The sequence below is a fragment of the Mauremys mutica genome, chromosome 2 (genome assembly GCF_020497125.1).
Source record: "Mauremys mutica isolate MM-2020 ecotype Southern chromosome 2, ASM2049712v1, whole genome shotgun sequence".
NCBI classification, from domain to species: Eukaryota; Metazoa; Chordata; order Testudines; family Geoemydidae; genus Mauremys; species Mauremys mutica.
In genome coordinates, this window is record NC_059073.1 from 277,963,266 (window position 1) to 278,024,213 (window position 60,948).

Here is a 60,948-nt window from a genome sequence, read left to right on the forward strand (position 1 = left end):
GGGAAGTGGGGCAATTTGCCCAGGCCCTGGGCCCCATAGGGGCCCCCATAAGAATATACTATTCTATAGTATTGCAACTATTTTTATGGAAGGGGCCCCCGAAATTGCTTTGCTCCAGGCCCCCTGAATCCTCTGGGCGGCCCTGAGGCTATCCCCTCCTCATCAGTCAGTTCCCTTCACTCGTCTTTCCTGCTGAAGGAACCCCGCCTATGCCCCTCTTGCATGTGCCAGGCCTTGATAGTGTCTTGTGCCTGTGTCTCAGCAGCTAGACCAGCCTCCTCTGGCCTTCTTTCTTTTCTAGGCCCTCTCTCGCCCTGCTTTCCCCCATTCTCTCTCTCCTCCTTTCTGCTCCCACCTCCCTTCCCCCACCACCTCTAGCTTCTTCAGATAGGTTGACCAGATGTCCCGATTTTATAGGGACAGTCCCGATATTTGGGGCTTTCTCTTATATAGGTGCCTATTACCCCTCACCCCCGTCCCGATTTTTCACACTTGCTGTCTGGTCACCCTATCTTCAGGCCTCTTTAGACTACTAACCTTTCCTCTGGTCTCAGAGCTCAGTGCGGCTACTGCCTCCTTCGGCCTGAAGAGTTAGCCAATGCTCAGGGTTGAGTTGAGGCCTGGGTTAGCTAACGCATGCTAACATTTGCTCTAGTCCAAGCAAAGCCATGCTGGGAGTGGCTGCTGGCGCACATCCCCTCCAGGCCTCGAGCCTCCAGCGCAGGCAGGGGATGAAAGCTAGTATTGCCCTTAGTGAGCAAAAGCATCACAGCACATGGTGCCCTTCTGTCCTTCAGAACTTCCCTGGCTTTGACAGGCTTACACAAGTGGCACTACAGGCGCCCTAGAACTGTGCTGGGTTAGTCACTTGCTCTGCACCCATTGCCATAACATAATTAAAGGAAAAAATACCCAGTTAGCCAACTCTTTACAGGCCAGTGTAATGGGCTGCAGTTGGGTTAGGGAAGCTGCTTTTTCTACACAGGCACATCCATCCCACGGGGACTTAAATTAGCTTTCTTGGATTGCAACAGATCTCCACACACTAGCCCCTTTCTGTTCCCTGAGTCCACTAGCTTCACTAAGAAAAAATGCAAAGGCAACTGCTGGTAGGCCGTGGCAACACCCACAATGTTGCCAGCTCTCGTGGGTTTATTGCAAATCTTCTGATGTTTGGTGTTTTTCTTAAAGCCCCAGCTGCTGAAGTCATGTGATAGTGTGACAATCTCAGCTTTCTAGCCCTTCTTGTTGTGGAAATGTGACCCAAGTGTAACCTCAAGGTAAAAAAAATACCCCCAAAGAACCCCAAAGTAAAGTATTATTTATTATCTGTATTGTGATAGCCCCTGTTATGTATAGACACAGAACAAAAACAAGGTCTTTGCCCCAAGAAACTTACATATTTTATTTTAAATGTCATGATTTTTAAACTAATCCCATGATTTTTGAATGCTTGGGGTTGTCAACACTGTACCCTGCATATCACCCTGATAAAACTATGCTAATACGGTTCTTTCATACTATGTAGTATGAAATATGTAGGTTCTCACTAGTGGGAAGGGGCTGACTTTACATTTTGAGGGTTGGAGTATGAAAGAGGCTTGGTCTATACCTAAAATTTAGGTTCACCGAGCTTCTTTGCTCAAGGCTGTGAAAAATTTCACACCCTGTGCAATGTAGTTAGGTCAGCCTAACCCCCTGCTTAGACGCAGCTAGGGTAATGGAAGAATTCTTCCATTGATCTAGCTACTGCCTCTCAAGGGGGGTGGATTTACTACAGCGATGGAAAAACCCCTTCTATCACTGTACTAAGTGTCTACACTACAATGCTACAATGGGGTAGTAGCAACTGTGCTGCTGTAGCACTTGTAGTGTAGACTAGGGTGGCCACCCGGGCATTCTCAGAACACCAGACATTACAGTACTTCTGGGAATGGTGTGGGCCTGAGACCTCAGATGCATGATCCATGTGAGGTCATGGCACATAGGGGCTGCCATTTTTAAGAGCATGCCACTCTGCAGCCACTGGCGTGACCTCGTGTGTGAGGTCACACTGGTGAGGGTGCAGCAGTGTTCTCTTCAAAATGGCATCCCCTCATCCAATACTAGATAAAACCATGTCCCATTTTGCCTAAGTGCTGGACGGGGGACAAGCCTTAGAAAAGCAGGACTGTCTGGTTTCATACCAGACAAGTGGCCTGACGTACTCTGAGGGTCTACACTCAAGTGCTGACATCCAGGGTAAGGCGGGTCCATGAAACAGCAGTTTTAGTTGGCAGTCCAATCAAAGCTTTGATCTGTACTGCCATTGTCCATGCAGCCACAGCCTCAGGCAGTGGTAGCAGCTTCAAGCCACGTAGACAAATCTAAGAAGGGCAACAATATAATTTGTGGACCTGAATGCTGTGGGACTCTCACATGTCCCTTTTGCCTATTTATATTTGAAATTCACAGTGTTAGTGAATGGGCAAAGTCGAGTTGCCCAGATGCCTGGTATAACTTAATATAATATTCCTTTTTGGTGAATAGTGAAGGAACATAAATCCAGACTGTTTAGAAGTCAAGCATAGGAGTTTAGTGCGTACAGTGCTGATGGAGTGTTACCTCACTTATTAGGCTGAGAGACACTGTCAATCAATTGATTACAATGGAATATATGGATTTTCCATGGGCAGGGGAAAGTGACGGGGTAGGCCCTTCCACAACCCTTGATAGGGCTAGCAGCAAGACAAGATAGCACAGTAGCCAATGGTTAAAAGGTTACATAATGTCTCCGCCCATGGTCTCAAGTTAACGAGTTAACATTTAATTAATACTTTGATAAATATATATATATATACTGGATTCTGATTTGGGGTCCAGAGGAATGAAGCAACTCCTCTGATTGTCCAACAGATACAGTCCTAGGGGTTAAAGCAAAGAAACAGTGAAAGTATATGGCAATAAAGATTGTCTCCTTTGTGTCTTAAGGCAGGCACTGGTCCCTGGGAAAGGGCGGTGGGAGGTGGCCATATCTTATATTGACATGTTCCAACCTTTCATAAACTCAAGGTTGGATATATGGGAAGAACATCTCCCTACAAAAGAAACTAACGCAACAGAAACAGGGCTTCTTTGTTCAATTTGCAACTCTGAATAAGACACAATTATTCAGTGCTCAGGTCCAACACCTGGCTAGGCTTGTTTTAGCAAAGCAAGGTTATCTTTTGTTTATTCTGCTTTCTCTTAGCTAATCACTATTTGCTAGGCCTCTGGTCTCTTGACCAAACTCTGGACTTTTGGGTCTGGAGAAGAGCTGGTATAATCCATATACCAAGTTATTACATAAGCTGCACATGGATTTTAACCCTTCAAATAGCATGAAACTATCTCATTCTTCCCCATGTAAGAGGCATGTAAAATAGACAAACAGCCATGTGAGACAAATGTTTATGAACAACACCAAAAACTGATTCTTTTTAATACAATGTAAAAACGCTGGTCAAATCCCCCTTCTCCAGAAATATTTTTTTTTCTATTGCCCAAACCCTCAGCCCTACTTTCTGCATCAGTTGGTAGAGGTTCTTTTAGAACTTTAAAGTGGATTCTATTTTCTAAGGTGCAAACGCCTCCTGCATACCAAGCGTGTCTTGGGGAAGTCAGTCAGCGTGAACTGTGACTTCACTGAAGACTGTCACTCCGCTGCTGGGAGGGAGATGTCACTCTTTATTAAAGTTGTGTGGGAAGCCAATTATCTGCTTCACATTTCATTAGAAGTTGAGCCCAAGAGGAAGATCAGTCTGGGAAAAAAAGAAAGCAGAGAGAACCTAGTTCTATCTGATTAGGATTTTCAACCACCCACCTTTTTAAATATGGGAATGATGAAGGGGGGAAAACTAAACTTTTATCACTTGACCAATAGGTTGCCAGCTCAATACCACTTTGCGAAGGTTTTTCCCCCAGTAAAAGTAGATAAATTCAGGTAGCACTGACAGAAAGTCATTTTGTCATGATTAGCTCCCAAATTCACTGTATGCCCCCCTTATATGTCAAAAAGTTTTTCCAGTCTGGCTAACAACAGGTACATTATATCAACAAAAACTTGATGCACAAATGATCCCTGCAAGGTATATTATTGGTGTGGGCGGGAGTGTAATCAAAGAAAAATGTACTGCAGAGCTAGGTAAAAATAGTACTGTATGAGAAACAGGTTTTTTGTTCCCAGCATAAAAGAACATATTCCGAAGGGCCACTGAAGAATTGTGTGGGGACTTTACTTGCAAATGGACATGCATGATCCTTTCCAATGGAAATGTAGTTAGAAGCATTTGGATCTTAAACCTTTTTATGGACATACTCATAAAATATTAATACACGTGCACAAAAAAATTGGGGCTTATACTGGCACTCTAAAAATAGTAGTGTAGATGTTGCTTTGACATGGTGACTGGAGCCTGCTATATTTAGCACACTAGCATGAGCTCCTCTAGCATGGTAGATACTACATCAGTTCATACAGTAGACTGTTGTTTTTTTAATATACTTGGTTCAAATTATGGATGTTATATTTCCTCCACAATGTAAGAAAACTCCCTCTGGAAAATCTTGATCCAGTATTTCCATTTGTAAAAGATTGTTTCACACCAGGTATAACCTGCCACAGTCTCTGAAATTGCCTGTAGGATGTTCACAAAGCAGCTATAGCATGTGAAAGCCCACACACTTCCTCGCTGCTAAGGCTGTCAAGCTTTTTTCTGTCAAAAGATAAGTTCTACTCCAAATGGTGATGGACAAGAAATAGAGCCGTGATCGTGGCCCCAGTCAAGCAGCATGATATGACAGCAAGTTGTGTTGACAACAAACTCATTTAGTGATGCTACCCATTCTTGCCAAAATATTTGCATGAGAACTGATTAATTGGTTGCACTTTTTGCCACGTCTGTATGTATGTTCTCTGTGTGCCCCAGTGCCACCTGGATGAAGGCTATTTGGGGGAGACAATTAGTGCTCCAGAATGGATGTCTCGTGCAGAGTTGCTTTAGATAGGATAGACCAGTCTCTTCCACGAAGGCTGTGAAGCTTTCTGTTCAATCGGGTCAGTGACTGGACCAGGGTCTATGTGCAGAAGTATGTGTGATATAAAAACATCTGAGCAAGCTGGGACCGTATCTCATCGCAGAATAGGAGAACACCTGAAATTGTCCGGGGGTGCAGGAATATTGACACAAAGGCCTATTGGCAAGTGTGGAGTACCGCCACCCCCACCACAGATCCACTTGTAAGCCTGAAGGACGAGCGCCCTCAGACTGTGAATCCTGTACCATTTTCTGTGGTGTGTGACAGTGAAGAGTAGTTTTGCTCTGGTGTTTTCCTTTGAAGGATTCACGTTCATAAAGTAAGCCACATTTGCTTAGTTTTGCCAGTGATTTTCTATGTGTGCAGAAATAAACCCCACTGGCCTTGATCCTGCTTTTAACATATATGAGTGCACATCAAACAGCATCTTGTGAAATCAGCTGCCAGCATGGAAGTCAAGTTCTATGCTGCGAAAGAGAACATAAGAATGGCCATACTGGGTCAAACCAAAGGTCCATCTAGCCCAGTGTCCTGTCTTCTGACAGTGGCCAATGCCGGGTACCCCAGAGGGAATGAACAGAACAGGGAATCATCAAGTGATCCATCCCCCTGTCGCCCATTCCCAGCTTCTGCAAAGAGGCAGAGAGGCACATATTACTGCTGTGATCTGAGAAAAGGGACCAGACAGCTTGCTATAAATTCCTTGGTGGTGTTCTTACCCTGTGCATTTCTTATCTCAGAAGGGAGACCTAATAAACCTGTTTAAAAAAAAACAAGAGTGTTTAGGAAGAGGGCAGGTGGGAATTGCTTCTCTGGCTCCTCAGATGACAAATTTGATTGTTAAAGTCTGTGTTTTGTGAGAGCAAAGCCCTGCTGAGAGACATCAAACATCTTGAAAGGATAACAGCTCTCTGAAGGGCCTTTCCTACCTTTACAGTTACTGGACTTGAACTGAAAACCCCAGCTGAAGCTAGCACTGAAAAATACTGAGCTCTTGTTCTTACTGCTTGGTCGTCTCGGTGTCAAGATTAACCGTTGCATGGGTCTCATGTACAGGGATACAAATGTGAACAATGTCCTACAAGAATCTCTGCTGTGCAAATACAAACTAGTAAAATTAGCCATGATTTTAACCACTAGCATTATCATAATATGACATTATAATTACCATTATAACAATGTTTTGCATTTCTTTAGTGCTTTCCAGCTGAGGTTCTCAAAAGACTTTACAAACATTAGGGAATTAAGTTCCAAAGCAGCCCTCTGAGATAGGCAACAGGCCAGTCCTTGCTTATAGACAGCCTCCCAACCTGAAGCAAATACTCACCAGCAACCGCACACCATACAACATAAACACTAACCCAGGAACCTATCCTTGCAATAAAGCCCGATGCCAGCTCTGTCCACATATCCATTCAAGTGACACCATCACAGGACCTAATCACATCAGACACACCATCAGGGGCTCGTACACCTGCACATCTACCAACGTGATATATGCCATCATGTGCCAGCAATGCCCCTCTGCCATGTACATTGGCCAAACCGGACAGTCTCTACGCAAAAGAATAAATGGACACAAATCTGACATCAGGAATCATAACATTCAAAAACCAGTGGGAGAACACTTCAACCTTCCTAACCACTCAGTGACAGACTTGAAGGTGGCAATTTTGCAACAAAAAAACTTCAAAAACAGACTCCAAAGAGAGACTGCTGAACTTGAATTAATATGCAAACTAGATACCATTAACTGTGGTCTAAATAAAGACTGGGAATGGTTGGGTCATTACACCAATTGAATCTATTTCCCTATGTTAAGTTCTCCTCACACCTTCTATGGGCCATCTTAATTATCACTTCAAAAAGTTTTTTTTCCTCCTGCTAACGATAGCTCATCTCAATTGATTAGACTCTGCCTGTTGGTATGCATACTTCCACCTTTTCATGTTCTCTGTATGTATAAATATCTCCTGTCTGTGTGTTCCATTCTATGCATCCGAAGAAGTGAGCTTTAGCTCACGAAAGCTCATGCTACAATAAATTTGTTAGTCTTTAAGGTGCCACAAGTACTCCTGTTTTTATTGTTGTCCCTGTTTCATGGATGGGGAAACAGGCACAGAGAGAGTAAGGGCTAAATTATACCTTCTCTTGTGCAATTGTTGCAATCCTGTTATGCCCTCCCCCTGCTGACCACCCACCAGGCTGCTGTAATGGACCCAAACATTGAGTCCCACATGTACTGGGCTTGCTGGGGCTGGGCACTGTGTTTCTGGCTCTGGGCCTCTAGAAACACACTCCAGCTGCAGACTCAATGCCTGACACCCCTATTGGCAGTGGGAAGCCCTGGTCCCATTGCTAGGCCCTGGAACTAGCACCAGCTCTCCCCATCTTAGGGGTCCTCTGGTTTACTGTTTCCCTCTTTGGGGGCTGCATGACAGCATAAGCCAGTGACACGTATACTCTGCAAAGGGGTTTCTAAACACACATGCACTTTACTCATAGAGAAAGAGGAAGGGACTTACAGATCCCTGCAAAAATAATAAACAGCTGCACACAAAAACCCTCCCTCCATGGTCCTCACTACTCCAGAAGTGCTTTGGGTTTTGGTCAGTCCTGTCAGGGTCCCAAGACCCTCCTCTGCCTTGTCTTGCCTTCGATTTCTTGTTCTGGTCCATAAGAGGGGGAGAGCTGCTAGGACCAGACATTGTCCTTTTATATCTCTCCACTGCCCTTGGTCATGTGACCTTCCTGGTCAGCCTCAAAGCCCCCATCAAGTGATCTGCTGCTTGGTTATTACGCACCTGAAGTCTCAACTAGAAAAACTCGTTTCTTGCAACTTTGTTGCCCTCTGTAGCACACCCATTATGTTGACAGGGCAAAGTCATTCACTATTAATGACTCTTGATCAGTCTACATTGTTCATCTGTCAGTGTCTCTTGGAATTTCAGTCCGAGATGGAGGGAAAAAGACGAGGAAGAGGTGGCACAAGACAATCTTACAACCAAATGGTGCTCCCGAAACAAAATGGAGTTTGCAGTTTGATATAGATATAGACATGGACTAAATCATAGCAGTACTCTCTCTTCCCACTAGCCCACTCAAGCAGGATGCCTGTATAATCCATCTCCCAGCACGGGAAGCATGAGGGATGGGCAGCTGGCTAGCACTGACGACAGTCTGGCTAGTCTAGAAGAGTACGTTTCTGCACAGCCCGCCCGCCTCACCAGAATGCTGGCTCTGGGAGTGAAGCATTTGTTTCACCATTTAAAAAAGAACAGCAAAAGGTAACTTGTCATCCGCTCTCCCCAGTGCTCAGGGTGCTTTATTCTGCCCAAAGTCATCACCTTCTTCCCCCTCCTCAGCATGGATCAGCCACTGCTTAATTTGTAATGAAAGAGGTGCTGGAGCTCTCGCTCAATTAGATGCTGGGGCACAAGTAATGTTTTTACTTTCATAACTGACGCGGCAAGCCTAGAGGTGCCGGGGCGATGAACTGCCAAGCCTAGGGGTGCCGGGGCGATGAACTGCCAAGCCTAGAGGTGCCAGGCCTCAGCCCTGGCAAGCCCTGGCACAAATTAGGCACTGGGATCAGCCTCAGAGGAGGAAGAGTTGAGGCCAGTGAGACTTGCCCAATGTCTGACATGAAGGCTGTGGCAGAGTCAGGAATAGTATTCAGATTACCTGGCTCCCTATAACCACAGGAACAAGTTCTTCCACTCTATGTCCTAAAATAATATTCAGATCTGCTGCTGCAGGGTGTGCACCAACCATGTGCAGGGGTCAGGAAGGATATACACTCAGCATCATGCAATTGGCTATGGTACGTTATAGAAGTAGCCTATCACACTGAATGGACAGTGGCCTGACCCAGCATGACCAATCCTTTCGTCCCAGTAAGTGGAATCCTGGAGCATAACAGCACTTTAAATATTGTGCCGCCTTCTCACAGTATCCAGGATAAACTCCCATTCATCCCACAATAGGGGAAATTACATGCAAGCCTCTCTCAGGCATGATATGCATGTCCTCCTGTGGCTGCAGGAAAGGGGAGAATACATCTCCAACATTTTTTCATCTGAGGATAGTTAACCATGAATTAAAGCATTTGTGCATTCCCTCCAGAATACTGGCTTCACTGCAAGGCGGCTAGACTTTGTTTCCTGTTTATCCAAAAGGTTTCAATGGAGGTTTGAAAAACAGACGTCAGCTTAAAAAGAGCTTTTGATGTACTGTTTAATTCTGATATTGTTTTCAAGTGCTGTTAAGTATAAATTCAGAGCACTGAAGAGTCTATAATGTGTTGGAATGATCCAAACTAGCATCATGAGAGAGAGTTCGAGTTAGTTCAGGTTCTGGAGCCTGCATTCTAGGGTAGCTAGCTTGATTGCTTAGATTGCTATCCTCTGCCCTGTTGTGTTTGTTTCAACCAGATTGCCAAAAGAGTCCTTAGATTGTAACAAGCTTTTACTAACTTTAGACACTAATATTCTAAAAGGAAGTGGGAAGTGTCATGATTTGTGGCCAATAGCTATTGTTCTAAGTAAAATGTAAATTTAAATATACTCTATAACTCATTGGTTTGAAATATGTTTGTCTGGCCAAATGCATTCCAAAATGCAAATCCATTGATTTGGAGGCAAAATAATGCCATCTGAATTGTAATTCTAGTCAAAGAGATCATTTAGATAAGACTCTTCAGTTGATGAATCTCCCAAATGGGAAATATTTATTGCTGAAGATTTGACATTAAAATGAGGAAAGAAAAATGAAAGTGCAGTTTTGAAAATTAAACTGGCAAACTTAACATTTAACTGACGTAAGTGATTCTTCTATGGAGATGACTGTGAAAATGAGAAATCGTCCTATGTTTGAAGTGATTTTTGTTTTCAAGGATGATGAACTAACTGCTTCTTAGACACCAGCTGACAGCCTTAATGATCATTCTACTTTGGCAGCATTAGGAAAACCTAAATTGAAAATGCCCAGAATTGTTCTTCTAGACACTTATTTCTATTTTTTTGAAAGGAATAGAAAGGTCCATGACTAGACCAATTTGTGTGCTAATGACTCTGTTGTATGCTACGGAAAACTTTCAGCTGGCTTATAAATCTGTATTGAATATGCTTCCATTAGTAAGATTTGGGTACATAAAACATATGAACTTTGGTTTCATTCCTCATTTACATTGAACAAATTATTTCAGGTAAAGGGATTCTCTTGCTTAAATAAAAAAATCAGATTCAGCTTCTGGTTCATTTAAAAAACCAAAATCAATATGTATAATGTCCTATTGAAGAAGGAATGGTGCCTCTTCTTCCAACTCCAGTATTCCTGTCTGACAATAGTGTTTCCCACTACCAAGTGGCAGCACAGCAGATGTCCTGAGCCTTGCAGTTTGCCTTCCCAGTGCAGAGAAATCAGTGGTGCAGAATCTGGCTATATTCAAAGTGTAACTTGTTTTATTTACACATGTACACCAGTCCTGAAACAGAAATAGCTAAACAGCATGTAGAGCACAAAACTGGCTAACTGATCTCAAAATGTAATTGTAAACAAGGAATCCTCATCATGTGAATGTGTTTCCAGTGGTGTCCTGCTGCACAGACTGGTTCTTGGTGCTATGCTATTTAACATATTTATCAATGACCTCTATGAAAACATAAAATCATCACTGATAAAGTTTGGAGATGACAAGATTTGGAGAGTAGTAAATAACGAAGAAGACAGGTCACTGATACAAAGCAATCTTGCTTGTTTGGTAAGCTGGGCATGAGAGAACAATATACATTTCAATATGGCCAAATGCAAAATCCTACATCTAGGAATAAAGCATGTAGGCCATATTACAGGACTGGAGGTCGGGGGAGTGGGAAATTACCCTGGGAAGCAGCGACTTTGAAAAAGACTTGGGTGCCACAGTGGATAATCAGCTGAACATAAGCTCCCAATGCAAAGGTGTAAGTGACAGGGCTAATATGGTCCTGGGATGTATGTGAAACAGCATCACTTGGGGATACCGCCTATAACGATAAGTATGCTAACAGTTGGCAGAGAAATCTTTTTCCTTAAAATAAACTATCACCAGCAATCTGTCCGTGCATGATTTAATTGGACTGCAACAAATGCAAAACAATGGCATAATTAAAGGTATACTAATAAGTGTCCAAATAGGCACGGGAGTATTTTAAGGGATTATAAGGGCCCATCCTGCTATGGGCTGAGTGCCTCCTGTGAAGCTGACTTCAAAGGAAGCTGAGGATTCTAAGCATCTTGTAGCATCAGACCTATAGGCATTATAGACTCAGGCCTGGTCTACACTACGCGTTTAAACCGGTTTTAGGAGTGTAAAACCGATTTAACGCCACAACCGTCCACACTAGGAGGCACCTTATATCGATTTTAATGGCTCTTTAAACCGGTTTCTGTACTCCTCCCTAACGAGAGGAGTAGCGCTAGTATCGGAATTACCATATCGGATTAGGGTTAGTGTGGCCGCTGATCGACGGTATTGGCCTCCGGGCGGTATCCCACAGTGCACCACTGACCGCTCTGGACAGCAATCTGAACTCGGATGCAGTGGCCAGGTAGACAGGAAAAGCCCCGCGAACTTTTGAATATTTCCTGTTTGCCCAGCTTGGAGCTCCGATCAGCACGTGTGGTGATGCAGTTAAAAATCAAAATAAAGAAAGAGCTCCCGCATGGACCATGCGGATGTGATCGCTGTAAGGGCAGGCAAATCTGTTCTATCAGCGCTCCGTTACAGAAGACGAAATTCAAAATCATTTTTTAAATATCTCCAGACAGACGCCATAGCAGGGACTCAGCGCACTGCTGCGTGGCAAGCGTAACGGAAAGCCAAAGAATCAAATGGACGCTCATGGACTGGAGGACTCAAGCTATCCCACAGTTCCTGCAGTCTCTGAAAAGCATTTGCATTCTTGGCTGAGCGCCAAATGCTTCTAGGGTCAAAAACAGTGTCCGCGGTGGGTCAGGGCATAGCTAGGCAATTTACGCACCCCCCCACCCACCCCCAGAAGTGAAAGGGAAAACAATCCTGTCTTGACTCTTACATGTCACCCTATCTTTACTGAATGCTGCAGATAGACGGGATGGTGCAGCACTCAACACCAACATCCTTGCTCCCCCCGCCATGGGTGGCTGATGGTACAATAAGATTGATACCCATCGTCATCATCAGCCTATTGGCACATGGGGCAGTGCAAAAGGACTGGTAACCATGCGTACTAGCATCTGTCAGGTCAATCAAGGGTGCCTGGTCCTAATTTTTCCTGGTAGATGGTGCAGTATGGCTGATATCCATCATCGTCATAGCAACAGGGGGCTGAGCTCCATCAGCCCCCACCCTTCATGTGTAAAGAAAAGATTCAAGTGCCCCTGAACTAGCAGAGGGATGCACTCCTTACTGTCCTGTCTGGACTATCATAGCAGCTGGAGGCTGCCTTCACTAACAAGTCACTGTGTCTTATTCCTGCATTCTTTATTACTTCATCACACAAGTGGGGGGACAATGCTACGGTAGCCCATGAAGGCTGGGGGAAGAATGAAATGAACAGGTGGGGTTGTTGCAGGAGCACCCCCTGTGAATAGCATACAGCTCATAATTTCTGCAGGATCTGACACAGAGCAGCTGTGCTCTCTGGTTCTCTGATACAGTGGTTCTCTAGTACACTTGCCCATATTCTAGGCAGGACTGATTCTATTTTAGATACCAAAAAGGAGGGATTGACTCAGGGAGTCATTCCCAATTTTGGCTTTTGCGCCCCGGCTAAGAGCAGCCAGGGGCACTTATGACAGCAGCAAATGGAACAGTGCAAAAGGACTGGTAGCCATGATCATCTTATTACCAATTTATGGATTGGTAGATGGTGCAGTATGGCTGATAACCATCTCTGCTGTCATGCAAAAGCAAAAGCATGCTGCTGTGTAGCGCTGCTGAATCGCCTCTGTCAGCGGCATCTAGTACACATACGGTGACAGGCACAAAAGGCAAAACAGGCTCCATGATTGCCATGCTATGGCATCTGCCAGGGCAATCCAGGGAAAAAAGGCGCGAAATGCTTGTCTGCCGTTGCTTTCCCAGAGGAAGGAGTGACTGACGACATTTACCCAGAACCACCCGCGACAATGATTTTTGCCCCATCAGGCACTGGGATCTCAACCCGGAAATGCCAAGGGGCGGGGGAGGCTGCGGGAACTATGGGATAGCTACGGGATAGCTACCCACAGTGCAACGCTCCAGAAATTGACGCTAGCCTCGGACCATGGACGCACACCACCGATTTAATGTGTTTAGTGTGGCCGCGCGCACTCGATTTTATAAAATCTGTTTTACAAAACCGGTTTATGCAAATTCGGAATAGTCCCGTAGTGTAGACGTACCCTCACTGTGTCATCTAGTATGAGCCCCTGGCCATGCAGGATTGTTCCCTTCGGTATAGTCAGTGTGTTTTGTCCCATTTGAATGACACAAGCCCCAGAGCTTCCACCATTCCAGAGGGAGACAATTCCTCAGGCTAGTACAGTTAGTGCTTAGAGAAATTATTCCTCATATTCAGCCTGAATTTCTTTGATTAATTTCATCTGGTAACTCCTATTTATACCCCCTCAGTCCATGGTAGGTCTCTTGTTCTCTCCGGTTCCCCACCCATTTCCAGAATTCGAGGTCTGGCTATAGGGGCATCTGACTCTATCAATTCAGTATAGTGATCCTTGGGTAAGATTCCTTCTGGCTGCTGCACAGGCAAGCAAGGGGGCGGGGGGTGGGGCAAGGTGCCAGGACAATTGCAGTCTCTGCATAGGATTAGTGAAGGGACTACTACTTCTGTGAAAGCCTTGGGGTGGGGAGCCATGGATCTGCGTCACCCTGTGCACACATAGGCCATGGAGCTGGCCTGGGCACACAGACTGACAAACAAAACCCTATATGCTTATCAAGCTGCAGGCTGAGAAGGAAGAAGAGAGAGGTGGTTGTTTCTATTTTTAAATACTTGGGAGGCTCTCAGATCTCACTGTGGCAGAGAGGCTGTTCTAGTTTATGCTGGGGGATAGGGGAGAAGGGTGGTGTAACCCCATCCACTACCCAGATCTTATACTTAGATTGTAAACCCCTTGGGGAAGGGACTGTCTTTTTGTACTCTGTTTGTACAGCACCTAGCACCATGTGGTAGCACAACTGGAGCTCCAAGGTGCTACCACAATAGGAATTAATTGTAATAAGAACAGTGCACCAAGCACAGCGGACACACCTGAGGATTGAGCCCCAAGGTCAGAATTTTCAGAAGTGTTCATTGGTGCTCGTTGGGTGCAGAGCTGGCCAGTAAAGTCACAGTGGAAGTGACTTGGTGCTAAACCTTTGAAAATCTGGCCCAAACTACCTAATCCTCACAGCTCTCTTCTGAGGTAGGTATTAAATCCATTTGACATATGTAGGGCCTGATTCTTCACCCATTCCATCATTTTTTGCCAATGCAACTTCCTTGATTTCAACAGGTAGGTTGGGATAAAACTGGTGTAACACAGTGGAGAATCAGGTCCAGAGAACGGAAGCCAGGCAGGCTAAGAAACTCACTCCCTCCAGTCACAGCTGGACCTGATGCTATTCTGGTATAGACCTTGAAGAAGTTCATGGCTCCCAGGCCTCTGCTCAGACCACTAACCCGTGCTATGCTCCATCTGTGCATGGAAAGGAAGCAATCTTGAATCTTGAGCACTTGTTAGAAAAGCTGCCCACTGGGCTAGGGAGAAAGTGTTTCCTTTCTTTACAGTAGGGTTTATGCAGAGAGTTATTGGAGATGAAGCCTAAAATATATTTGTTTCGTCCGGCTGTGGCTGGTCCGTGAAGTTCAGCTCCTTTGAAGCACTCCTGTTGTAAGAAGGGGATGACTGTAACCTACTTCCTGGAATGGAGGCCTTGGCCTACTGAGCCTGCTGCACCTGCAGGTGCTTGTTAAAGGGGAAAGCCTCTGTGAGGAGCAGGGCCCTTATTAGGCTTGTTAACAGCAGGAAGACGGGAAATGGCACTGTCAATAAAAAGAGGAGCCATTAGCTTTGTTGTCTTTGTGTGTAATCTCCAGGAAGATTAGAGGGAGAGCAGAGAATGAGGGGAACACTGGGGCTGAACCAGGAGGCGAAGGGAAATGGGCAGCAGGCAGGGATATTATGGGTGCTGGGAAGGTGGGGGAAGTGGTGTGACTGAAGGAGAGCCCAGGAATGGGAGGCAGGAAGGGACAGTGTTCTGAGATTTTTGTTTCTGCATAGGGATTTAAGTCCAAACATCAGGAAGTGATGGGGGAGAACCCAATGGTCCACATTAATTCTCCTGATATTTTCTGTTCCTGTAACTAATCTACCAGCAGTGTGTATAATGCCAGTATTCATCTGTGAGCAGATGACAACCAACTGTAAAACAGCTTCAGCTAACCAGAAACAGACATGCCTCCGTTTGGATGATTTGCGAAAATGCAGCAGCGGTTCAGTAATTAATTGATTCTAGATGGAGTAAAACTAAGCAAGGTTTTTTTGTTTTTTTGGGTTCTGACCATCAACCAAGTGTTTCAAAAGTGGATTTCTAAAAATCAGTTTTATTAGATGAAACTAAACTTTTAGCGACTGTCAAAGTTCAAGCACATTGCACTTTGGTCAGCTTTGTGCTCTAGAGATGAGTGGTATCGTATGCCATTCACTGTTTCCTGCATGCATATCCCCTTTTAGATCTTTCTAACCATATCCAAGGGATCCTTACAATGCTCCATAGTCAGGTGAAACTAAGTCTGAAGAATGCTGAACTATGCTGAACTAGAGCTATTCATAGTCTAATTTGGTTTTTGACAGAGTAAAATGCAACCAGTAAACAACCTGTGTATTGGCCAGTTTCACCTCCTGGTGCTCATACCCAAGCACAGTGCCCATGTCTAGGCTCACAGAATGGTAGGAAAAGTTTGTTTACTGTAAGCCTGGGATGTTTAAAGGGGCCTAAGTATTAGGCACACAAATCCCAGAGAAATTCCCTGGGAGTTGGGTGCTTCATTCCATAGGTTATTTTGAAAATCCCAGCCTAAACGGTTTAGGTCATGTAAATGTTTATATTTGGTGATTCATCCTTTGTTGCTTCTTCAGAATCTAGCTGTTGGGCCCAGTATAATTTGACAGTGGGCCTCTGAATGGTTCTTTCCTTCTCCTTATTTGTACTGGTTTTGCCCCCAAAATGTGGGGAACAATTAAGGCAGTTTTGTGTTTTGACAGGGTTATTTGCTCTTTGACTCATCAAATGGGAGCCACTTAAGAGTTTGTTACTCAGGGCTTGGCTACACTTACAATTTGCAGCGCTGGGAGTTACAGCGCTGGTCATGCAGCTGTGTAGGGCCAGCGCTGGAGTGTGGCCACACTGACAGCTACCAGCGCTGCAGTGTGGCCACACTTGCAGCACTTTCCAGCGCTGTATTGAGAGGTGCATTGTGGGCAGCTATCCCACAGAGCACCTCGTCCCGTTTTGGCGCCGTTTTGGCGCTGAGTATTGTGGGAAGGGGAAGGAAGTGTGCGGGTCATTCCGCTTCCTGTTTGCCAGCGCCCCGTGGTGCATCGCTTCACATCCCAGCATTCACTCTTTCCGGCAGCGTTTGGCGCCATTGTGAGTGTCTTTCTGTTACTCTCTGTGTGAATCGCGATTTCTGTGGCAAATGGAGCCCGATCTGCTGAGGACTCTGCTGATGAGTGTCACCAGCACAACACGTTTGGCAGTCGAGCTATTCCTTCAGCTCCAAAGTGACAGTGAGGAGTCCGACGATGATATCAATATGGATTTGCCTGCCGCGTGTGACACTACAGTGCTCGTGGCATTCACGGAAATGCTCAGCACCGTTGAACGCCGCTTTTGGGCTCGGGAAACAAGCACTGAGTGGTGGGATCACATCGTCATGGAAGTCTGGGATGACGAGCAGTGGCTGCAGAACTTTCGTATGAGAAAAGCCACTTTCATGGGACTGTGTGCTGAGCTCGCCCCCACTCTGCGGCGCAAGGACACAAGATTGAGAGCTGCCCTGACTCGACCGTGGGAATCGTTTTGATGCAAGTTTGCAAGGCAATTAATCGCATCCTGCTAAGAAAGACCGTGACTCTGGGGAGCGTGCAGGACATTGTGGATGGCTTTGCACAAATGGGTTTCCCTAACTGTGGAGGGGCGATAGATGGGACGCATATTCCTATTCTGGCCCCCCCCCCATCTGGCATCAGAGTACGTTAATCGTAAGGGGTATTTCTCTATGGTTCTCCAGGCGCTTGTGGATCACCGCGGGCGTTTCATTGACATTTACACAGGCTGGCCTGGAAAGGTGCATGATGCACGCATCTTTCGTAACAGTGGCCTGTTCAGGAAGATGCAGGCAGGGACTTTTTTCCCAGACAGGAAGATCACAGTAGGGGATGTCGAAATGCCCACTGTGATCCTTGGAGACCCCGCGTACCCGTTACTGCCTTGGCTCATGAAACCCTATACAGGGAAGCTTGACAGGAGCAAGGACCGGTTCAACTACAGGCTGAGCCGGTGCAGAATGACTGTGGAGTGTGCTTTTGGGCGTTTAAAAGCTCGCTGGAGATGTTTGTATGGGAAGCTAGACTTGGGGGAAAGCAGCATCCCCGCGGTTATAAGCGCTTGCTGTACCCTCCATAATATTTGTGAAGGGAAGGGTGAAACATTCAGTGAGGCATGGACCACCGAGGTTCAAGTCCTATGCCTTGAGGGCATGGGAGTGAATTGCACTGCTTACACTGTTATTCTATTATCCATAATAATAATATGATTTGTAGTGCCTCTTTCTTTACTGGGCTAAGGTATCTTTCACTATCTGCTATAATAAAGACTGTTTTCAAAGCCAAGAATTGTTTTATTGAAAAGAAAAAAAATTCCTTGACTGACAGACAGACAGACACACAACATTTCATGAACACAAGAGTTGGTGAACTGTACAGTCACAAGTTTGCATATGCCCTGCTAGAGGGGTTGAGTGAAGATGCAGATGCAGGGGTGATCTTATCTCCCTATCTCTTCACTAAAGAGTCTCCCAACATTTTTCACAGGACTTAATCCTGGAAGATGTTTCCCTACTGCGAGTCACTAGGGAACAGCGGGGGGCTCTTTTAGAGCAATGTGGATTCCGCCCGGGACCCTATGCGGCTTGCCTGTGTTCAGAAATGGTCCCCCCACCACTGGCAGAAGAGTGGCGCGGACGCGTCACCGTCACTGGGACAAGGGACACAGTGGCTCTGCCTATAAACCTGCGCAGGCATATTGCCCACGCTCTGGATGAAGCTTTTGCTGAGATAACTGAAGCAGATTACCGCGACGTGATAGACCACATCAACGGGCTATTCCACATCTAGAGGCTGGCATGCATGCATCCATAACCCCCTCCTCTCCAGAAACATTTCACCCAGAAAATAAAAGCCGCTTACCGGTAACACGCTCCTCTGCTTGTCCTTCTGCAACTGCTGGCTGCTGCGATTGGGTACTTTCCTCCTGGCTTGAGAAGAGCTCCTGGCTGCATGCCTCCAGGGAATCTGCGGTTTCTTCCCCCATCCCAGGAGCTTCACTCGCGGTTTCCTCTCCCACCCCCGCCGCCTCCTCCGCCTCCTCCTCCTGTCCCCCAGCCTGCTCAGAAGTGTCCATCGTTATCCTGGGATTGGCAGTGGGGTCACCCCCAAGTATCTCATCCATCTCCCTGTAAAAACGGCAGGTCGTGGGAGCAGCTCCGGATCGTCGATTCCCCTCTCGGGCTTTGTAATAGGCACTCCGCAGCTCTTTAACTTTCACCCTGCATTGTACTGCGTCCCGATCATGGCCCCGATCCAGCATGGCCCTTGATATCTGATCAAAGATATCGTAATTCCTACGGCCGGAGCGCAGCTGTGCCTGAACAGATGCCTCACCCCAAACACTGATGAGGTCCTGCAATTCACCAGTGCTCCATGCTGGGGCTCGTTTGCCGCGTGGAGGCATGGTCACCTGTAACTGATTAAAACTGATTGCACTCCACACCTGGCTGCAGCAAACAGGAAGGGGGAGATTTTTAATTTCCCGGGGCATTTAAAGGGCGGGTCACCTGAGGCAAGAGCAGTAGAGTGCAAACTGATGTGCAGAGTGGCTGAACAGGAATTCTGGGATAACTCCTTATTCCCTGGAGGACAGGTAAAGCGCTGGTGAGTGTCCACACCTGCTGAGCAGCGCTGGATCACCAGCGCTGCACTCCTTATACCCCTGCCGGGATGGGTTTTCAGCCAGCGCTGCAACCAGGGAGTTGCAGCGCTGGTTGTGCCCTGCAAGTGTGGACGGGGTGTTGTTGCAGCGCTGGAAAGCCTCCACCAGCGCTGCAACTTGTAAGTGTAGCCAAACTTAATTGAAATTCCTGAGAACAAGGATGGAGAAATTCTTGTCAACTTGTGCTGATGGTGCTGGATGGGGAATTTTGCAACAGTCACTCCCACGTGAGATGCAGGCTGTACCCAAAAGCAAACCTTTCCAAACCTGAAAACAAAAGTACCCATGCTGTGGAGCAGAAAGGTTTTGTCATCAAGTGTTAAGTCCAGCTCTTTTCACAAGTTATATTCCAGAGTCACCTGGTGCCAAGCTACCTGGACCTTGTGCCATTAACAGCTGATCCACCTGGCATAAAGGCAGATTGGTCTCCATATGGCCCATATGGTTTTTAGCCCCATATTGCCCACTAATAGGTTAGCCCCAACATATATAAACACCAGTTTCCCTATGTTGTAAACATGCAGGTTTAAAAAAAACCAAAATCTTAAAATAATGACCCTACATCAACCTGCTGAGTAAAAGGTTATGAAAAAAAAACCACACAAAAAAACCCAACCACAACTCAATAGCCCCTAAAATATAGCACAATAATTTAGCTCAAATACTCAAAAAGCACTTTAAGTAAATAATGCAGGATCTCTCAGGGCACTAATTATTGGATTCATAGATTTTAAGTCTAGAAGGGACCATCTAGTCTGAACTCTGGTATTACATAGGCCATAGGATTTCATCCAGTTACTCCTCTATTGAGCCTAATAATTTGTATTTGGCTAAAGCACATCTTCCAGCACTGTCTCCCACTCAGGCTTCTGCTTGGATACCCTAATGGAACAGTCCCATAGAAAATAATCTAAGTTGTTTTTTTTTTAAAACCAACGTATAGAATTTAATAGGTAATTATATCCCTGCTTTGGAAGTCTACAGGGTAGTTTTTAAAAAAAAACCTGTTGCAAGAAACTCATTCTCTATTGCAAGAAACTCATTCTCTATTAATGTTCTGATTTTTAGAGTAACTGCTATAGAACCATATTGGTTTCATCCTTCATAGGCTCTAGGAGGCTTTTCCATAAGGGTATCCGTGGTGGGCTGCAGGGACAATGCTGCAAAGAGCAGTCAGTGCTTTACTGCCTGTCTCCTGACCCTGGCCTTGCATCTATGCTCATGGGAAAAACCCTTGCTTGATGGAGCTCTCCTAGAATGGCATCCACGGCCTAGAAGGGGATGCACTGTGCCATGGAGACAATCCAGAGAGAAATCTCTTGCTGAGGAGATACCTGGACCACGGTAACTAAATGGTTATTTCTATGGTTTCAAACCATAAAGCGTGTTATATGGCACCATCTGATGCCAGGTAAACTCCAGGACAAAGTAAGTACCATTCTGTAATATGGAATTGCCAAGTATGACCTGAGGTAACTTCATGATGCATAGGAAACGTGTTACTGGTAGAACTCCTCTCACAGGCAATAGTTTGTGAAAAATGTTGCTGTTCGTTTTCTAGATGTACTAAAAGATTAAAAACTGCTCTATTTTTTTAACAGCAAAGGGTGTCTCTGTTCTGAAACCCTGACAGCTTCTAGCTGTGAGCAGAATATTTGAATTGGCCATTTTTGAGCAACTAACCAAGAATTTAGGTAGAAAGTCCAACTCCTTTTTCTTCCAGGTATCAGAGGTGGGAGAAAAACAGCAACGTTTCCTGATCCTTTAGAATATGAATTCTCAATGGTGTACTGCATGTTCTTATGGAAAGCTCCATAAACTTGTTGTTTGTCTCAAGAAACATAAATATTTGTATCACTTTTAGTTGTCAGTGGCGATGTAAACTTCCTTTTGTTTACTGTGGATATTCTACTAAATAATTTTTTATAGAGACCTCAGAAGCTATCATTTGAAAGCCCATAATATTTTTGCCATAGGACATTCATGTCCTTATTTATAGATTGGCCAGTGATAAAAGAACAGATTCCTTGCCCACTGAAAAATGGCTCTTTGACAGATGCTTTGTAATATTGTTGTAGGTAAGTCTCCCATTCTTCATGGGTTCTTCACAGTCACATCAGGGTGAGAGTGTTTTCTAGAGCTTTGGGCTAAGAGAGTAATTCCTCCCACTCTCTACCCAAAGAGTCAACAGTAATATTTTAGCTGGTTTCAAAGCAACAACTATATAGCCCATCCTTGGGCACAGGAGATGCTTGTGTTTCTCAGATTTTCACCAGAGTATGTTCTGGTCTATGGAGATCTATGGAGTATGATAGATCTATGGAGTATGTTCTTACAGCTAGGAAGTCCTGGGTGTATAGTATGCTTGCAAACAACCAACACTCATGCACTTGAGTTTCATTGGTATTTTGGCTCTTCCCAAAGTACTTTTTAACTAGCTTAGATGCCAAGCAGCAACAGTGAATTTTGAAGGGCAACCAGCAAATGTCTCGTGTGTGACAGAATTAACAATGATGCCACATGCTGGCAATTAGATGCTAAAAGAGTGATCTGCACAACTGTGGGAAAGGGAGACATGAAGTTCCTGGCCACTTGTGGCTGCCAGCAAAGATAGATGGAATCACAACAGGTTCACTCAGAAGTGAATCCGAAGTTCATTCAGATGACTGAGGTTATCAGAAGTATATGACAAGAGAACAGCAGACTGTTACTGTATTGTAAGGCAACCCTATGGCCACCAGAAGCTACTACTGTCTTTGGTGCAAATTGTGATGTCTCACACTGAGGCATCAGCCAATGGTGCACATTTATCTATCACCTACCTAACTGGATGTTCTTAATCCTTGGACTGCTGGCTTTCTCTAGTAATGCCAGACAAACTAACACTTGAAAGAGGAGCCTAAGTTTTGTGTAATACTCTTTCCCGTAGCAGTTCTGCATACACACAACACGCCCCCAAACAACTTCCAGACTAATCAAGCTATTTTTTCCTGTAAGTTGCCAAGCAAAATATGGGAAAGATTGTTGTTTCTATTTTAAGTACTAGTGGCAGGTGGATATAACCGTGATGGAAACAATATAAGTTCCTAGATATCTGAAATCTCCAAATAGTTAATGTAGACAACAGTAAAAGGAAGACCGTAAGTATCTGTTATGCATGAAACACCATCTCTGGTTAAGCCTTGCCATAGTGTAAATAAATATACAGAAGATATACCATGATATCTGGTTCCTATATACAATCAGCCACTGAGATGATATACTAAACTCAGCATGGTATGAAGAGGAAGCACCAGAAACTGGAAGTGCCTGTTGGCAGAACATTAACATGCTCAGAAATGGACCCTGGAGACCTTTCCTATCTGCATGAATGTGATTCTCATACTGAAGACCCAGTTCCAGGGGGAAAAGGGCTAACTCCCATGATTTCAGTGGGATTATAAAAGCAACAACAAGTACTGGTCTTAGTAATAAATCACTGAAAATGAGAGCTACTTTTGACGGTTGGTGGCTGTAGAGCAGGAATGGGAGCACTCATTGTGCCAAATTTAGATTCCACCTAAAAATATTGATTTCCAGATTCAAAGCAAAAATGGAACATTCAAGGTCAATTTGGCTCTAGCATGAGAGGTCGTGGGCTGCTGCATAGCTTTTAGTTAGGTCGTCAGCTCTTGGGAACAGAGACCATCTTTTTGTTCTGTATTTGTACAATACCTAGCACAGGGAGTTCCTGGTCCATGAATGGGACTCCCAGGTGCTATTGCAATACAAATAATAAATAATTCCCCTGAAAGTAAGGTAGGAATAACTTTCCAGTAGAAGTATTTATTGTTTGCACATCACAAGTTTCCACAGTGAAAATCAAAATATACAGAAAAAAAAACTATTCTAGGGGGCTGCGAAAACCCAGCCACTGTCCAGTTTTCCACTTCGTACTGTGAGGTTGTTTGTCTGTCGGGTTGTGTGGTTCTTCCCTGGAAATTGCCATGGTAGGGCTGGGTTTAGCAAGTGGAGGCTTGAGAATCCCTGGATAAGGCAGATGATATAAGGGAACTGTGGCTAAAATTCTGTGAGCAGAGAATAAGCAGAAAAAAGGAAGATTTAAAAGGAAGTGGCTGAAAAATCTAGATCAGTGGTTCTCAACCGGGGTACACATACCTCTGGGGCTACACACAGGTCTTCCAGGAGGTATGCCAGCTCATCTAGATATTTGCCTAGCTTTACAACAGGTTACATAAAAAGCACTAGAGAAGTCAATAGAAACCAAAATTTCACACAATGACTTGTTTATACTACTCTATATACTATAATCTGAAATGCAAGTACAATATTTATATTCCAATTAATGTATTTTATAATTATATGATAAAAATTAGAAAGTAAGCAATTTTTCAGTAGTAGTGTGCCGTGACACTTGTATTTTTGTCTGATTTTGTAAGCAAGTAGTTTTTAAGTGAGGTGAAACTTGGGGTACGCAAGACAAATCAAACTCCTGAAAAGGCTGAGAGGCACTGATCTAGACAGGTCCCAACACGGGAGTGCTCGGGCAGTAAAACGGAGCCAGAATTTGGCTGTTGCTGGCCAGCTCTGAGACTGGCAGAACTGGCTCCAGTCACAGACGCTGGCTTCTAATTTTCCCCGAGGGGTGCTCAACCCCTGCTCAATTCCAGGCCCCAGCCCCACTCCACCCCTTCCCCCAAGGTCCCGCTCCCGCCCCACCTCTTCCTTCCCCCGCTCCACCCCTGCCCCACCTCACCTCTACCCCACCTTTTTCCGTCCCCTCCCCCGAGTGCACCCTCTCCTCCCTCCTTCTCCTCCCTCCCAGTGCCTCCTGCACACTGCTGAAGAGCCCTTAAACAGTGTGCGGGAGGCGGGGAGAGGAGTTGATTGATGGGGGCTGCCAGTGAGCAGGAGGCACTGGAGGGGGGAGAGAAGGGCGATGGCTGCCGGTGGATGCTGAGCACCCACTAAGTTTTCTTCATGGGGGCTCCAGGGAGTTGGCACTTATGCCTCCAGCGCCAGCTGCTCCCCTCCATCCTGGAGAAAGGAGCAGGAAGGGGTCAATTCTTAGCATGTGCATTGTTCCTTAGGGACCATGCTCAGCTGACATCAGTTAGAGCAGCCCATACACTGCCCGAACTGACCCACAGAATTCGGACACTTAACCAGCTCCCTGACAGTCCACCCACTCTGACTGAGAAGATCTCCGTGCAGGACAAAATCTGGCCCTGTAAGATCTATATATGATACGGCTGAGGTAACAAAAATATGCCATCTCTCATTAAAAACAGTCACAGTTCCAGGGGATTGAAGGGCAGCAAATGTTGTATCTATATTTTTAGAGGCTTTGGAAGTCATCTAGGGAATTAGTCTAGTAAACTTTAATCTGCACCTGGCAAATTGGTTAAAATAACAAAACACCTGGAAAGATCATGATCTGGTAGGGTCTAACCAGCATGGTTTCTGCAAAGGAAAGTTGTATCTTGCTAATTTCTTAGAATTATTTGAATGAGTCAGAGTGGTAGATAAAGGCAAATAGGATGACAAATTATTTAGAATTCCAAAAAGCTTTTGACAACGTCTTGTACAAGAGGCTACTCCAAAAGCTAAGTAATCATAGGTAAGAGGTAAAATATTCTCCTGGATCAAAAACTGGCTAGGAGACAGAAAGCAAGAAGATAATTTAATGTATCAATTTTCATCATCGCAAAAGGCTAACAGCAGGGTGCCTCAAGGTTCTGTACTAGTTCCTGTGTTTTTGTTATCGAATAGTTATCCAATATACTCATAATTTATATGAATGGTCTAGAAAGGGAGGGGAGTAGTGAGATAGCAAAAATTGCAGATGAGAGTTATTTAGGCTGGTCAGGACCAGAGAGGTCTGTGAGGAACTTCAGCAAGACCTATACACGCTATGTGAATGGCACAACATAATGGCAATGAAATTCAAGGTTGATAAATGCATAGTAATGCACACTGGAGGGGAAAATGTAAATCAATCATAGGCTTTTCAGGGTTCTAAATTAGCTGTATCAACCCAAAAAAAGGGGACCGGGGCATCACGGTAGACAGATCTGTGATGACCTCTGCTCGATGTGCAGCTGCAGTTAAACAAACAAAGATGATGGTGGCAGACATAAAGAATGGGATGGTGAATGATACAGGGATTATTTTAATGCCGTGATACAAGTCAATGGTGCAGCCTCACGTGGAATACGGTGTGCAGTACTGATCACGCCATCTCAAAAAGGATATTGCAGAACTAAAGACAGTTCAGGGAAGGATAACAAGAATGATCAAGGGCCTGGAAAAATTCTCATGTGAAGAGAGATTGAAAAGTCTGAGATTGTTTAGTTTAGAAAGGAAATGAATAAGAGGGGACATGACAAAAGTATATCAAATAATGATTGGTCAGACAAGGTAGATTGTGAACTTCTGTTCGCTTTGACTTACACAAAAACAAGACAGTCAATTAACTTAAAAGGTGGGAAACTCAAATCTGACAAAAGGAAATACTTTATCACACGACATGTAATGAGACCATGGATCTTGCTGCCACAGGAAGTCATTGAGGTCAAGAATTTAGTAAGATTAAAAAAGAATTGGATGTTTGTACAGCCTATCCAGACTTCTAATTAATGGTAAAAAATGTTGGAAGAGAGATTAACCCTCATGCTCGAAGATTTAATCTAATGTCAACACTGCAATTAAACACCCTCGGATGGCCCATGTCATCTGGTTTGGGCTTGCAGGGCTGTAAAATTGCAGTGTAGGTGTTCAGGCTTGGCAAGCGCCTGAGCACTAAGACCCTGAGCGTTTGAGCCCCCAGACTTCAGCCCAGGCCCGAGTATTTACATGACCGTTTTACAGCCTTGGAGACGGAGCCCCATGAGTTGAATCAGCTGACACGGGCCAGCCACCAGCGGCAGTTCCAGGCACCAGCGCTCCAAGCGCGTGCCTGGGGCGGCAAGCCATGGGAGGCGCCCTGCCAGTCCCCGCGAGGGCAGCAGTCAGGCAGTCTTCGGCGGCTTGCCTGCGGGAGGTCCGCCGGTCCCGCGGATTTGGCAGTAATTCGGTGGCGGGTACGCCAAAGCTGCGGGACCAGCAGACCTCTCGCAGGCAAGCCACCGAATCCGCGGGACTGGAGACCTCCCTCAGGCAAGCCACCAAAGGCTACCTGACTGCTGTGCTTGGGGTGGCAAAAAAGCTAGAACCGCCCCTGCCAGCCACAGGTATTTAATTGCAGCATAGACATGCCCTTAGAAACCAGGATGAGGCCTAATGCCGGGGGCAGGTTGTCCCACATCTCCCACTGCAGGGTTCCTAGCACCTTCCTCTGAAGCATCAGTTGCCGGCTATTGTTGGAGACAGGATACAAGACTATATGGTCCTCAGGTCTGATGCAGTCAGGCAATTCCTATGAGAAAGGGATTATGGATCAGATTTTTAAAGCTATTTTAGCAGCTAAGATTCAAATAGGTGATTAGTGGGATTTTCAAAAGCAGCTAGGTGCCTAACTCTCATATCTGGCCCCCATATCTTTTTTCATCTCTAAAGCATCTGGCACATTTCAGCACTATATAATAATCAATACAGTTCAGAGAAATGTTACATTTCCTCACATCATATTTAACTTCTTTTGAAAATGAACCAAAGAAGCTTCCTGGCCAGAATCATAGCATCATAGAAATCTAGGACTGGAAGCAACCTCGACAGGTTATCTAGTCCAGTCCCCTCCTACACTGAGGCAGGAAAAAGTATTATCTAGACCATCCCCGACGGGTGTTTGTGATGGGTTGGATCACAGAAGCCCCCTTGGGAACTGCCAACTGATGTGCCAAGACTACTACTGCCCCTGCTTTCTCTGCCAGCCTGGGAGAGCCAAGACACTGGCGTGTCTTGTTGAGCCAGACACGCCAGTCCGCTCCAACACAAACCCAGGGTCTGAACCACATGCCCCAAAGCTACAGACTTAACTGAAAGCAACTTACAGAAGTGTTCCTGTCCTTAACACTCAGATGCCCAACTCCCAATGGGGTCTAAACCCCAAATATTGTATAAGGGTTATACAGGGTAAACTCATAAATTGTTTGCCCTCTATAACACTGATAGAGAGATATGCACAGCTGTTTCCCCTGCCCCCCACCCCCCGGTATTAATACATACTCTGGGTTAATTAATAAGTAAAATGTAATTTTATTAAATACAGAAAGTAGGATTTAAGTGGTTCCAAATAGTAGCAGACAGAACAAAGTGAAATACCAATAAAATAAAACACTCAAGTCTATGTCTAAGAAAACTGAATGCAAATAAAACCTCACCATTTCCAATAAGCTTCCTTTTACAGACCAGTCTCCTGCTAGTCTGGGTCCAGCAATCACTCACACCCCCTGTAGTTATTGTTCTTTGTTCCAGTCTCTTTCAGGTATCTCTTTAGCCAGCTGAAGACAAAATGGAGGGGTCTCCCACAGGTTTAAATAGACTTTCTCTTGTGGGTGGAGACCCCTTCCACTCTCCTATGCAAAGTCCAGCTCCAAGATGGAGTTTTGGCAGGGGCGGCTCCAGGCCCCAGCACGCCAAGCGCGTGCTTGGGGCAGCATGCCACGGGGAGCACTTTGCCAGTCACCGGGAGGGCAGCAGGCGGCTCCGGTGGACCTCCCGCAGACGTGCCTGCGGGAGGTCCACCAGAGCCGCGGGACCGGCAAAGCGCCCCCCGCGGCATGCTGCCGTGCTTGGGGTGGCGAAATGGCTAGAGCCGCTCCTGAGTTTTGGAGTCACATGGACAAGTCACATGTCCATGCATGACTCAGTTTTTACAGGCTCCTACCTTGAACGGCTCATGTAGACTTCTTATATGGATTGAAGCCTCCCAAGATCCATTGTCCCTTAAGTGCTTCTTGATTGGGCACTTAATTTGCACATTCCTTTCTCAAGAAGCTGACCAAATGCTTTACAAAGGCTACTTAAAAATCAAGCCAGTGCCCAGCCAATATTCATAACTTCAAATACAAAAATGATACATGCATACAAATAGGATTAATAGATTCAATAGATCATAACCTTTATAGAGATAAGTTACATGGCATATGTAGCATAAAACATATTCCAGTTATGTCATATATACATTCATAAGCATATTCCCATGAAGCATTATGGGGTGCAGCGTCAGTGTTCATCTAACTTGTTCTTAAATATCTCCAATGACAGAGATTTCACAACCTCCCTAGGTAATTTGTTCTAGTGCTTAACTACCCTGACCGGAAGTTTTACCTAATGTCCAACCTAAACCTCCCTTACTGTATTTTAAGCCCATTATTTCTTGTCCTGTCTTCAGTGGACAAGGAGAACACTTTATCACCCTCCTCTTTATTAACAGTTTACGTACCTGAAGACTGTTATGTCCCCACCTCAGGCTTTTCTCCAGACTAAGCAAACCCATTTTTTAAATCTTTCCACGTAAGTCATATTTTCTAGACCTTTACTCATTTTGTTACTCTTCTCTGGACTTTCTCCACATCTTTCCTGAAGTGTGGTGCCCAGAACTGGACACAGTACTCCAGTTGAGGCCTTCTCAGTGCTGAGTGCAGTGGAAGAATGACTTCTAATGTCTTGCTTACAACACTCCTGCTAATACCTCTGTAACAAGGAGGCACTCACCTCTTGAGCCCCTCCTGCTGTTGCATGTGGTACTGCTGTCCTATTCCTGCTCCTGCACCCCCAGTAGGTTGTCAGCTTTCTCCTGCCAGGTCACACAGTCAAAAATGAACCCCGTACAGGCTAGCAAAGAGTTCAGGAGGGTCTTCAGCCCCAGCTCTGGGCCCTTTAAATTCAGCCTTTTGCTCAGGCTTCTAAATGAGCCTTGTCCCCTTCTTGGGGCTTAGGCCACATCAACAGTGGCCAGTGGGGAAACCCAGGCTCACCCACTATGCCAGGTTCCAACTCAGGGCTCCTATAAACAGCAGCCAGGTACCACTCACTTCAATTAATTGCTGCTATTTTCCTGGGCCTCTTCCTACCTGGCCCCTTTATCTTCATCCCTTACCTTAGGGTTAAAGTTCTTAGTACCTCTCTCCCCCAGCTTATGAAAATATAGCCAGAATCAAACTCTGGTTGTCCCTCAGGCTCTCTAGCTCTGATTGACTGCTTCTGTGCAGCTTCTCTTGGCAGGCCTGGAGGGCCCCATTCACTGGGGCAGAGTGTATTAGGGCCATATGGGCCTCTAGCAGGGGGACACAAAAGGCCTGGTATAACCTGTCACAACATCCCAGAATGATGTTTTCTTTTTTTTTTCTTTTGACACAGTATTACATTGTTGACTCATATTTAGCTTGTGATCGACTATAACCCCTCTGCAGGACTTCTTCTTACGCAGCCATTTCCCATTTTGTATTTGTACAATTGATTGTTCCATCCTCAGTGTAGTACGTTGCATTTGGCCTTATTCAATTTCATCCTCTTTATTTCAGATGATTTATCTCCAGTTTGTCCAGTCTGAATTCTCACCCTGTGCTCCAAAGAACTTGCAACTCCTTAACTTTGTTTTTTAGTTTAGTTTTGTTTTTCTTTTTATAAGCAGAGTCTTTTGCAATTAAGTTTTTATTGAAATAGATTTTCATTCTTTGCGCTCACATAAAAAAAATACAGGTCGTCTCCAGGCAGAAGAGGCTAAAATGGTTGACACCGTGTGAAAAGGAAGGTGAGTGTGGATTATATATAGGGTTGCCAACTTTCTGATTGCAGAAAACTGAACACTTTTGCCCCGCCCACTGCCCTGCCCCTTCCCCAAGGCCCCGCCTCTGCAGGAGAGGGTGAGGGCTCCGGCAGGTGTGCGGGCTCTGGAGTGGGGCTGAGGGGTTCGGAGTGTAGGGGGGGCTCAGGGCTGAGGCCGGGGGTTGGGGTATGGGAGGAGGTGTGGCGTACGGACTCTGGGAGGGAGTTGGGGTGTGGGAGGGGCTTCAGGGTGCAGGGCGGGCTCTGGGCAGCACTTACCTGAGGTGGGTCCCAGAAGCAGCGACATGTCCTCTGGCCCTAGGCACAGGGACAGCCCAGGAGTTTTGCATGCTGCTCTCACCTGCAGGCACTGCCCCCACAGCTCCCATTGGCCGTGGTTCCCGGCCAATGGGAGTGGCAGAGCCAGTGCTTGGGGCAGGGGCAGCATGTGGAGCCTCTCTGGCCGCCTCTGTGTCTAGGGGCCACAAGGATGTGTCACCGCTTCCTGGGAGCCACACGGAGCCAGGAAAGGCAGGGAGCCTGCCTTAGCTCCCCGCACGCTATCAACCAGACTTTTAAAAGCCCAGTCAGCAGTGCTGACCAGAGCCGCATGTGGTCCCTTTTCAACCAGGTGTTCTGGTTGAAATCTGGACACCTGGCAACCCCTATATAATGTATATATTGTATGAAAATTACCCATCTAGAGTGGTGACATTTTTCCAAATGTATGGGCTGATCATTGTGCTCACAAAAAACATATTTTCCTGTGTACATTTAGGCACATCCCAGAGTTTGCTTATTTATTTGGAGTGGCTGTAGCAGGTCAGCAATAAATTTTTGAAGAGACCACCTATGTCTGCCTTCACTCATTTGTCTATTCCATTGTGCACATAGGACAAAACTCTGGCTGGTATGTGTTCATGCACACTGACCAGTCCTTTGTAAAGTATAATAGAAAATGGTAGCTTTTCTACAAAATTCAACAGAGAATTATATCCCTGCCATAGAGCTTTATAAGATGGTTCAAAAATTCTTTTGAAAGGATACTGCCCTCTATTAAATTCTGTAGGGTTTTAAAGTAATTTCTATAGGACCCTACTTTTCATACCTATTAAATGCTATAGAATTTTCCCTCAGCCTTTCGGCTGAGCCCCACTGAATGTCTCTGAAGGGACCTCATCTTTGCCCAAACTAGTCCTGGGTTAAGCATGGGAATGGGAGCCAGGAACTCTTGAGTTCTAATCCTAGCTTGACCCCTCCCAAAATGTAGAGCACCCTCAGGGAAAGCAGTAGGAGGAGAACCAAGGATCTGACCACCTGTCTCAGGTCCCCCCAATCATCTGTGAAGTAAGGAATAATGCTGCTTGCTTGCCCACCCCGTAGGTGTTATTGTAGCTTTATAGGGCAATAGGTGCTTTTCATGTTCAGAGTGCTGTGCAAACATGAGCACTTCTGAACACATGAATACAAAGTGTAAGCGATCATTATTTTTCACTGTACCTGAGATCTCGCCTACTGAAATGTAATTATTAAACCCATGGAGTGTTTTTCTTCCTCTGCTTACATAATGAGCTATAAGTGCCTGGTGGCCTGTCAAGGCCACAGCTAGGAACAAGAAATGGATATTGTCCCCTCTTTCTAGCTCACGCTTAGGGTTGGCAACTTTCTACTCACACAAAACTGAACACCCTTTCCCCACCCTGGTCCTGCCCCCTCTCCAAGGCCCCACCCATCCCCCACCCCTTCTCTGAGGCCCTGCTCACTCCACTTCCTTTCCATCTGTCACTTGCTCTCCGCACTCTCACTCACTCGTTTATTTTCACTGGGTTGGCTCAGGAGGCTGGGGTGCAGGAGGAGGGGAGGCTCCGACTGGGGGTGTGGGTTCTGGGGTAGGGCCAGAAATGAGGGGTTCAAGATGTGGGAGGGGGCTCCTGGCTGGGGCAGGGGGTTGGGGTGTGTGTGTGGGGGGGTGAGAACTCAACCTGGGGGTGCAGGCTCTGATGTGGGGATGGGAATGAGGGATTTGGGGTGCAGGAGGGGGCTCTGGGCTGGGGTTGGGGCAGGGGTGTGGGGGGGTGAGGGCTCAAGCTGGGGGTGCAGACTCTGGGGTGGGGCTGGGGATGAAGGGTTTGGGGTATAGGAGGGTGCTCTGGGCTGGGACTGAGGGGTTCAGATGGCGGGAGGGCAGGGGGTTGAGGGTGCAGGAGGGAGTGAGGGCTCCAGTGGGGGTGCAGGCTCTGGGGTGAGGCCAGGGGCTGCTCTAGGTATTTTGCCGCCCCAAGCACGGCAGGCAGGCTGTCTTCGGCAGCTTGCCTGCGGGAGGTCCCCGGTCCCGTGGATTCAGGGGCAGCCTGTGGGAGGTCCCCCGAAGCCGCGGGACCAGGGGACCCTCCGCAGGCATGCCGTCAAAGGCAACCTGCCTGCCGCCCTCGCAGTGACCAGCAGAGCGCCCCCCACGTGGCTTGCCGCCCCAGGCATGCGCTTGGCGTGCTGGTGCCTGCAGCCGCCCCTGCACATAGCAAATGACCACCCCTGACCTGGAGATCTTACACTCTAAAAGAAACAAACCACATGTATCCTCACAAAGGAAGTGACGCATTGATAGGGGTGACTTGGTAATGAGCAGAGACCATGTCCTAGGCCTTGAGAAAGCAGTGCCACTGCTCCGGTGTATGAAGGGGAACTGCTGGCAATTTGGAGAACAATATAACCTTCCCAGCAGGGAACCTGCATAAATCTGCGGTGAGCCCGGGGGAGCTTACATTTCCCTAGGAAAGTGCCCTCTCAGCCCTCTAGAACGAAATGAGTGTGTGCACTTTCACATGTCCCAAACCTCCACTGGCATTCATTAATGAGAGACTGATACAGGCATAACAAAGTTTTGTTATTTTATATTGTTATAATGTGCCTTGCAGTTCTTTAGCTATTCAGTTCCCACCTTTTGGTAACCCCTGGTGACCGGGTCTGCCCCACGCCGTGGCTGCTGTGCTGTCACTGTCTGTTTAATATTCTGCACAATGTGGTGGTGCACTGGGGGTGGTGCACTGAGGATGTTCAGAAGTACAGCAGGTGCACTTGGAAAGTTTGGCACCCAGTCAAGCAGCTGAGGAGAGAGAAACGTCATGGCTCTGCAAATCACAAGCAACTGAGAGAGTGGCTCCATAGGCTTTGTTGCTCATTCCTAGGATTGAAAAGTCGAAGTGTGGCACTGGACCAAATAGCTCTCCTCAGCTGCTAAAATGGGTCCATGTTGTCACCGGAAAGCAGTGTTAGGAATGACTCACCTCTGTGCAGAACACCCCTGTACAGGTCTTCCTGCTAGGACTGTAATTGATCTGTGGGGCAGTGCACAGGGCCACTGCCAGGTCAAGGAGGCAGATGTGCTAAAACAAAGTTCCCTGACTTTTTGACCATGCCCTTGAATGCCTCTCCGTGCTTCTGGTCCCACAAGGTCTCTGAGAGCTGGAAAGGGAGCCAGATTTAGTTAAGAAAAACACTCTTGATCAGCATCTTTTCTGCATGTGCATGAGTACAAATGCCAGCCAGAACTGGCCCATTGTCTTTATTACTGAGATATTGAAGGTCCTACGGTTGTGGGGATATTACTGTAAATGCTGTTCTGTAACTTTCCAGTAATTTCTTCATGCTAATATGTTTCCTACTCAGTGCTTGACCGACAGAGAAATGTCCCTAGAGCAGGGGTCCCCAAATTGTGGGGGACATGTAGAAATGTTCAGGAGGGCAGGGCTGGGCCTGGGAGCCCCACCCAGCCTCACTCTGCTCCCAGTCTCAGCCCAGGCCACAGCTCTGCTCCGGGCCCCAGCCCCACAGCCAACCTCGGCCCCTGGCTGCAGCTCTGCTCCTGGTACCAGCCCCAGACTCGGCCCCTGGCCACGGCGCTGCTCTCGACTCCGCTCCGGGCCCCAGACCCACCCCCAGCTTTGGCCCCCTTACTCCTGTCTGCGCCCCCCGCCCCCAAGCCACGGCCCTGCTCCCAGCCCCGGCTCCAGGGAGGGGGCTCGGACATGGGTAAGAGGGGGTGATGTGAAAAGTTTGGACCACTGCCATAGTGTGTGAAAAGTGCCCAACTCCAAACCAGTACCCTCAGCTGTTTGATGTGGGGTACATGCAGTTTACACAGAAGGTTTAACTTTCCAATAGATTAGATACATGGCTCAGGGCCAAAAGAAGCCGATAGGTGCACATGAACCACTGCTTTAATTACTGCAGTGGCTGTAAGTCAACTTAAGTCGACTTAATTTTGTAGTGTAGTCAAATCCTTAGTGTTTGCAGATCTGGGGCCTATTTAAGGCAATTTCAAGGCAGCTAACACGCTGATCTCCAGATATGTGTTCACTTGCATACGTCTTCCATGCTACTTTGAACATGTCTGTCTGCTGTTGGCAAACATCCGCTGGCTATTGACGTGAAGTTACTACTTTTCACAATACTTGTTTTACAAGATTTAGGACAATTTGGTCTGCTTGGGCTACATGTGGTGAATGGAACACTCTGGAGCAGATTAATTTTGGAAAGCTACAGCTTTCACAAGCAACTAGCAACAGAGTATAATCAGCTAACAAAAGCTGCTTGGATACTATAGCACAGTGATGGATGGGTAGATGTTACCTAGATAGATGCTATGATGGCTTAATGCTTGTACCTTGAACTTCTTCGGAAGAGCTTGGTTTGGAAGTGTAGTTTGTTTGGAACCTAACAGTACTGGGATTTTCTGTGTCTAACCTCAGTTGAATTGATCTTGTAGTAAAATCCAGTTATTTTTCTCAGTTGCCTTTAGACTCATTAAAACCTTTGCTCTAAATATTTAATGTTGTTAAATAGGAAAAGCAACCAAATGCACAAATACGATGGTGGCAGATGCTAAAAGGATGAAATAAGGATGTGAATGGAACATGGTTAAAAATCATGAAATACAGCAAAACTCAGGCTTAGTCCACAGGGAAAGGTCAGTTTGCATTTAAACAGAATTAATGCCTTGCAAGCTATTTTAACCCTACGTAGGAAGAAGCTATATTGATTAACTTGGTGACCATATTCACTCTTAAGCTTGTGGCACATGCACCAAAGTCATATTTTAAATTAATTACAGGTTATTTAAATACACACTTTCTGGTGTGACTGAGGCTGAGCTCAACATGCTGGGATCTGAGGGATCAGAGAGAAGAAATAGGGGAGGGATAGCTCAGTGGTTTGAGCATTGGCCTCCTAAACCCTGGCTTGTGAGCTCAATCCTTGAGGGGGCCACTTAGGGATCTGGGGCAAAATCAGTACTTGGTTCTGCTAGTGAAGGCAGGGGGCTGGACACAATGATCATTCGGAGTCACTTCCAGCTCTATGGGATAGGTATATCTCCATATATATATATATATATAGAGAGAGAGAGAGAGAGAGATGTACTGGCTCAGTACAGCTCTAAGCTAGGGCTATGGAGGACCATTGGGTGGAAGAAGACTCTTTTGAGGAGCTTAGATTTTTCCAGTCTCTGCCATGTCAAGAATACCATAAAGCAAGAGGAGAATGTTAGGTATAGAAGTTTCAGTCCCACTGCTGTTGTCTTGTGCTTTTGAGACATCAGTTAAGGACCCTGTTCTTCATGTCATGCTGCTCTATACAAGGTGAGTAGCTAATAAAGTTAATACCATTCATGATTTAGTCATATGTTGGGGAGGGATAGCTCAGTGGTTTGAACATTGGCCTGCTAAACCCGGGGTTGTGAGTTCAATCCTGAAGGGGGGCATTTAGGGATCAGGGCAAAAGTCTGTCTGAGGATTGGTCCTGCTTTGAGCAGGGGGTTGGACTAGATGACCTCCTGAGGTCCCTTCCAACCCTGATATTCTATGATCCCAGAGTTGGCTATGAAAGCCAATCCTGGGTGAATTATGCCACACTGGTTTTGTAGCTCCACTCTCTCCAGTTTAGTATTGCACAAGCCTGGTTATTGAGAGAGATCCCAGAGGGTGGAATTTATGCTCTCCCCACCCCTCTTGTTCAGTCTGTATGTGAGACATTTGTGGGAGAGAGTGAAGTCATGTGATGGTGTTGCCTTCAGAATACTGATAACAGTCAATTCCTACATGGCTGTTTGATAGAATTGTAGGACGGGAAGGGACCTTGAGAGGTCATCTAGTCCAGTCCCCTGCAGTCATGGCAGGACTAAATACTGGAAGTAGATGATGCAGTGCCTTTGGCCTGGCCAGTGTAGGGATCTGAAGGACAGAGAGCAGCCTGAGGCTCAGTGCAGAGATAGTTGATACTGGTTGGGTGGTGATGGTGCACCCCATCGAGGGTGTGCCACCTTTTTTCAGAGATATTAACAGTGTAGGGATACCTCTGGGGCAGTGGGGGATCCAAGAATCCCAGGTGCTGTCAGTGGCCAGAGTACCATTTATTTTCCTCTGCAGTTGGCACAACCCAGTGGCTATTCTTTTGACATATGGACCCTGCCATAGTTATTGAAGGTGGTGTTAATCTTTAAAGCCCTCTATGGGTTTGGTTCTGGCTTTAACTCCTTGTGCAAACCCTCCCTGCCCACGTACCACATAGAAGGTAAGATCAGCTGTTCCAGCCTTGCCACCCCTCAGTTAAACAAAATACTGCTTGTATTGCTGCCTGGTTTCCAGTGACAACATCGACATGTAGAGGGAATTGAGCAGGAAAGTTAAAACAATACCAAATACTAGGCTCCTTTAGGAGACAATGGCTGGGTCATCAGCAGGAAGAAACTAGGTGGCTGGTTCCATCCAGGCTGCCAGGCTAAGGTGGGGATCACAGGAGACTGTAAAACCTCTAGAAGGAGGCAGGGCTTGGATGAGCCAGGAGAGGCTGCATCAATGGAAAAACTGCCATGCTGGGGAGAGCTACAGAAGTTAGAGATGGAGGGAGCATGCTGTAAGCAGAGCAGGCTGCTTCTCCTAACTCAGAGATGGAGGAATAAGTCAGACCCCCCTGAGCTATGGCTAGAGAGGTTAAGCTTAGGGAAGGGAATATGCATATAGGACCCTCTGTTTTCCTGTATACCTTGGCCCTGCATGCTTGGTACCTTTGGGAGAAAGTAGAACTATTGCTTTGTTTTGAAGCAGTTGTTTTTGTATCACTTTAATCAGTTGCTGTTGTAGGTACCTGAAGGGAAAGCCTTCCAGGGTCCAATCGCAGTTGAAACTGCTGAAGTAGTCATGGTTAGTACCCAGGGGGATGTGACCCTGATCTGAGAGAGGTCGGATTGCAGAATTCCACCCCAGGAGAGGTAAAGGCCTGTAGGGGTGCTCTTGGTGAGACCCCGAGAAGGGACAATGGTGCATCTAGCTTGGTAACCATCACACAGGCCCTGACATTGGATCATAAACTCTTTGAGATGGCTAGAACTTCTGGGATGAAATCCTGACCCTCTGAAGTCAGTGGAGGGTTGGTGTAAGTGTTCTATATTTCTGACATAGGAGTACAACTTCCAATGATTAGAACTGATAATAGAGAACCTAGTCAGTGTATAATATTGTGCCTAATTATAAAATAACTTTTTGACTCTGGCTGCAAATGGAGCTCCCACCACTCTCAGATGTATGAAAAAAATCACTCTGAGGCTTGGTCTACAGTAGGTAAATAGGTCACTTAAGGGTGTGAAAAATCCACATCTGAGCAATGCAGTTAAACCGACCTAACCCCCAGTGTAGACAACTCTAGGTCAACGGGAACATTCTCCCATTGACCTAGCTACTGCCTCGTGGGGAAGTGGATCAATGACAGAGGTCGATGGGAGAAGCCCTCCCATTGGCAGAGGTAGTGTCTACACTGAAGCACTTCAGAAATGGTGCAGCTGTGCCGCAGCAGCATTTTAAGCACAGACAAGCCCTACCGCATGGCCTGTTGTACCTCATTGCCTAGTCATGCTGACCACGATAGACAAGAGCAAATAATCATCAATGATCTATGTTGGCTAGAACTTTTGTAACCAGATAGCACTTTGCCTACTCAAAATCACCCCTTTAACTACCGCTGCCAGGTGTCTCAGCAGCAATTTTAATGAAAAGTCCAGTCAAATTATCGGAACATGAAGACATACCTGGCACATCTCTGGCTGTGTTAGATTAGCACACTTCCTGCCTGCTTTGTCTGCAACCGCATTCCAAGAAAAAGAAAGAAGAAGAAGCCAACCTGTTTTCTGTTTGAATCGAAGGGCAGTCAGCTGTGACCTTCTCTCCTTCCTCAGAATAAAGGCAACTAATGTAAGTAACAGATTGTCTTAAAAGCTGCTGCTCCCTGAGCCTTGGTAATTGCATTCAGTGTGCTGCAAGGCTCACCACCAGACAGCATTTAACACACAGCTTATTTGATCTAGTTATTGAGTCTCAATACAGGTGTTCTAGGCTGTTCATTGAACTGTCACAGCACTGAGAGGAAAATGCATTAATTGTAAAATTGGAAAAGGTTAGTTAAATCTTTTCTGGGGGTACTATACTGTCATTAAATAGCACAGGAAGAGCAATAATGGATAATAATGGCCTTCAGAGAAATTAAATTGAAGCTGTTTTATAGCAGCACTTAGTATTTATACAGTGTTCCACATTCTAAGTGCTTTAGAAATGTGAACTAATTAATCCTCACAACAGCCCGATAAGTACATATTAGTATTTTCATTTTACAGAATGGGAAATTGAAGCAGAAAAGCAAGCTCTTTTGGGGAAGGAACTGTGTGTCTCAGTACAGCACCTAGCACATCAAGGTCCTGATTTGTGCCTCTGGGCTCTGCCCCAAAATAAATGACATGTGCAAGGCCTCAGAGCTGGGATCAGAATTCAGGGAGTTCCTGGCTCCTCCTCTTTGTGCTCAGATCACACCTCGGTCTCATTTTAGGTGTGAATCTCTGGGATGATCTTTGGGATAGAAATCTTTATTACACCCATGTTACGCGGCTAGGATGATATTTGAGATCAAATCTTGCAGTCCTAAATCCTGAATAAGAGCTGCAGGATTTGATCCATTGTGTAGATAACTGGGGCTAGTCAGTAGCCATTACTTGCAGAAGGGTACTGTGGATTTTAATATGATGTTTGTTAAAGCACAACTATAGACAAATCAGAATTTTCTAATACCATTTTATAATCTTCTCATGTCCTTTTGCTTGCACAGAAATGACACAACAAAGGGAAAGTTAACGAGAAAATGTAGGTGAGGTAATATCTTGTACTGGACCAATTCCTGTTGGTGAGAGACAAGCTTTCAAGCTACACTAGGCTCTTCTTCATGTCTGTGAAACTACAGCTATGTCTACACAGCACACCTTACAATGGCACAGCTGTCCTATTGTAACATGTGCTGTGTAGCTGCTCTTTATCACTAGGAGAGAGAGCTCTCCCAGTGGCAAAATAAAACCACCCCAAGGGGTGGTAACTTCGTTGACAGAAGCACGGCTCCCATCAACAAAGCACTGTCCACACTGGCGCTTTTTGTCGCTAAAACTTGTGTCATTCGGGGGGTGTTTTTTCACACCCATGAGGGACAAAAGTGCCAGTGTAGATATAGCTTTTGGCCAGGTCTACACTGCAAGGTCTCCCGTATAGCCACTTTTTGCTGGAGGGAAGAGACCTCTCCTGTCAACATAATTAAACCACCTCCAATGAGCGGTAGTCACTATGTCAGCAGGAGAGCCTCTCCTGCCGCCATAGCACTGTCCACACCAGCATTTTTGTTAGTGAAACTTGTGTCAGTCCGGAGTATGTTTTTTTCACACCCAACTGACACAATGCTCTTGTAGACAAAGCCAGACTCACAGTGCCACACCTAAATATAAGGTGGAACAGATTGTTTAACATAAGTAGTTGTTAACACATATTTCAAGGGACCATTCAAGGTGAAGTGGCCCATTAACACCCCTCCAGATGGAGGGGGGAAGGTAGCTGTGGGGAAGGGTTGTTAGCAGGTTGTAATAAGTCATAAATCCTTGAAACATGTGTTGTGAATATTGCAGAGCACAGCTGATCAGACCAGTTAAATATTCTTCCTTCTATTTTCAAGCACTGCTGAGTATAACAAAAGCTCTGCCTGGACAAACATTGTATTGGTTTCCTCCTAGTCATTCTTGGCCACCCCACACCCACACCCTCTCTCTCTCTCTCGTTTATTAGGTTATCCAACATGTCGGAGCTTCCACTGAAAATAGATTAAAACCATACAACAAAAGTACTAAAAGGCTCTTTCTTTAATGTCTGTAGTTCGTCCATGGTTAGCGCACCACCTTATCCAGAGAACTTGCTCAAGTGGATTTTTGAGGGATTATACCTGTCTCACTCATTTTTCCTGTTGTATAATGAATCTTTTTTAAATTCACCGGGTAAGATGTCTTGGGTGAAATCCAAGCCTGTCGAAGTAAATGAGAAAGTTTTGCCATTGACTTAAATAGGGCCAGGATTTCATCCTTTGTTTCTAAACAAACTGCCTCCTGCTAGCTGGAGTCTGCTCCCATGAGCTTCACCTGCACCAGGCAGTGCATTGGGCCAGACTGGCCAGGATGCTTAAAGGCTTTCCAGTAATTGATAGCATTTTCCCCCTCTTTATCTTTGCTTCAAGATACCAGACCCTGAAATCATGTAATTCTGATTCCTATCTTGTCTTCTCCTCCACTTTTTAAATTCCAGTCTGATTTTAATAGTTGCACCTCAAGAACTGATAGTTGAAGGTAATGCTATTCTCCATCTGAAAACTTGTCATTCGAGCAGTCCTAGGGCAGAAAGCATGTATCTGTACTTGTAGGTGCAAGTGACATAGCAGTTGCTAAAATCATGCTGGTGAAGTGGAGACACAGGAAGAAAGCAGAACAGTAAGCAGCAGCCAGGACCTGCACTTATGGTAGAAAGGGGGCAACAAGGATGGGTTTGATCTTAATCTAGACAGAAGGCATGGCTGTTGATGGTTTATGCTTGAAGCATAGCATGCTGGCCCTTGACACAGCCTCCCCTAAATTGCTGGAAACCTTAGACTCCCAGGATCAAACTTCATTAGCCACTAAATATACTTAGACTGGTCATTAACTCCCACTGAAATCAGCTGGAGTCTTTCCTTCGACTTCAATGGGAACTGTATCACACTCTAGAAAGTAAAACAACTTTGAACTGATGTGCATTTTGAAATACATTTCAAGTATCCTCAAGTGGTTACAGGAAACTTGCCCCAAAGTTCCTTAAAATACATCCATGAATTAGAGTAGCTTCCTTTGTGTAAGAGAGATATTAAGTTTAAACATTCGCAGCCAAGGAACACCTGTGTATTTCATAACTAAATCAGGCATATGAAACAGATGATGCACCCCTTTCTCTCACTCTATTGCACATAAATTAAGTTTCCACAACAAATACAGAAAAACTTGCTACACCAAATCCAATAGTAAACATCCCCCTGTTGATAGATCCATAATGCAGAAGCCTTTTCTCATATCTTTACCGAGCAGTTATATTTGGGGAATAAGATTCATTTTCAGAGTTAATATTAATCTCTGCAACACAGATTCCATTCTTCACCTCTGAAAAATAGTTTTTTCAGTAAAATAGCTGGTTTCACACAAAAACAATGAGAAGTCCAGTGGCTCCTTAAAGGCTAACAGATTTATTTGGGTATAAGCTTTCATGGGTAAAAAAAACCCCACTTCTTCAGATGCCTGTTTCACACTGTCATGAGAAACCCTACTGCTAAAGGGGTTTGGCTTTGCATATGGGAATATGTAAATTAATAGTTCTGAAATGCAAAGAGCAGCTAAGCAGGCACTGGGCTTCAAAAAAACCCTTCTGTGTCACATGGACTTCTCTGCCCTGCTCTTGCAAGCAAACTGCACCTGAGTGACATCACTGAAGAGAGGGTGAAGTCAACTGCGTGCTGGAAAAGGACACTGCTGGAGACTCAGCAAGCCCTTGTGTGCTGTTTACAAAACGACTGGCTTGGAGGGTGGGAAAGGAAGTGTGGGCAGAGTCTCTGAGGGCTGCTGAATTTCAGAGGCAATCTTTTATGAGCTCAATGAATCATTCTGGTGATCTCTGTAGTTGAGTTTCTTTCAGCGTTCCCCAGTCTGCATAGTGTTAAGTAGGGAAAGCAATGGAGCTTTAGAGGGGTTGCTGGAGAAGAGGGGGTTTCCTCTCATTTCCTGCTTGCTGCTCAGTGCTGTCTGGAAAATAGATTCCTGAAGGCATTGTTGTAGTTTTTGTTGAAAGCCGTATAGATCAGTGGATTAAAAAAGGAATTAGAATAGCCGAGCCATAGAAAAATACTTTTCCAAATGGGTGGGATGTCACAGGAGCAGAGAGGATTGATGAGTTCAGTGATGAAGAAGGGGATCCAGCATAGTACGAAGACCCCAATAAGGATGCCCACCATGAGGACAGCTTTCTTCTCCTTCTGCTCTCGCCATGTGTCTCCATCAGTCTGGAAGGTAACAGTGGCGTGGCGGACTGTGAAGACCATCTGGGATTGTTGGGAGGCCTCCTTCACCTGCCAGACGTGAGCACAAGCATCAACATATGCACCCTGCCTGCGGCTGCACATCATCACACCAAGCATATTGCATGTGTCTGCAAACAATCTACAGTACAGTTGCAGTTATATGAATATGATCGGGCACACTGAAGTAGTTTGGGTCAGCAGTGCAACTTTATCCTATTTAAGAGATGTGAGGTATATGTCCCTGTTTTGGGTAAGAGGAGTTTTGAATAACTGAGGTTATAAATGGTGTCAAGTATCAGAGGGGTAGCCGTGTTTGCTGCTTTTACTGATCCAGACTAAGTGGCACCTTATAGACTAACAGACGTTTTGGAGCATGAGCTTTCGTGGGTGAATACGAAGTGGGTATTCACCTACGAAAGCTCATGCTCCAAAATGTCTGTTAGTCTATAAGGTGCCACAGTACTCTTTGCTGAGGTTATAAAAATAGCAGTGATAGTGGAAACTGCATATGCACAATTACTCCCACTATCACAATCCGAACATGTATATTTCACACTTTTAGCAGGATCAGAGCAGTAGATCTCTCTCACACACACACAGCCCTGCCTGCTTCCTCTGACTATCCTAGTCTCTGAGAGGCATATGATGGGGGAAAGGAGAAAAAATATACTAGGAGAGCATACAACATACATTATTGCCAAAAATTGTCATATAGCTCATTAATACACCAGCAAATCACGAGTTCAAAGCATCCAGCTACCATTAGGAAACAATCTGCAAGGTTGTGTAGGTGCCTGCACACACACACATTTCCCCTAAGACTATGTCAGGTTATTTTCCATATTCTGGGTGGTTGCCTACGGACCCTCCACCCCTAACAGGCCAGACTCATCTGTGACACCCTCAGTCACACAAGTGAGCACTGACCCACAGGATTTCAAGGGACTACTTCTGTGAGTCACTGCTCACCAGCCTGAGCCAGAGGTTCACAGTCAGGCTCAAAGTTCCTGCACAACATTTCCACTAGCATCCAACGACTGCACACTTGGCCGGCAAGTCTCCCATCTAGACCTCAGTGCTCCACAGTCCTGGGCAAATTTCCCCTGCAAGGCTGGGCCAGAGTGGGGTCCCAGGGCCCCGGACATCATCTCAGCTGCCACCCAGCCCAGGCCAGCTGGCAAACCCCAGGCTTGACCCACCTCTAGCCCTTCAGGGGCGACGGGGGTGATGGAGTTGCTCTTCCGGGATCCGATGCGAAACTTGGCCGCCTTGTAGATCTTCCAGTAGACAAAGAGCACGACGCAGAGCGGCAGGTAGAAGGCGCCGAAGGTGGAGAAGACCGTGTAGGAGGGCTCCTGGCTGACCTGGCACTCCTGGTTGCCCTCGGAGTAGGTCTCCCCCCAGCCGAAGAGCAGCGGGGCCAGGGCGATGACGGCGGAGAGGGCCCAGGTGAGGGCGATCATGGCATTGGAGATGCAGCGGCGGGCGCGCAGGGTGTACTCCAGGTGGCGGCTGAGGGACCAGTAGCGGTCCAGGGCGATGGCCGTCACGTTCCAGATGCTGGCCGTGCAGCACAGCACGTCGAAGGCGATCCACACGTGGCACAGCGCCCGGCCCAGCCGCCAGCGCCGCCCGGCCAACTCGTGCACCAGGCTGAGGGGCATGACCAGCGCCGCCACCATCACGTCGGAGACGGCCATGGAGGCCACCAGGTTGTGGGGCACGCGGTGGAAGGCGCGCACCCGCAGGATGGTGGCCAGCACCAGCACGTTCCACAGGAAGGTGGCGGCGGCCAGCAGCGCCAGCAGGGTGAGCAGCAGGACGCCGAACACCGACAGCGGGGCCCGGCCGGGCAGGGCCGCCGGGGGGCCGCCGCTCCGGTTGGCCGCGGCCGCCCACGGGGTGGCGGAGAGGTTCAGGGGCCCGTCCATGCTGGCCGCCGCGGGGGAAGGGCGCGACGGGGCCGTGGGGCTCAGGGCGCGGGTGGCGGGCTGGGAGCCGGCGGCGCCTCCGTGCCCGGCCCGAGGCGAAGTTTGGGGGGACGCGCGGCCATGGCGCTGGGCGCCGGCGGGAGGGAGGGAGCGTGGCCGCGGGCTCGGCGCCGGGCTCCCAGCCTGCCCAGGGGACGGGAGAACAGCCCCGCTGGCCCCGGCCCCGGCCCGCCGCGGAACCCCCCGCAGCCCGCCGGGGGGAGCCGTCCCCGGGCGCCCGAGCCCCGCTCCCTGGTGCAGGGCTGGGAACGGCGACGAGCGCAGTCCGAGCCGGCGGCGGGGCTTTATCAAAGAGGAGAATGACTCCGACGTCAAAACGTGGCCCATCAGCTGACGGCAACCCCCCTTCCCTCCAGTCCTCCCCGGGCGAACGCACCCCTCGCTCAGCGAGAGCCTGTTGCCTTCCCCGGCCGGATGGCGGCCCCTGCCTCCCTCCCTGCCAGGTGGAGGAGGAGCCCGCTTGGGTTCGGCACCTGCTGCCGCCGCTGCTTAGCTCAGTGCCCTGCTGCTCCTCGCCCTGAAAGTCTCCAAGAACAGCCCAGGCTTCTTGCAGAGGACTGCACCAGCAGATGGTAAATGGATCCCCGCATTCCCTTCTCTGTGCTCAGCTTAGTGCTTCACTCGCTGTCACACACCTATTCATCTCATGCACCTATTACCCTGTTTAGATAGGATGCTGCTCTGCACCTGCTCGTATGAATAAACTATTACATGCCTAATGGTTTGGATTGCTCGAAGAAAGGGGGTTATTTACAGTGAGGGATGCATCTTTCATTATAAGGGAGCAGGTATCCATGGCTTAGGTTTATAGGCACTTTAATCAAAGCTTTGTTCTACCGACAAGGTGCATATGCATGTAACCAACTGGTCAGGTGGGTTACCTGTGTATATATGAAAACAGAGTATTTCCAGTGGGCTTCAGCAGAGCAGAGACAGATTCAAGTGGTCTCTGCTTCCAAGTGCATTGGTACAAGGAGCTGGAGAATAAGAGCTTTTCAAAATCATGTTTAGTCATTTCAGTTTAAAGATGTTTATCTAGAGATTAGCTATAGTTAAGTCAACTCAGCCTTTCCAGTATTGCTTTTCTGCTAAGTGTTTGGGGCACTCGTCATGAAAACATCCCACTTCATTTGTGCTTTTTCATGGACTTTAATTTCCCCTGTTGTGAAATATAATTTGAAAATTCAAAACAATTACACCTAAATGTTTTAAAAACTCAAAAGTTTGTGTATTCCTCCTGGCAATGTTAATATACCCACATTGAATGTGTCTCACAGTACAGCATGTATCTAACAAGCCAACTAATAGGTGTAAGGGGTCAAGTGACTGTTTCTTTCAGAATCTCACCTTTTGCATATCCAAACTTTTAACTACTAAATTAACTTTTTATTAAAACTAAACAGAACACTTGACTACTACAACAAATTATTATTTCTGTAACAGTAGTGATTATAAGCTCCAAATGAAGTCAGGGCCCCATTGTGCTAGGCGCTGTACAGACACATAAAGAGACAGTCAGTACCTTAATCGGCTTACAAACTAACCGGACAAGACAAACAGCAGGTGGGAGAAAGGAAATAAGTAAGTAAATATTGAGGAAGGGTGATCGATACATTTGTGACCTTAATGCAATTCCATTAGATTTAGGAGAAGAAATAAAGATGTAGCAGTTCTGTAGAGATAATAGCATAACTAAAAATCAAATAGGTCTTTGGTACTGCACATTTTTAACCTCAGAACTTCTTATATTCAAGCTTGTAGTTACTGAGGCAGCTAGTAAGGGCAGTTACTGAGTAAGCTATTACTCAGTAAGGGCTAGAGACGTGATGTTTGATGTTTCAAAATTCAGCCTATTTGTATGCCTCCTAAATGAGTGTTATGCAGGGTTTTGCTTCTCAGTGCTGCCAGGTGAAAGAAACCCATCAAAAAAAAGTTGGAGAATGTAGGGTTGTCAGGGTATGGTTTGGAGGGGACAGAGGCACTATACCACACTTTTATAGGCATACCATCACTTTTCTCCTTGTGCACAGGAATAACCACAATGTTTTTGATAGGAAAAGTCTCTCTTTTCCACTCACAACTCAAATATAGCTGAATGGATTTTGCACAGATTTATAAAGCATCCCTTTTGGAGCTGAGCCCAATCCCAGAAAGTTCCTGATCCTGCAAGATGCTGAGCCTCCTCAATTACCATTGACCTCAAGGACTTGAAGGAATCACTTAACACCTATCAGGATCAGGCCTATATTAACTAGTGGGCCTTTCCCATCCACATCAACTTCAACTCACATTCTTTACCAGCAAAACCTGATACCCAAAACACTCACAGACTTCCAGCCCCACAATACACTTTTTTTTGTTACAACATTGTACTCAGCCACAATGCATGCATCTGATTCTTCACAGTCACAATTAAAATCACAGCCTGAACTCTGACCTCAGCTAGATGAAGATAAATTACCTGAAGACATACATGTATTGTAGCTATAAAATGTGTTATTTGCACGTGAAGTAGTACAAGGTTGGTGTCCCAGTTCAGAGCTGCCTGCACCTTTAACCTCCTGCACTAGTCTGGCCAAATGCACCTTCTCCCAGGGTGAAATCCCATGGTTCTGCCAATCTCAGACTGGGTCCTGGGGTACAGTACTCTGTGTACTAACCATGATTCCTCAGCAGGCCAAAGGGGTCAAGCCCTGCAAGCTGTGATCAGTGTGTGAATGCAATGACATAAAATAGCTTTTCCACAACAAAGTACAGTATTGTTCACTCTCAACAGGGTGAACAAAGCAGCACAAGAGCAAAAGGTTTTTAACACAATAGTCCACACGTGTATCTGTCTTACCTAAAGCTTAAGTAGGCCTTGCTTCTTCAAACCCCTGCCCCACTTCTGGGGTTGGGATTCAGTATGCTTCTCTGCAGAAGCAGTGTCTCTTTGCTCTGCTCTTCCAGGAGTTGCTTTTTTATCCTTCGGAAGTCTGTCTCTCATAAACCTGGTGTGACGATGCTGCCTGTGGGAGCCAGCTGAGGTCACTCAATCAGGGTGAACTGCAAACAAAATGGGGCAGACAAACCCCAGAAGCTGGTGGATATTCCAATACTTAGATTTACCAAACCAGCACAAACCAACTTCTGTATTACCTCACTGGTTACTCAGAAGTCCAAACAATGCCGTTCCCTTAAAGTACCCAGCCTCAGGCCTCCATCCAGACACACATGTCAGATATGATGATGATTACTTAAAATCTTATCTCATCATATAAAAGAAAAGGTTCTCCTGCTCCCAAAGGACCAAGCTCCAGACCCAGGTCAAATGATAACTTAGATCTTACCCAAAATACATGCTTATAGTCAATTCTTATTAACTAAGCTAAAATTTATTAGAAAAGAGAGAGAGTGTTGGTTAAAAGATCAATATACATAGAGACTTGAATTCAATTCCTGAGGTTCAGATACATAGCAGAGATGAGCTTTTAGTTGCCAAAAGTCCTTTTAGATATAGTCCATAGGTTATAGTCCAATGTCCATATTAAGGGTGACTCCAGTCAGTGACTGGGAATCTCAATCCTTATGGCTTAAGGTTTCCTCCTCTTGAAACCCAAAGCAGATCTGAAATGAAGAAGAATAGTGTCCCAGGGTTTTTATACATTTCCTGCAGCCTTTTGGCCTGAGAAAACAGTAGGCTTAACTTTCCTTCTCCTAACCATCATGGCAATTAGCACAGGATAATGTATCCATTAAACAGTTCAGATACAGGTTACCAGAACCTTCAAAGAGACATATAGACAATAATACAATTTCCCTCCAGTGTCTTCCTAAATGTTAATATTCCTTTTTTGATCTTTGAATCAAAGCTATAGCACTAGACGAGACGGGTTTGCTGACATCACAAGACCTGAGCAAATATCTACCCTTCTACCCCTAACAATACAGACTTGCATTTCAAAGCTCTATTCCTTTACATATCTTCCTAACCAGTTTGGCCATGGGTCAGGTCAGTCTGTGAGTTAATTAACTCTTTCTGGCCCTGTCACCTTTCAATGGGATATTATATTACACTCATAATGTCACACCTGATTGGGGTGGGGGGTGGGGTATAAGAACTGTTTTTCCTGCTGAAATTAACTCCTGAGTGGTGTTTAGTACCTGCAACTCTCTCATTAACTTATCATAGAATATCAGAGTTGGAAGGGACCTCAGGAGGTCATCTAGTCCAACAGACTGATCCCCGGACAGATTTTTGCCCCAGGTCCCTAAATGGCCCCCTCAAGGATTGAGCTCACAATCCTGGGTTTAGCAGGCCAATGCTCAAACACTGAGCTATCCCTTCCCCCTCTTTACTGGTGATAGCAAGCGCTCATCACATACAAACCCCTGTGCACACATGGTAATGCTCAACCAGTTTGTGATGAGCCCGTAAGAGGCAATTATGATATATTTGTCTCATGAGCCTTCTGTAAATTTCCTGCAGGATAAGTCAACTAAAGGCAGAACACTGCTGCATACACAAATGCACACATCTAAATGCTGTAAGTTGTTGTCCATATTCCTTTTAAAGTTTATTTTTTAAATAGCTTTATTGAAATGAATTATGCTTTCGAGAGCAACTAGCATGCTGGAGGTCCATCAACGTAAGTATATTCCACCATGTGTCACTCTTTTAGCATAAGAGACACAGAGAGAATATTAAGAAGAAATTGTATGCAGGAAGATGAGGTATCTTTAGCTTAATACATGAGCTTTGACAATCAAAGTTTCAAGTACAAACTGTCAAGAATCTTCCAGGAAGACAGACGGCACTGATGACAGGAAATGGATGGATCTGTAAAATGCAGTTGTTATTCTGACCCTTTTTCCTGATGGCAAGTTGTAGAAGAGATTTGTTTCTCACAAGCTTTAGGTATTTTGGTGGCAAATTGGCATTGGTGCTAGTAAATTGTTGAAACTGTGGGAAAGTTTGTGATGTCACTAGACTGCAAATGGACTTCTTGATATGTGTTCTCCTGAATGTCATTCTGCTTCATCCCAGGCAGCTGATGACCTATATTTATATAAATTCTTTCGGACTGTGCCAATGTTCTGCAGAACACCAGACTAGAAATTATATAAGTTTTAAGACCCTTTTCTAGCCAGTCAAGATGTCATCCTGAAGGTCTGATTTCTTTACCCTTTTATGAAGGATGAAGACAGAAATCATTCTAAATAGTTTTCTGTGTTGGCCTTTGGGGTTCCCCAGTGCTCTCGAGTTGGTTTTGTTATTATAACGCAGCGTCAACCTGCATAGTAATGAAAGAACCATTGACGTCAGAAGTAAAAATGTAGATGTCTTCTAAGGGATATTTTTTCCCCATCTCTAGTCCCTTAATCCTCGTTTCTTGATATGCAATTGAAAGCTTTCTCGTTACTTGGCAATACCATTTCCTGAACAGCCACTCTACTACTGCTTTGTCTACCTGCCAAGTGTTTCTGTTGGCATAATTGACTTATCACTGTGCTGCCTTCCCACATTGTGGATTGCTTTCAGGAGAATAATCTGAGATCCAGGAGATGGATCTGAGATGCACCAGATCCACATTCATATTTTTTCCTGTAGCTATGGAATGTGTGCTTCCTTGCTTGACTCTTAAGTAGAGGTTGTCAGTTCTCATCAGACTTATAGATTTCTGTGTTGCAGCCTTTTGATATTGTGCAAATTGCTGTTAATTTGAGTAAGTTAAACACTCTGTGTTCTGTAATCACAGTACTGAGACATGGTGAAGTACCTTCATGGATACATTTCATTAGTGGGTGAAGTGATACCTGGGTAAATTTTGTGAAGCTATTTATTTAGACATTTAGATCAGTGCCCACCACAAAAGCAACAGGGAGCTTTATACAACTAAAACCGGTCATTCATAAGCTAACAACATATTGAACTTTTTCTCACACCGAGTAATAATTGGGTCTCACACCGAGTAATAATTGGGTCTACTGGTGAGTAGGGACTGCTTATACAAGTAAGGGTTTGCAGGACTGTGTCTCACATCCATAGACAGTAAATTACAGCTAATTCCATCAATAAATCCATGTAAAGATGTGTTTTTTCTATATATTATGCATGTAAGTGCTATGAGACAGATTTCCTTCTCGCACAGAAAAAAACAAAAAGGAAAGCTGTAGGGGGAAAGAAAACTCCATAAGGTTCCATCACAGGGTTCACTTCACGCTATCCCATCTGGTGGGAAGGGGACAGTGCATGGATTTTGGAGGCCAGCCCCAATCCCCCAAACTAGCATATTTTAGGAATACACAAGGAAGGATATCCCCACTTTTGCATTGAGCTTGGAGCCATCCTAGTGGGCCCCTGGAAACACAATTTCTGCTGGAGCTGTTCTGCTATGGAGAAGACCTAAATGGAGATAATACAAAGTGTTAGCACCCACCAGGATTTCTTTGCAGAAATTTTGGATGCAGAGCAGAGGTTAGTGCCATGGTACACTCTCCTGTGCTGCTCCTCCTCATGTCCCCAGCACCCCTTTACACAGATCCCCCAAAGGGGGCAAATAAGTAGGGCCAGTTGTGGGAACAGTGCTGGAGAGGTGGTTCTGTCCTGCTTCTGCATGGAAGGCAGGGGGCTGTGTATGGGGAGCCAGGCACAGATCTCTGGGAGATTAGACAAGTGCATGTGTGGTTCGATGGAGGCAGATTACAAAAGCCCACAGGTAAGTCAAAAACATGGAGACTTGGGAGAAGGGTTGGAATCTGGAGGGAGCATTGGTCATTTAGCAGGCATAAGGGAGAGACAAGAGAGAACATACAGGGGAAATCAAATCAGTATCTTAGATATCTGTATACTAATGCAAGAAGTATGGGGAATAAGCAGGAAGAACTTGAAATGCTAGTGAATAAACACGACTATGACATAGTTGGCATCACAGAGACTAGGTGGGACAATAAGGATGACTGGAATATTGGTATAGGAGGGTAAAGCTTGCTCAGGAAGGACAGGCAGGGAAAAAAAGGGAGGAGATGATGTCTTATATATAAAAAATGTGTATCTTTGGACTGAGGTTGAGATGGAAACAGGAGACAGATTTGTTGAAAGTCTCTGGGTAAGGATAAAAGGGGGAAAAAACAAGGGTGATGTCATGGTAGGGGTCTACTACAGACAGCCTAACCAGGAAGAAGAGGATGAGGCTTAACAACTAACAAAATCATCCAAAGCACAGAACTTGGTGGTGATGGGGGACTTCAACTACCTAGACATCTGTTGGGAAAATAACACAACAGGGCATAGATTATCCCACAAATTCTTGGAAGGTATTGAAGAACATTTTTTAGTTCAGAAGGTGGAGAAAGCTACTAGGGGAGAGGCTGTTCTAGATTTGATTTTGACAAACAGGGAGGAACTGGTTGAGAATTTGAAAGTGGAAGGCAGTTTAGGTGAAAGTGATCATGAAATGGTAGAGTTTAATAATTTTAAGAAATGGTAGGAGGTAAAACAGCAGAATAAGATAATGGATTTCAAGAACACAGACTTTAGCAAACTCAGGGAATTGACAGGCAAGATCCCATGGGAAGCAAGTCTAAGGAGAAAAACAGTTCAAGAGAGTTGGCAGTTTTTCAAAGAGACATTATTAAGGGCACATAAGCAAACTATCCCACTGCGTAGGAAAAATAAGTAGTATGGCAAGAGACCACCCTGGCTTAACCAGGAGATCTTCAATTATGTGAAATTCAAAAAAAGAGTCCTACCAAAAGTGGAAACTAGGTGAAATTAGAAAGGATGAATATTAACAAATAACACAAGCATGTAGATACAAAATTAGAATGGCCAAGGCCAAAATTAGAATGAGATTAAATTAGCTATAGTCATAAAGGATAACAAGAAAACATTCTACAAATACATTAGAAGCAAGAGGAAGACCAAGGACAGGGAGGCCCGCTACTCAATGGCGATGGGGGGGGGAGAGAACAATAACAGAAAATGTGGAAATGGCAGAAGTGCTAAATGACGTTTTTGTTTCAGTTTTCACCAAAAAGGTTATCAGTGACTGGATGACTAACATAGTGAATGACACTGAAAATGAGGTAAGATCAGAAGCTAAAGCAGGGAAAGAACAAGTTGAAAATTACTTAGACAAGTTAGTTGTCTTCAAGTCACCAGAGCCAGATGAAATACATCCTAGAATACTCAAAGAGCTGACAGAGGAGATATCTGAGCCATTAGCGATTATCTCTGAAAGCTCATGGAAGATGGGAGAGATTCCAGAGGACTGGAAAAGAGCAAATATAGTGCCCATCTATAAAAAGGGAAATAAGGACAACCTGGAGAATTACAGACCAGTCAGTTTATCTTCAGTACCTGAAAAGATAATGGAGCAAATAAGCAATCAATTTGCAAACATCTAGAAGATAACGTAATAAGTAACAGCATGGATTTGTCAAGAATAATTTGTGTCAAATCAACCGAATAGCTTTCCTTGGCAGGGTATAACAAGACTTGTACATAGGAGGGAAGCGGTAGATGTGTACATCTTGATTTTAGTAAGGCTTTTGATACTGTCTCACATTACCTTCTCATAAACAAACTAGGGAAATGCAACCTAGATGGAGCTACTATAAGGTGGGTGGGTGCATAGCTGCTTGGAAAACTGTTCCCAGAGAGTAATCATCAGTGATTTACAATCTGGAAGGGCATAATGAGTGGGGTCCTGAAGGGATCAGTTTGGGGTCTGGTTCTGTTCAATATCTTCATCAATGTTTTAGATAAAGGCATAGAAAGTACATTTATAAAGTTTGTGGATGATACCAAGCTGGGAAGGGTTGCAAATGCTTTGGAGGACAGAATTAAAATTCAAAATGATCTAGACAAACTGGAGAAATGGTCTGAAGTAAATAGGATAAAATTCATTAAGGACAAATGAAAAGTACTCCACTTAGGAAGGCACAATCAGCTGCACACATACAAAATGTGAAGTGATTACCTAGGAAGGGGTATTGCAGAAAGAGACGTGGGGGTGATAGTGGATCACAAGCTAAATATGAGTCAACCGTGTAACACTGTTACAAAAAAGCAAACGTCATCCTGGGATGTATTAGCAGAAGTGTTGTAAGCAAGACACAAAAAGTGCCAGTAATTCTTCCACAGTACTCTGTGCTGATAGACCTCAACTGGAGTCTGTGTCCAGTACTGGGCGCCATTATTCAGGAAAGATATGGACAAATTGGAGAAAGTCCAGAGAAGAGCAGCAGAAATTATTAAAGATCTAGAAAACATGACCTCTGAGGGAAATTTGAAAAAAATGGGGTTTTTTTTAGTCTGGAAAAGAGAAGACTGAGAGAGGACATAACACTTTTCAAGTACATAAAAGGTTACCTGGAGGAGGGATAAAAATTGTTCTCCTTCACCTCTAAGGATAGGACAAGAAGCAATGGGCTTAAACTGCAGCAAGGGCAGTTTAGGTTAGACATTAGGAAAAACTTCCTAACTGTCAGGGTGGTTAAGCACTGGAATAAATTGCCTAGGGAAGTTGTGGAATCTCCATCCTTGGCGATTTTTAAGAGCGGGTTAGACAAACACCTGTCAGGGATGGTCTAGAGATAATATTTAGTCCTGCCATGAATGCAGAGGACTGGACTAGATGACCTCTCAAAGTCCCTTCCAATCCTATGATTCTATGAAACAGTTGTGCATATTTTGGGGATGTATCCTGTCATTGGATGTGAACTGGAACTCCCAATGCAGTGTTTACAAAAAGTCCTAAATTCTTAGTCTGACTGCTGTTGAGGAGGTTGCATAAGGGTTTGTAAACAGACCTCTGCCTCCTCTGAGTTCATGAAAAATCCTGTTCTCTGCTTGCAAACAAGTTTGAATTTAACAGGAAATGTCTTCAGGTAAATCAGTTTTTCTTAATCTTTTTCATGCCAGGACACCCACACACCTCCAAGCCCCCAGGTAACTGGGGTCTAGCCAGGAACATGTCCTATTTAGCAATCTGGGAAGGGCAGGGTGGTTGTGATCCCCTGATACCTCTTTGTGACCCATGAAGTGAACCATTACACTGGCATTGCTGGGATATTCTGAGATATTCCTTTCCTTTCTTCCATGTTTTGAGAGCGGTGAAATAGCTAACACTGTTGACTTTATGGGTATCTCAGTTAGCACCTGCTGGAATGAATGGGGCAGTATTGTTTCAGGAGCTTTGCAAACTCAAGCAGATACCTCTGTATCGGTTATGCTCACTTCACCATTTTGAAGGTTTTCTTTGCAATCGTAACAGCTAGAGACTTATTTTTTTAAATGAAAGCTGAAACTGGAGAACAATAAATAGATTTATCTGTGCTCCCAGATAGTCCTTAGCATCCTCTGGTGGCATGCCCCACAAACACTGCATTATAATAATGGCTTAATGGCAACAGTATTACAAGAGCATAATGGGTTGTGTAGAATCACAAAAAGATGGCTAAGGTGCATCTCACAGACAGTTATTGATACATACAAAGCTGGATTGTTTTATGCAGGTCAAGGTTAGTATTAAGGCTTTGGTTATGTATGTGAACCAATCTTAACCATCAGTGTGTCTTGTTTTGTTTTATGGAAATGAAAGATAGGTGTTCTCCGTGAATATCAATAAAATAATGAGGTTGAGATTTTCAAACAGAATAGGGGATTTGGACACATCTTCCATTAAAATCAATAATAGACTATTATTTAAACATTAATATAAGGACTCATATTTATATAATATGTAATACCTAGTTTTTGTATGGCTCTTTTTATCAGCTGATCTAGATGTGTAAATTCCCTAGACTGCTTTGAAGATCTCAGCCTGCTATATCTGTGTGAATTAATTTTTGTTTCCTTTAGCGGAATTGTAGGCTTGTGGTGAAAAGACTACATTGCTTATAGCCTTTATCCAATCAGATTTGCAGGGACTAGGGTGACCAGATGTCCCGATTTTATAGGGACAGTCCCGATTTGGGGGTCTTTTTCTTATATGGGCTCCTAGTACCCCCAATCCCTGTCCTGATTTTTCACATTTGCTGCTTGGTCACCCTAGCAGGGACTAGGCTGGATATCTACAATATGTTTGACCATCAGGTGCCAGGCACACTTTTCACAGTATTCAAGAGGCATGTGGAGGCTGATCTTTTTCTAGGAAAGATGGCTATTTTTGTATTCCGTGATTAATCTGACCTATTTACACAGGTATTGATCCAAGTTGGGATTGTTATAATTTAATTTTGTGAGCTTTGTTTGTATGGTACAATATAAATCATGGGTAGAACTCTTGGGACACATGCATATGTTGCAAATAGAAATAAATCAAAATGGATCAGTTTTTCTAAAGCCCCGTTTCGGCAAAGCATCTTTATTCAGGACAGCACTGTGTTTAACTTTAAGCATGTGCTTAAGTCCCAATGAAGTCAACAGGAGTTAAGTAGATGTTTAAAGTTAAAAACATGCTTTAGTGCTTTCCTGAATCAGGGACAAAGGTTGGGAAAATGATCACGCAATGTGGGAGACAAAATCATATATCATAGGGAAAATGTGGACATGGAAATTTCCCTTCCCTTTTGGAGGAAAGAGCAGAAATGAATCCAATTCTCTAAGTATGTGGACAAAAAGCACTAAGAAATATACTTTACCACCAATTTAGAATGAGTTAAATCTATTGACAGCCCTGCAGCTGCAGAGAAAAAATATATAATTACAACTGTGAGCAGCAAAGTGGTTTAGCCTAATTGTTAAACATTGATAAGCACCAGAGTGCCTAATAAATTGCAAATCTCATTATCTATTTGTTATGTGCATCATGAGATAACTGTTGAGGTTGAAAAGTATAAAAATTTGATTTAATTCACTGACATTTTGGATACAACAGGGTCAGACAGGTCTTATAGCACATAGCAGCTTGGGGCCTATGAAAAGGAGTGTAATTGAAGATAAGGCTATAGCAAAATGAGTGAAAATGTAAGAGAGTTCAAGGATACATTAAAGCAGATGAATCCTACCTTCACACTGTAATCACCTACGTGGGCCATGAGGCAAATTGCAAATACGTTTGACACCCAGAAGGAAGATTATGACTGCAGTGGTACATTCTGCCAAATGTTTCAATTTCTTCCATTCAGAACTCTTGAGAATCCAGTACCAAACTAGACAAGTCCTTGGCCCCTGAGGCTTCTCTAACTTATTCAGGGTAAGGCTTCGAACCTCCCCAGAATAATTATTAATTTATTTATTTTTTACATTTTTCAAATACATCTATAGCTCCGCCCCTACTTTAAAAATTACCACATAAACCAAAGACTGCCCATAAATATGTCCACCTTGACCCATGCCCTCTTCAACAACCTTAACAAAGAGGGGGAAAAAGATGGGCGTTGCAACATGCTCCTAAGGCAAAGAAATCCATCCAGACTCTGGCAGACCTGAGGGGGGAGGGAATTCTAAAACTGAAGCACCCTCACAGATAACTCCCTGCCTATAGCTCATTCTTGCTTCGATGGGCAAGCTCCTGCTCAAGTGCTTCTGCTGATCTCAACTGCGGCAGTATATCACGAGAGGGCTGATCTCTTCGCTGGTCCTAAACTGCTGAGGGTTTTATAGGTTAAATACAATACATTGAATTCTACCCTGAAGACAATAGGGAGAAAAAAAGGTGATTTAAAGCCCACTTCCCCCTACATCCCTCTGTTTCTTTCTTAATTGCAAGGATGGAGGAATTGAGAATCAGGCCCTTATGTTTTTTCATTACATCTGTTGCCCACATATGTTTTATAAAAGTGTAAAATAATTGAAATCTTGGAAGTGAGAACTGCTTTCTGGGATTCTCTCTCTCTTGGTTAATACTATGAACTTGAGATCATTAAACGAGGCTTACTTTAGATACCAAATCAATAATTCACATTTTTGCATTGAGAGATAGCAGATAATTAGTGGCTAAGTGCCCAATATGCTAGTGCATAATGTGTTCTGCTTACAACATAATAAAAAGGCAGTTAGTTTTAGATCTCAGTCTAATTAATTAAGCTAAAATACAGCTCCTACGTCAAGTTACATTTATTGATTTTGCTTGTGGTATAAATATTTTGTAATAATGCAGCTGAATAATTGAGATGTTCTTGGTTTAAAATCTTTGAGGTAGAGGAGAAACCCCCGCAACAATGGAAATCATGTTCTGCTCCACTATAAATAATTTGTGGTAACATGAAACATTCTTGTTTGTGTAGTACAATAGGGTAAGTTCAGATATCCACTGTAGGCTTCAGCCACTAGGGGGTGACAGATTTGAGCAGCTCTGACACTCTGTCCAGAAGAGGACAGCTGTGCACATAATATTCTGAAGGAGGACAAATAGGTGTGCATGTGTGTGCATGCATATTCATCTATGTATGCACAGGCAACATTGCTAGTGTGTCACATTTTAATTTCCTGACATACTGCAGGGGAAGCAAGAAAAATGAAAAGCAAGAAGTCTTTCAAGCACCCAGTAAGTGTCACTGCACCATCAATATTTGGGAGGGAGGTGAGGGAAGAGGGGTCATGAACCTGTCATTGTGATTATTTTAGAGGAACAATTTTACTCTCAGTTATGTTAGTAGGAGGTCAGATCACATGATCATCATGGTCCCTTCTGGCCTTAGAATCTATGAAATCTAGAGAAACTGCACTGAAGATGATCGAGTTACTGCCTATTTACACCTGTGTAAATGAGAGCAGAATCTGGCCATCACAAACATCTTGTCAGAACTCTTTGACTCTAGTTGTAGCACCAACACTGTGAGTGGGGTGGCTGTCGCTCATTCCTTTACTGTGAGAAGAACAAAGAAAGTAGCCTGGATGATAAGGAAATCTCTACCAGAAAAAAACAACAAAAACCGATGCAATAGACTGAATGTGATATAAAGGTTTTATCAGCATGAGTTCAGCATGTTCACATGACTCACAAGAGGCAAAGCTGTGAATGAGTTATGCAGGTCATCCCAAATCACGTCCACCCCACACTACAATGTATTCTGTAACTCCACCATCTTTAATTGAGTTTCTCTGGATTTACATGCACAGAATTTCACAATAAGCAGAGATGTTAGAATCATCTGGATCACATAGTAAGTTACATGCGCAAATGGAGTGAAGTTAGTTCTTTTCTCAATAAATCAGTTTTGTTGCTTCTAAGTTTCATTTTATTTTTGCAGCCTATATAAATGGCAGCCAAACTTAAAAGCAATACCCACTTCGTCGGACATGCATCCGACGGACCCACGAAAGCTCATGCTCCAATATGTTAGTCTATAAGGTGCCACAGGACTCTTTGCTGCTTTTAAAAGCAATCTGCCACTCTGTATTGTTTTGTGGATATTAATTGGTCCATCCGCAGTCTCTGAATGCACGAGGTATTAACATACCTGGAAAAAGAGAGGATTGTATGAAAAATTACACATCTCCCTCCACTGAGAATTATCACTGATAGACTTAAAGAATATACAGAAATTCTTAATTGTAGAAGTAGTAGTAGTAGTAGTAGTGTTAGAAAAAGGGAGCAAAATCAGTCTTATAAATGATGGCCTCAAATATTGTGACAAGTTAATTTAGATGCATTGCGCCTCAGTTCTCGACCACAGCATTGGGAGAACTCTGAAAACCTTAATTACACTCCTCTCTTCCTTTGTACTCAAAACAGGGACAGAATTCATTTTAAATGTATTATGACTTTCAAGGCCTCTGCATCTTACATAGGGCACTTAAGTCATAACATAAAAATCAACTCACTAGTTCGGCCTAAAGTGCACAAACCAACCTTGTGCACAGTAGCATGATACATTTTGTTACACTTGGGAAGGGGGGAATGGGAGGAAGAATTATTTTATAGGCCCATCCAAAACGGCTAAGGGTGATTCTGCTCAGATTTGTAATAGTAGATGTGTTTATAAAAACATTTCCCACCCACCCCCAATTATACATTGTTATATTAAGAGTACTCCTTGTTCTTTGACATATCACAAGTAATTTTGTATCATACTTTAAAAAAAAAACCCAAAAAACCTGTCATAAGAATAACCATCTTGACTCAGACCAGTGGTCCATCTAACCCAGTATCCTGTCTTCCAATAGTGGCTGGTGCCAGAAGCTTCAGAGGGAATGAAAAGAGCAGGGGCAATTTTGAGTGATCCATCCCCTCTTGTCCAGCCCCAGCTTCTGGCAGTCAGAGGCTCAGGGATACCCAGAGCATGGGGTTGCATCCCTCACCATCTTGGCTAAAAGACACTGTTGGACCTATTCTCCATGAATTTATCTAATTATTTTCTGTATAACTAGCTTCCTCATTTTTGTGTAGTTTTGTATTCATCTCTTGGACCAGATGCTGTGGGCCAGTTAGGACTAAATCAAGAACTACCTCTCCTCTTGTGGGTTTCAGGTCTAACTGAAGAAGAAGCAGTCATTAATGATGTCCAGAAATTTTATCTCTGCGTCCCATCTTGAGGTGACATATTCCCAGTCAATATGGAGGGATGGTTGAAATCTCCCATTATTATTGAGTATTCTATTTTTGTAGCCTCTCTAATCTCAAACCCGTGACAAACCATTTTCACTGCGGCTCTGGAGCTGACAAACAACTGAGGGTGAAAGCATCCGTTTCACATGATTTTCAGTGTTACAGCACAAATGAAAGACAAGTTTTACATTTTATATCATGTTTGCCTGTGTATTGAAGACAATGAAAATGTGCATGTACATCTCAAGCCAGAGTTTAGTCCTGTATATAGATGTTTTTATAGATTTAAATTCAAATGAGTAGAAAAGATTCTTATCAATATTTACTCACACTAAAAAAAAAAAATTAGCTTGCTGACAATATAGCAAGCATGACTATTTTGACAACAGCTCACCAGTTGGAAACTTACAAACATCTTGGATAATATATCGTTTTGTGAAAATACAGTTTATTGGGAAAGAGACATCCATCATTTTTGCACACCGATAATTTACTCAAGCAAAGCCATTTGCACATACGAACTGCATGCAAGTGTTGTTTATGCAAATCCTGTCAATCACATGTACAAATGCTAGTGTGCACATGTACATGCAAGTGTCAGGGCTGGGACATCGGCACTCAGGCCCAGTGGTTAGTCTAGAGTAGGGGGCTGGGTTCCCACACCTGCCAGGGTTCAGAACCAGAAGCTGAGTTGGTAATTAAGAGTCAGATACCAGGAATCAGATTGAGTCAGGGAACCAGGAAGTCAGGATCAGGATACAAGTCAAAGATCAGGAGCCAGGTCAGGTCAGAGACAGGAATAGGCAGCACTGGATGAGCAGGGCAAAGCAGGGTAGAGCCCAGACTATTTCCTGCTCCTCCTTCAGGCTAAAGTAGGGGGAGCAGACCAATCAGGCGCTTCAGTGTGTCACCAGTCAGGGCCTGCGGGTGGAGCAGTCTATTGAAACTGGACTTCATGGAGTCTCAGTTCTAGTTGATGCCAGTAAGCTGTCAAGTGGAT

The 60,948-nt window shown here is 44.9% G+C and overlaps 1 protein-coding gene across 1 annotated transcript; it reads right to left on the minus strand.

Moving 5' to 3' along the window:
• Positions 1-38,753: 38,753 nt before the first annotated feature.
• Positions 38,754-44,838, minus strand: HTR5A (5-hydroxytryptamine receptor 5A). The gene is made up of 2 exons (XM_045003272.1): positions 43,678-44,838; positions 38,754-42,526 (listed from the first exon to the last, which is right to left on the minus strand). The coding sequence occupies exons 1-2, from the start codon at positions 44,794-44,796 to the stop codon at positions 42,194-42,196; spliced, it is 1,452 nt and encodes a 483-aa protein (XP_044859207.1). The 5' UTR covers positions 44,797-44,838; the 3' UTR covers positions 38,754-42,193.
• Positions 44,839-60,948: the final 16,110 nt, after the last annotated feature.

What these genes read in the sequence shown, in the direction of transcription:
- HTR5A (XM_045003272.1), bottom strand. Translation starts at nt 44,796, where the DNA reads ATGGGCCACGTTTTGACGTCGGAGTCATTCTCCTCTTTGATAAAGCCC. An exon ending in TCGCCCCTGAAGGGCTAGAG is followed by an intron (nt 42,527 to 43,677) that starts GTGGGTCAAGCC and finishes CACGTCTGGCAG; the next exon opens with GTGAAGGAGGCCTCCCAACA.